Source organism: Engystomops pustulosus, chromosome 9, assembly GCF_040894005.1.
Source record: "Engystomops pustulosus chromosome 9, aEngPut4.maternal, whole genome shotgun sequence".
Taxonomy (NCBI): Eukaryota; Metazoa; Chordata; class Amphibia; order Anura; family Leptodactylidae; genus Engystomops; species Engystomops pustulosus.
The window spans coordinates 37,237,718-37,309,806 of NC_092419.1; the positions used below are offsets into that span (position 1 = coordinate 37,237,718).

Genomic DNA, 72,089 nt, shown 5'->3' on the forward strand with positions numbered 1-72,089 from the left:
CAGTGGTTGGCTGGCCAGATCAGGTGACCCTGGGATAGACTAGCCCCTGCCCGCGCTGCTCGGATCATTCTCTGTCTGGATGCCGCTAGGGAGAGAGCTGCTGCTGGTCAGGGAAAGCGTTAGGGTGTTCTATTAGAATAGTGTTAGGCAGGAGTGATTCTACAAGAACCCAACAGCCCTTCTTAGGGCTACAATAACGTTATACTTTTTTTTTTTTTGTTTGCTTGTGGCTGGGCTTGCTGGCACTAGTAGTGCAGCTAGTACCATATTGTGAGGAATTTGCAGGGGTACTTGCTACCGTTGTGTTTAGCTCTTAGTGACACACATATCCACCAAAGTGGGAAAATTTATTAGGGGTTTGATTTCAATTAGGCACAGTCTGGCAGTTTCTTTTTATTTTACGTTTATTTTTTCATAATTCAGCGTCATCTCATCAGTGTGCTTTCATACTTGGCTAGAAAATAGCCAAAGGAGAATCCAAACGGCTTACTTACGCCTACAATAGCGTTATATATATTTGATTTCTGGTTGATCTGCTGGTGGCTGTCCTTGCTGCAGTGCATATACTAGCCAATTGTGAGGAATTTGGAGTGAGACTCGCGACCGCTGTGTTTAGCGCTTAGTGACGCACATATCCATCGCAAAGACCGAAGTGGGAAAATTTATTAGGGGTTGGATTTCAATTAGGCACAGTCTGCCATTTCCTTTTTATTTTACGTTTATTTTTTCATAATTCAGCGTCATCTCATCTGGCATAGCAGTGTGCTTTCATACTTGGCTAGAAAATAGCCATAGCAATAGGATAGCATTGTTTGGTTTTAAAAACTAAAAAACACAAAAAAAAACTAAAAAACACAAAAAAACACAAAAAAAAGTTAAAAAAAAATTAAAGTTATAACTTTCATTTTCAAAATGTTTAACCCGAGGGCTAGGGGTAGAGGACGAGGGCGGGGACGTGGGCGTCCAACTACTGCAGGGGTCAGAGGCCGTGGTCCTGGGCGGGGTGAGACACCACCTGCTGATGAGGGAGCAGGGGAACGCCGCAGAGCTACACTCCCTAGGTTCATGTCTGAAGTTACTGGGACTCGTGGTAGAGCACTGTTGAGGCCAGAACAGTGCGAACAGGTGATGTCGTAGATTGCCGACAATGCTTCGAGCAATTTGTCCACCAGTCAGTCTTCCACGCAGTCCACCCATGTCACCGAAATCGGCACTCCTCCAGCTCCTGCACCTCAGCCTCCTCCCCCCCAGTCTGCCCCCTCCCAGGAACATTTGGCATTTGAACTGGCATACTCTGAGGAACTGTTTTCTGGACCCTTCCCACAGTCACAAACCACTTGTCCGGTTGCTGCTGAGCAATTTTCCGATGCCCAGGTTTTCCACCAGTCGCAGTCTGTGGGTGATGATGACCTTCTTGACGTAGTGGAAGAAGTGTGTAAAGAGGTGTCCGACGATGAGGAGACACGGTTGTCAGACAGTGGTGAAGTTGTTGTCAGGGCAGGAAGTCCGAGGGGGGAGCAGACTGAGGGATCGGAGGATGATGAGGTGACAGACCCAAGCTGGATTGAGAGGCCGGGTGAACACAGTGCTTCTGAGACGGAGGAGAGTCCTCGACCAGAACAGGTTGGAAGAGGCAGTGGTGGGGCCAGACGGAGAGGCAGGGCCAGAGCAGGTGCATCAGCGCCAAATGTGTCACGTAGTGAAGCTCCCGTGGCGAGGACTCCCGCGGCGAGGGCTAGATTTTCAGAAGTCTGGAGGTTCTTTAAGGAAACACCGGATGACCGACGGACTGTGGTGTGCAACCTTTGCCAAACCAGGATCAGCAGGGGTTCCACCACTACTAGCTTAACTACCACCAGTATGCGCAGGCATATGAATGCTAAACACCCCACTCAGTGGCACCAAGCCCGTTCACCTCCGGCCGTGCACACCACTGCTCCTTCCCCTGTTTCAGCTGATAGTCAGCCCCCTGCCCAGGACCCTGGCACAAAAACCCCATAGTCGCCTCCACGATCCTCCACAGCATCCACCAGCGTTCAGCTCTCCATACCCCAGACGCTGGAGCGGAAACGGAAATATAGTGCAACCCACCCGCACGCCCAAGCCCTTAATGTCCACATCTCCAGATTGCTTAGCCAGGAGATGCTGCCCTATAGGCTAGTAGAGACCGAGGCCTTTCGCAACCTCATGGCGGCGGCCGCCCCTCGGTATTCGGTCCCCAGCCGCCACTACTTTTCCCGATGTGCCGTCCCAGCCCTGCACCAGCACGTGTCAGACAACATCATCCGTGCCCTGACCAACGCCGTTTCTGACAAGGTCCACCTGACCACGGACACGTGGACGAGTGCTGCCGGGCAGGGCCACTATATATCGCTGACGGCACATTGGGTTAACTTGGTGGAGGCTGGGACCGAGTCTGACCCTGCGGCTGGTCATATACTGCCGACGCCGAGGATTGCGGGGCCTACCTCGGTCCAGGTCTTTCACGCCTACTATGCCTCCTCCTCCTCCCACCCCTCCTCCACCTCCTCCTCCGAACTACCATCCGTGGGCATGCCGCCATCAGTCGGTAGCTCTAGGCACAGCAGCAGTGCCGTCGCTAAGCGACAGCAGGCGGTGCTCAAACTGCTGAGCCTAGGCGATAAAAGGCACACCGCCCAAGAGCTATTACAGGGCATTCCACATCAAACTTGTTAACTTTGTCGCCACCCTGCTGTGTAATCCACAAAATATACTGGCAAACTTTTATCATTTATTTCAGCGCTTCTTGCGCATCTGTTTACATTCCCCTCACCCGCCATATCCCAAACTTATAAGAACGCTACTACACTTGATCTTATACAAAAGGTTCTTAGAAGTGCTGTTTGGGGAGTAGCCTAGAGACAGGGGCTTGGATTGGCGAAAGCTCGCCTGGCAGCGGAGCGCCAGCTCCATGCCAAGATCCAACTAACATAGTTTTAACTGCAGCACCTTTAATCTACTACTAGTTCACTGCCTCCATACATGGCCGCCTTATCAAACGAGCTGTGTCAGGCAGAATTTTGGATTGTTTTCATGGCTTCCATGTTAACTTTGTCGCCACCCTGCTGTGTAATCCACAAAATATACTGGCAAACTTTTATCATGTACCGATATTATTTGAGCGCTTCTTGCTCACCTCCTTTGGTTCCTCTCTGCCACCCATTGGTTTGAAGCCTGAGTCCATTTAGGGTATGTCGCCATGCCACTCTCTAGCCTGCCGCTGCTGCCGCTGCCTCTGCATGCCGTCCCCTATAGTGTCAGGGTCAATTATTGGATGTTTTAGATGCTATCTTGCTTCATTCTGTCACTCTGTCATGGCCATGCTGTTGCCCATAATTTTGGCATAATGGTGCGATTAAGCAGCCTCAGAGGCATCCATGCATGCTGCCCCTGCTGTTTCCTGTCCATTTCCGTGGTGTTTCCATCCTTTTCTGAGGTTCCCAGGTGTTTGGCCAAGCTTCCCTGTGCAGAGCCTTGGTCCCCTTGAAAAATGCTCGAGTCTCCCATTGACTTCAATGGGGCTCGTTATTCGAGACGAGCACTCGAGCATCGGGAAAAGTTCGTCTCGAATAACGAGTACCCGAGCATTTTAGTGCTCGCTCATCTCTACTTGTATACAATGGAGATGTCACTGCCCGGCCATAGTGTTAGGACCACCAGTTAGGACCAGGTAGGAAGGGACAAGGAGATCCTGCTCAGGCATAAGGAGCAGCTAGTGACAAAGCAGTGTGACATCTTTTATTACAGAACGGTGTGTATATATTAATCGGTCGCTGCAACGTTCTTTTTTATATTATTTTTAAACTATGATGGCATATTGTTCCCTGTGCTGTGGCTGTTTGTACTGTAACATTAAGATTATTATTGAAATATGACATTTGTGTGGTTATAAACTCGGTACAGTGACATAAATATATCTATTATCCCTGTACTGTGACATCACTGTGCGTATTATCCCTGTACTGTGACAGCACTGTGCGTATTATCCCTGTACTGTGACATTAATATATCTATTATCCCTGTACTGTGACATCACTGCGTGTATTATCCCTGAACTGTGATATCACTTTGTGTATTATCCCACTACTGTGACATCACTGTGTGTATTATCCCTGCACTGTGACATCACTGTGTGTATTATCCCTGTACTTTGACATCACTGTGTGTATTATCCCTGTACTGTGACATCACTGTGTGTATTATCCCTGCACTGTGACATCACTGTGTGTATTATCCCTGTACTGTGACATCACTGTGTGTATTATCCCTGTACTGTGACATCAATGTGTGTATTATTCCTGTACTGTGACATCGCTTTGTGTATTATCCCTACACTGTGACATCACTGTGTGTATTATCCCTGTACTGTGACATCACTGTGTGTATTATCCCTGTACTGTGACATCACTGTGTGTATTATTCCTGTACTGTGACATCGCTTTGTGTATTATCCCTACACTGTGACATCACTGTGTGTATTATCCCTGTACTGTGACATCACTGTGTATATTATCCCTGTACTGTGACATCACTGTGTGTATTATCCCTGTACTGTGACATCGCTGTGGTTATTATCCCTGCACTGTGACATCGCTTTGTATATTATCCCTGTACTGTGACATCGCTGTGTATATTATCCCTGTACTGTGACATCACTGTGTGTATTATCCCTGTACTGTGACATCACTGTGCGTATTATCCATGCACTGTGACATCGCTGTGCGTATTATCCCTGCACTGTGACATCGCTGTGCGTATTATCCCTGCACTGTGACATCACTGTGCGTATTATCCCTGCACTGTGACATCACTGTGCGTATTATCCCTGTACTGTGACATCGCTGTGTGTATTATCCCTGTACTGTGACATTACTGTGTGTATTATCCCTGTACTGTGACATTACTGTGTGTATTATCCCTGTACTGGGACATCACTATGTGTATTATCCCTGTACTGTGACATCACTGTGCGTATTATCCCTGCACTGTGACAGCACTGTGCGTATTATCCCTGCACTGTGACAGCACTGTGCGTATTATCCCTGTACTGTGACAGCACTGTGCGTATTATCCCTGTACTGTGACAGCACTGTGCGTATTATCCCTGTACTGTGACAGCACTGTGTGTATTATCCCTGTACTGTGACATCACTGTGCGTATTATCCCTGCACTGTGACATCACTGTGTGTATTATCCCTGCACTGTGACATCACTATGTGTATTATCCCTGTACTGTGACATCACTGTGTGTATTATACCTGTACTGTGACATCACTGTGTGTATTATCCCTGTACTGTGACATCACTGTGTGTATTATCCCTGCACTGTGACATCACTGTGTGTATTATCCCTGCACTGTGACATCACTGTGTGTATTATCCCTGTACTGTGACATCACTGTGTGTATTATAACTGTACTGTGACATCATTGTGTGTATTATCCCTGTACTGTGACATCACTGTGTGTATTATCCCTGCACTGTGACATCATTGTGTGTATTATCCCTGTACTGTGACATCACTGTGTGTATTATCCCTGTACTGTGACATCACTGTGTGTATTATCCCTGTACTATGACATCACTGTGTGTATTATCCCTGTACTGTGACATCACTGTGTGTATTATCCCTGCACTGTGACATCACTGTGTGTATTATCCCTGCACTGTGACATCACTATGTGTATTATCCCTGCACTGTGACATCACTATGTGTATTATCCCTGTACTGTGACATCACTATGGTTGACCCCGGATAACTATACACTGCATCTATTTGTCATGTCAATGTCTTTCTATTATAAATGAATGCATTGGCTCTAATGCATTCTATCCATTTGATCCATAAGGATAGTTATAGGCTGTACAGTTTGCACTTCCTTCCTCAGGGGCCCATCAGTGGATTCCCCTTTGCACCTAGGGCCCAGTCCATGCCTGTTTGTATCCCGAGTCTTCCCCCATTACTTGCAGAGTGATCGGAGCTTGTTTTATACTTTCTGAATCTTTCTCTGTTAAACCAGCAACACAATCTGATAAAACCCTGTGAATGCACAGATATTCATACACAGGCATCACTCCGCACCCGCCACAAACACAACTGACAGAGAAGAATTTTATTCCCGGCTCAGGAACAATTGGTCATGGCATCAGCAGCGCTTGTGTTAATCTTCCTCTGGATCAACACAAAACACATCGGACACAAGCGGCACATGACTGATCTGTGCCTCCCCGGGTCTGACCCGAGTAATTACACATTTCCTGGGACATCTCATTATTTCATGACTTAATGCCGCACACACGATGATCAATTCTCCTCCTATTACCCAAGGATCTGGAAAAAGAAAATTATGCAAGAATTGTTCCGGGAGATAAATATTTCTAGGAGTAAACAAGACACTTTCATTACATTTCTCTTCCCAAGAAGCCAAGGAATAGGAGGCAGAACAGCAGGGCGGGGGGATTATTTCTAATTCCAGTTAAAGTTGCACATTTTCTTTTTACGGTCTTCATATAACAGCGAGGATCGTGCACACGGAGATATGTAGTGGTGGATGGGACTATACTGAGATATTGGGGCTCATTTACTAAGGGTTGTGCTGCGCACTTTCGTTGCACCTTTTGTCGGTCTCTGCACTGTTTTTGGGTCTAAAACGGTTTGCACAGGTATTTAAGAAGTATGTGCGCTGGGATTGTTGCGCACACGACTCTTATTGTTGCAAAGCTGCGATGGCTTACATGCGACGGAAACTAGGGGGCGTGTCGTCGTACGGTTCGACTGATTCGGACTGAGCACCATATTTAACTTTCAAATTGTTAGTGGGAGTGGGAAACGTTACATTCATGACTTTGGGTGCACAATCTTAGTGAATCGTGGCACAGTGAACTTTCGGTAAACTCTGGTGACCCTGTAAGCAGGGGTGCACCTGCCATGAGGCAAGTTGAGATTCTCGCCGCAAGCGGCGCCCTCCTGCTGGATGAAGGAGCTCCCGCCCGCTGGCATGTGCTCTGGCGAGCACACATCTCCTGCCCCGCACATTCCCTGCCCAGTACCCATCACATCCACCCACGCGCGGCCAGCACATGTACATGCACGCCGGCCGACACTTCCCCCCGCGGCCCACCCATCACTGTAGCTGCCCACTGGCTGGCAGAATTATATACTATATGGAGGCACGCTGTGTGTAGTATATGGTATATGGCCACTCGTTGTATGTATTATAAGGTATATGGCCACTCGTTGTATGTATTATATGGTATATGGGGGCACGCTGTATGTATTATATGGTATATGGGGGCACCCTTTATGTATTATATGGTATATGGGGGCACGCTGTATGTATTATATGGTATATGGCGGCACGCTGTATGTATTATATGGTATATGGAGACACGCTGTATGTATTATATGGCATATGGTGGCACGCTGTATGTATTATATACTATATGGCGGTACATTGTATGTATAATATACTATATGGTGGTACACTGTATGTATTTTATGGTATATGGCAGCACACTGATGGATTTTATGGTATATGGCGGCACACTGTATGTATTGTATGGTATATGGCCGCACACTGTATATATTGTATGGTATATGGTGGCACACTGTATGTATTATATGGTATATGGCGGCACGTTGTACAGGGGCGTAACTACAGTGGTAGCAGCCACAGCAGCCACTATGGGGCACGCAGTGTCAGGGGGCCCCATCATCCGACCTGACATAATAAGGAATGGAGGATGTACACCATTATATCTATAATATACTGCACGTGTCCAGCATAATATGAATATAACATATACTGGGATGTGTATACGGTGTCTGTATACACTGTATGTGAGTATGTTGCATATGGCACTTTATGTGTGTGTATATGCACATGAGTGCATTTATATGTGATTGTAACTCGCATGTGTAAGTATACTAATATGTATATTTTTTAAGTGGGATGGGGGGGGCTGTCTCTCCTAGTTATGCCACTGACGCTGTATGTATTTTATATTATATGGCGGATTGTTGTATGTATTTATTTCTTTGTGGTAGCTCGCTGTGTGTATTATATAGTACATGGTGGGATGCTCTATGTATTTTGCATTGCTTTATTTTCTAATTAAACCAATATGATCGGGTCTGGTCCTGACACTCCTCGATATTTTACATATATGGAGTGGGGGGGGGGGGTCTTTCTATAGCTCGCCTAAGGCAGTAGAAAGCTAGGTTCACCCCTGCCTGTAAGTAAATTTGCCGCATTGTGTAACTTACAGTAATATAATGCACATCCTCTATGTGTGAAACAATTACAATCACCAAGTTCATATATTAATTTTATATTTTATTAGTAGCAAAAAAATTTTTGAATAACAAAAATTGGATACATAGAATGTCAATAATGAGTGGACCAAAAAATAAAACAAAGATAAAAAGTGGCTGTGCAGAGTAAATAGCCAAGAGGAGGCATAGGAGTAGGTTATACAATCCAAATTAAATGTATTTGAGAGCACAGAGAAGGCATGAGAAACATGGTAGACATAAACCAATGTGACACATATAAACGGGTTGTACTGATACCATACCAGGGACACACGCCACAAACCCCGACACGTGTTTCGCCGCTTAGGCTTTCTCAAGGGGAGTGCTGGTTGTTTGAGGGTGTCTAGAATATAAGGAACTACAGACCAATGAAAAATAACTGTGAATAATTACCACCTGGATCACTTTAATGTAGCAGCGTTTATCGCCCATATGAACAGCAAGCAGCGGTCTGGCGGCGCAGTGCGCATGCGCGGGAACGGCAGGTTATCGCGAGGGTCGCCGCAACTCCTACAGCGGCGATCCCGGCCGGGATAGATTATGCGCATGCGCAAAATCAGCAGCAGCAACGCCGATGAAAACAGCCAATGCGCACGCGCAGAGAGATATAGATATGCCGAGTAAGTATAATAAAAATACCTAATACATATTGCACATAAGCCCCTGGTATAAATATAAATATAATATAATAATACATGAAGAATATATGAATAATATATACAAAAGTGATTAAAAATACAATATAATAGATGTACATGATAAGAGCATGGAAAAAAAAATGACAGGAGTCCAAGCGTGAGCATAATGAAACATGGTAATAAATAATGTGAACAGGACGACGTATATTACATTTAGTATATCCTATAAATTAGTGAGTGAATAAAGTGCAAAAAATAAAAGTGCAAACCCAGTGCAAAAGTGAACACACGTGATGGTGCGAATATGATAATAATATGATAATAATAATGAAATAGGGGGGCAATTGTATAGACATAGGCCAGTGAACGCAAGAATGAATGGAGGCGATGGGATCCGATGACTTCTTTAATTGGGATTTTTTTAATTTTTTAATTGTTCATTGTCACTCTCCATGTGCGTTTTGTTGTTTTATTTTCATTCTCGCTTTTGGTTCTATTCATATCTTTAGCTTCATCTTTCTTACATATAATCATTCTGTATTAGGTGGTGTCTGTCATGTTGTTTCTTTTTTCTTTTTGCAGAAGTCATCAGATCCCATCGCCTCCATTCATTCATACAAGATTTGCTCTTGGGTCAGAATATATTCAGTCTAAACCCATGTTGTGGGAATTTATCATATTCCGATGCTCGTGCAGTGACACATAATATAGGCCACGCCTCCCTGTCCTGGCGGATATACCGTGAGGCATAGGCCTCTTGATGTATCCACTAAGTGGCCACGCCACTGCCCAGAACTATGCAATTTCTAGCCATTATTGCAGTGCTTGTACACCAGAATACTGATATCCCCCTTTGTCTTGGATATTGGTAAATTTCCTCCCTCTAGTTTTCTAAAACACAGATTTTTCATCTCATTTTTTGAATTTTTACATACTTTTTTATTCACCCTTTCCTCTCCCCCTTTTTCAAAGATGCCAAACCTCATTAAAAAAACAGCTTGTCACCATTTTTCCAAGATTTATGTGAAGCAGATAAGGTTTAGATTTGCTTTGGAGTTGAAAATGGTATATCCTCCGCGAATCTACAAACCAACAGAACCCTCATCTGCAACAGATCCTTCATACCTCGAAAGTCACGAGGAGCAGCTTTTTTGAATTAGACTTAGCAAATCCCACCATTACTCATTTGGGAATTTAGAGTCCAAGACAACTAGTTTAACTCTTTTCCATGATCATCAAATTATTCCTGAAGATTGTTCTCAATGTTACAGAGGGCATGATCTCATTAAGGAGGTCAATGCTTTAAGGGGTACATATATGCTACGACTTATAGGGGTTCCCATGTTGGCAATATTATATGTATGTACACTCACCGGCCACTTTATTAGGTACACCATGCTAGTAACGGGTTGGACCCCCTTTTGCCTTCAGAACTGCCTCAATTCTTCGTGGCATAGATACAACAAGGTGCTGGAAGCATTCCTCAGAGATTTTGGTCCATATTGACATGATGGCATCACACAGTTGCCGCAGATTTGTCGGCTGCACATCCATGATGCGAATCTCCCGTTCCACCACATCCCAAAGATGCTCTATTGGAATGAGATCTGGTGACTGTGGAGGCCATTTGAGTACAGTGAACTCATTGTCATGTTCAAGAAACCAGTCTGAGATGATTCCAGCTTTATGACATGGCGCATTATCCTGCTGAAAGTAGCCATCAGATGCTGTGTACATTGTGGTCATAAAGGGATGGACATGGTCAGCAACAATACTCAGGTAGGCTGTGGCGTTGCAACGATGCTCAATTGGTACCAAGGGGCCCAAAGAGTGCCAAGAAAATATTCCCCACACCATGACACCACCACCACCAGCCTGAACTGTTGATACAAGGCAGGATGGATCCATGTTTTTATGTTGTTGACGCTAAATTCTGACCCTACCATCCGAATGTTGCAGCAGAAATCGAGACTCATCAGACCAGGCAACGTTTTTCAAATCGATGAGCTTGTGCAAATTGTAGCCTTAGTTTCCTGTGCTTAGCTGAAAGGAGTGGCACCCGGTGTGGTCTTCTGCTGCTGTAGCCCATCTGCCTCAAAGTTCGACGTACTGTGCGTTCAGAGATGCTCTTCTGCCTACCTTGGTTGTAACGGGTGGTGATTTGAGTCACTGTTGCCTTTCTATCAGCTCGAACCAGTCTGCCCATTCTCCTCTGACCTCTGGCATCAACAAGGCATTTCCGCCCACAGAACTACTGCTCACTGGATGTTTTTTCTTTTTCGGACCATTCTCTGTAAACCCTAGAGATGGTTGTGCGTGAAAATCCCAGTAGATCAGCAGTTTCTGAAATACTCAGACCAGCCCTTCTGGCACCAACAACCATGCCATGTTCAAAGGTTTGAACTGCAGGAGATTGTCTTGACCATGTCTACTTGCCGCCATGTGATTGGCTGATTAGAAGTTAAGTGTTAACGAGCAGTTGGACAGGTGTACCTAATAAAGTGGCCGGTGAGTGTATATCTCTCTCTCTCTCTCTCTCTCTATATATATATATATATATATATATATATGAATTAAATGAATGTGAATGGCCAGATGAGAATACCCCTTTAACGCTTTTCAATGGACCATTGCCTCAGCCTGGGGCATTCTCTCTTCAGTTCACCCTATCCACACACATATCCTGCTATGCATATGAAATGAAGTCTGAATTGTCAGACCAGGCCGATTGCTTGCATTATTTTTATTCCATTGGTTGAGGGTCTTGTTCTGATATTATATACCTAAAACGGTCATGGTTGTACAGCAATCATTCTGGATTATGACAAAAAGTGTTCTATGAAGTTTAACTATTGTAGTCAGAATTAATGTTTTCATGAATGTACTACAGTAGCTCATTCATAAGATCAGAAATGAATGGTTAACCTTCATTTCCCAAGCAGATCACTACGCCTTAGGCACTCATGACTTTCTGTTGACTAACCAGGGTTTCATTATTGGGCCATTTGGGGTATTTACTATCTATTGCCTACCTGGAACACACTAGGGGGCATTCATTATTGACTTTCAGATTGAAAACTTGCAGTGTCTGTTGTGCAATATTTATTAAAGGGGTTTTCTGACAAAACAAGTTAGGCCCTATCCGCAGGATTGGGTCTAACTTGCTGGTCTGTAGGGGGCTCAGTGTTAAAACCCCCACAGATCATGAGAATGGGGGGGTCCGATTGGGACCAATGTACTAATAGCGCAACAGCCTGTCGTGCATGGTTCATTCATCTCTATGGAGAGGATGGAGATTGCTCCATAGAGATGAACGGAGTAATTGGACTTGTGTGTCTGGCTGCTCCGCTCATTTTGGGGAGCGATACATCGGACTCCCTTGTTCTCGTGATCTAGTTTTCTTACACATTTTTTTTGGCACATACTTAGAGCTGTAAAAGCTAGTCTACTGGGGTCTATTTTACCTTTATGAATGTGGAGACAGTTCCAACCCTTTTCAGTCCTGTGCCACCCCATTAACCATTTGCACCACAATCTTAAATTCCAGCTAAAATTATAGCATGAATCGTGCACCAAAAACACGGACTATGCACCAAAATTGATAAATGCGCCACATTGTCTCACCCAGTCTTATAGACAGAGCCATTTTTCTTGTCCATATCCCATAAATCTTTACACTTGCTCATTTTTCCTTTTTCCTACGCATTAACTTAATGAACTGACTGTTACTCGCTGCCTCATTATGCATGTTCCATAAATGTCTATAATGAGACTTCTCTGACACTGTGTGAATTTATGGCAATTCTCTGCATAGCGATAATAAACCTAGTGCAATCAAACAAAACCAATTGTGCAAAGTTCTGTGTCTCTCAGTATTTTGATGGGTTTCCTAACAATACAATATTCTCAAATCATTTTATAAATGTGACCCTAACATGTTGGAGGATTGAGTACATGGGCTCTTGGGGCAAGAACTGATGACGTCTATGTGTCTTTTATTAAATTACTGTGAAATGAATAAATATGGATACATTTGGATTTTGGTGCCCATTGAAGGCTTCGGTTTCCTTTTCCCTGGCAATGAATTATTTTGTAGCATCTGTGTCCTCGATCTGATTACCTCCGTTTTCCATGCATAGATTTGGCTCATGAAGCTCACTGATAAGCATAGTATTATTTACTGTGTTCATAAATTCAAGTGAATGCAATCAGCTTTTTATAGCCATGTTTGTATAAGCTTTGTCTAGCAATTGATGCAAAAGTGCTGTAAATATTTTCTGTTATAATTGGTCTTTCACTTTTAAATGAGCTCAATATTTCATAAAGCCTCCGGAGAACTATCGCATGACAAAACATGCGTTCCTGTGACTTCTCTCCATTTCATCTGTTAATCTTACTGTCAATCTAGAAAACTTCATTGAATTCTGTGCTTTGTATGCAAGGCAAGATTTTACTTTGCAATTCATTATCTTTGGGCAATTTTCAGAGTAATATTTTGAAAATATCCTCATCATTGTAACAGTATTTGTATTCAGAAACCAAGGGGCACATTTACTAAGGGTCCATGGACCGCATTTCCGTCCGGTTTCTCAACTGTTTCTGCCGCATTTAACAGGGTTTTTTGGCGCACACGATCAGATTTTAGTGTAATTGCGCTGACTTTCAAGCGACACAAATCAGGGGGCGAGGTCGGACAACCTGACTGATTCTGACTAATCGCCGGATTTAAAATTCAAATTGTGAATTTGCAATGCACCCACATACACCGGGAAGAAGAAGGTGAACTCCGGCAGACCTGACCGTAGAAGCGACACATGCAGGATATCGGGCGCATGATTTTAGTGAATCGCCTCAGACTTCATCCTTGTTGGACAACGCACCTCGGGGATCGCAACAGAATTGGGTAAGTAAATGTGCCCCCAAGGGAATCCATACCATTGAGATAGAAAAGTGGGAAAACAAGTTGAGTATAGCTGTATCCCATTTAGTACTTTTGGTTCTGACAGTGTTTCCTAGCCAGGGTTCCCCAAAGACCTGGGGTTTCCTGATCACAGACCAGGGATTTTCCCACAAAACAAAACCAATCCATGCCCTATCCCAAAATAGCTTGAGCGGAGTTTTACAACCATCACTATTCATTGTTATTTCCATTGCTGGAAGCTGCTGGAATCAGCTAACTAGTGGTTAGACCCAAGTGATCTGATATTCACCTGATCCCTTAGATTAACATTGACCCCCAGGGGTAAGTACACCATGAACAGGCCATACTTATCTTAGAGACAGTGGGGCTTTACTATGGGCCTGCGGCCACATTTTTGTCAGGTTTTCTGACATTTTCGGGGATCACGCCAGGGATTGTGTCACACGCTATCGGATTTTGGCGCATCGGCGCCAGGTTTAGCGTGACACAAATCTGGGGGCGGGCCGTCAGGCGATGGCACGGATTCGGACAACGCGCTGGATTTAACATTTAAATTTTGTCGCAATACCAAGCACTTACATGCACCAGGAAGAAGAAGGTGAACTCCAGCGGACCTCAGCGGGGAAGCGACACATGCAGGATATCGGGCGCACAGTCTTAGTGAATCTCGCCAGCTGTGCAGGATCAATGCACCTCGGGGATCGCACAGGGACAGGTAAGTAAATGTGCCCCAGTATGGTTAAAGAGGCATACTATATTCATTGTTCTTCACTAGGATGTGCGCGAGAATGGGCTGTGGGTCTTGGGGCAGACAGATGTGGCTGGTATAGAAAGGCTAAGAGGGGACATAGCATTGATAGTGCATTTGCCTGCTATAGCATATGGCTGTGCTTTCCATGCTGCAGTGGAGTGCTGCACAGGAGATCTGGATCAAGTAAATATAACCTTTGTTATATTCATTAGGACCCACTTTGGGCCAATAGTCCAAAAAAGTTAAACCTGGAGAACCCCTTTAAGCAAGCTCAACTGATTAAAAGCTGCCAGGATTCCTAGGCTTCTAGAAAGACTCAAAATCTTAGTGTAAAACTTTACAGAAATCTATCAAAATCCATCATGATAAACCAGGGACACTTACTCCTAGATCCAGGCAATGTGACTGTGGTAATCTTCTTATATTTGTTATCCATTTCCTCCTTTCTAGAATCAACTTTTAATATTATGCTAATGGATCTGAAGGGCTCTGTTGGGCACAACCAGAGCCCATCTGTGCTGCTGCATCACAGGCTCTTACACTGTATCCCCCTCCCCCTATGCTCCCTGAGCACTTCCTCACCCTCTCTGATGTAATCTCACTGCAGCAGGGCAGGCTTAAGCACATAGTGGGGGGCAGTGATCCAGGGACAGTGTAACAGCCTTTGAAGCTGAGCACATAGGAGCTCTGGAAACACCTCCTAGAGCCTTTCAGACTCACCAACATAATTTTAAAAGTTGGTTTTAAAAGGAATAAGACCATGGATAGCAAACATAAGAATATTACCACAGTCACATTGCCTGAATCGATGAGTAAGCGCCTCTGGTTTATCATAAAGAATTTTGATGGTAGATTTTCTTTTGCCTAACTTCAATATGGAAGCTCGTTGGAATTCATGCTGCCTGTAGATAAGTTTAAAAAATGAAAGCTGAGCTGTAATTGGTTGCTATGGGCAAAATAGTACAGTTTTACAGTTCTACTTATTTGGTGTTAGATTGATTGCAATTGATTGTATCCAATAACTTCTAGAACACTAAGAAACTTTGGATTTTTTTTGAAAGGCTTATTATATTAATAGAATTGTTTTATCTTCACTTTCTGATTAACCAGCTGCTGTGCAACTGCAATATCCAGCCAGCCATTTCCCAACCATGTCTGATGTCGGATTTTCCAAAACCTGGAGAGCCATGGGTTAATGACAACAGATCTAAAGAGGCAGGAAGAATGTTACACTTCTTCTGTTATTCTTGAGTAACCCTGAAATTTAGAACAATTTATAAAGGTTAAGGGCAGAAACTGAGAAACAATCTGGTATAACTTATCAGGTCAGCAATAGTGGACACAATATCAGTAAAGATGAACAGGTTAAGAGAAAGTGAGAAAACATGACAGATGCAGCAGTCAAAGATCAAAATGCTATTCCTGATTTCTTTCTAGAAACTAACTTCTATTTTTGACTCAAGATAAGTCAATTAAAAACAAAACAAAAAAAGCCACAAACATAAAAACTAGAAATGTTGCTCCAAAGGATTTTAGGTTTATGATAAGACCTAGTGAGACTGCTAAATGTCCATAGTTATATAATAAAAAAATGATTGATAATTTCTGTAGTAACTTCTATATCTCTACCTATAGCTTTACAGTTGTCGCCCTAATGCATGACGTATTGTACTCCTTGCTTTAAAAAACGAAGAAGGATCCCGGCACCACAATTAAAAATTCTTGGCTCATTTTTTAAAAAATGTGTCGCTTGACACGCACTTACCTATAGCTTTGTGAGGGGGATACTGAGCAGAATTACAGGGGTGCAGCAGGAGACCAGCACTGGGGGATCCCCTCCAGGAGAAGCCACTGCTGAGGAGGTCACTGGGTGCTGCTGTGAGTGTTATCTTCATTCTGGGCTGTGGGAGAAGCAGAGAGGAGCTTGTAGCAGGATGACATGTAAGTGCCCGAATCTAACATTGTGCCGAAACTGCGCCAAAATTGCGCCTAAACTGTGTTAAAGTAAAGTGATTAATAAGAGGCAGAAAATATACATTATCTATCATATGTATTATCTATCTGTCTAGATATTGGTAAAAACAGGTGATGGTCTGGGTGCTATCCCAAGGAGTAATCAAGAAATATTCAGTATTATAGCAATAATTCTATCTATCTATCTATCTATCTATCTATCTATCTATCTATCTATCTATCGTCTCATATTTATCTATCTATCTATCTATCTATCTATCTATCTATCGTCTCATATTTATCTATCTATCTATCTATCATCTATCTTCTGTATGTCTATGTATATTTATGTCCTTGATCGATTTCTTATTCTCTATAGATGCTATACGTTTTTTTTTACTTTAATAAACACCCTGTAGGCTTGGGATTACTGTCCCAGAATTCTGTCAATAGTTACAAATTTGAAAATAATTGGAACTGCTTTCTGGAACATTCCAGTGACCTGTGAAATAACTTATTTACTGCCCATATATGTCAACATCTATAATTCATTTCTCATTTACAATAGAGAAAGCTGTGTCACGGTATTGCTACAAAAACATTTATTTATAAGAATTTCTATCCATTTATCCATAAAACTATGCATTTAAATAATTTAAACATTTGCTGTAACATTTTATATTGTATCTAGTATAAGTAATAACTCCACTGTTATCAACCTCCTCATTGCCAGAGCTTTTATGGATTGCTAGGTAGAGGGGTGCTGTATGACTCCAATGACAATCGGATCCCTGTCTCCTATCCAGCAGAGGTCATACTTGTTCCACTTCTCATGGATTTGAATGGGGATGTAAGAATTCATTATTATTTTTTTCTAAAAGTGTACTTCTTATTCTTCTGTGTATTTGCGCTGGCACGATTCTTGTAATAGCTTACAAAATTCATATGAGGTAATCAAGCATTCAGCAAATAATGCTCAATCTCCAAAGAATAAAAGAGTAACCTATTTTATATTTTTACATATTATTACATATATAATTATAGTAATGTTCATTTGTGTAGCATCAGCATCCGAGGCAGCTGTATCCAGAAGTGCAGTAAACGGCATGGCTGAAAATAGACAGAGCCTGGTGCAGAGAGATAGATAGAAGCGATAGATGATAGCCAGAAAAAAAGATATTAGATATTGGAGCGTTCCATTGGATAAGAATTGATTGTGATACATGAGAGGTAGATATAAAACACAAGACACAATTAGTGTCTTCCACTAATCTTCTTAAAGAGGCCTTGTCATCTCTACTGATCCCATGAGATGGCAATCTTGGAGCCCATTCTTATAATTTAACTTTTTGCCATTACTGTGAAGTTCCTCCTAAAAACTGATTAATACATTCACTAAGGGGAGTTGCCAATTTCTTTGTCAAAGGTGTTGTCCCTACAGAGTCAGACCCAGTCAACATTGAGAGTAACAAGTGTTGAATGTATCATTTTGTACAAGATAAGCTCCACCCCTTTTATACAGTGGTTGCAAATTAGTAACGGGGGAGGGGTGTTTTTAAATTTTAAATGATTTTTTATTGATGGTGGTATCCGCTTCTTGTGTATATTGGGGAGGGCATTGATGAACACTTATTAATCTGTACACAGATAGACTAGACCGTGTTACCCTAGAACGGATTCATCACTTTGTCTGATGCTTGATGATAAACCTGGTGTAGTTTAAGACTTTACTTTATACCATATATTAGTTGGTCTAGCTTACTGCACCACTTGTCACACCAACTTAATTTATTGGCACACTCCTTTTTCTTAATTCACACCCCTGTGTACAAGTCAGAAAAGTCCCTAAAACTAAAAGGGATAATAAAAGTGGTGCAGGGCATTTTCACAAATTATTCCATAATTCTGATATATCTTGACAAACTTCACTTATTCAGTAAACCTTGTTGTTTCTGTTTCTGGCAGTTTTACAAACACATGAATATTAGTGGCTGCTGGAGGTTGTTTTGCAAGGTTCTGGCTCTTCTGTTCCTCCTTGTACATAGGAGGAGCTTGCGGTACTGCTGCTGGGTTGTTACCCTCTTATGGCCACCTCCTTGTCTCCTGGTGTACTGACCTATCACCTGATATCTGCCCCATGCTCCGGAAACTGTGCTGACTGACACAGATAACCTTCTTGCCACAGCTTGCATTGATAGACACTTCCTTGTGCTACTTTTAGTGGTAACAGCAATGACAAAATGTAAGTGACCAAAACAACAACCAAAAATAATGAAAATAGAGAAATGGAAAACGGTCACCACCTATAGAACCACTCCTTTATAGGGGTTGTCTTGCTATTCACTAATTATTTTAACATATTGCGGCACATTTACTTACCCGGGCCTGCACGATCCCCACTGTGCATTGTCTGATGAGAATTAACTTTGCCGTGATTCACTAAGATTGTGCGCCTGATTTCCTGCATCTGTCGCTTCCCCATTCAGTTCACCATCTTCTTCCCCGTGTATGTAAGTGCATGTCTTGCAACACAATTTTAAAGTTAAATCCTTCTCTTAGTCCGAATCGGTCTGATCGTCTGCAGCCCGCACCCGATTTCTGTTGCATGAAAGTCGGCACGATTGCACCAAAATCTGATCCCGGGCAACACAATCCCCTTCTAAATAGATGTTACAGCGGACTGCAATCCGCGTACCCTTATTAAATAAGCCCCATTGGGGCTCATTTACTTACCCAGTCCAGTCGCGATACCGCAGTGCGTTGTCCGACGAGGTTTCGGGTTCTGCCAGGATTCACTAAGGTCATGCGCCCGATATCTACCTGGTGTCGCTGCTGCACCGAGGTCCGCCGGAGTTCACCTGCTTCTTCCCGATGCATGTGAGTGCTTGATCTTGCGACACTTTTAGTTTTTTAAATTCAGAGGCTTTTCCCCCCCCGATTGCTGTTGCGTGAAAGTGCCGAAATCCGATTGCATGCGCCAAAATGCTGGCGGAATTTGGTGCAAAATGGAAAAATTCGGGAAACCCGACAAAAGTGCGGCCGCGGAGCCCTTAGTAAATGAGCCCCATTGTCTATTCTATGTGCACAACAGCAGGAGAAATTGATTCACATTAAGTGTTGATTTATAACTAAACAGTGCCTGACGGCATGCCCCCGATTTCTGTTGCATGAAAGCCGCGCCGTTGTGCCACAATCCAATCGCGTGCGACACAATCCCAGCGCAAACCCGTGTTAAATACTTGTCAGAGCTCGTAGAAAAGTGGGATCTGCGACCCCTAATAATTAGCCCCATTGTGTTGTTTAATTGTTCCCTTTCTTTATTTGAGCAGTGTATTACGAGTCTCAGTGACTTGTATAAAAACTGCAACTTTCAGGATTTTTTTAAACAGATAGACCAAAAAACTAATCATCAGATATTCTTGTTCATGTGGTTGTTTTCATGACACATTTCTTTCCAAAAGCTTTGAACAATTTGGATCTAATACTTTATAGATAAGCTGACATAGAACAATCTTGGTACTGCAGTCACAGATGGACATTACATGACTGTGCTCCTACCAAGCCGTTTGGCAGGACTGAGCCATTTTAATCTCTTAATATCATATCAAACAAGTTTCTGAAGATGCTGATTAGAGATGAGCGAACACTAAAATGCTCGGGTACTCGTTATTCGAGACGAACTTTTCCCGATGCTCGAGTGCTCGTCTCGAATAACGAACCCCATTGAAGTCAATGGGAGACTCGAGCATTTTTCAAGGGGACCAAGGCTCTGCACAGGGAAGCTTGGCCAAACACCTGGGAACCTCAGAAAAGGATGGAAACACCACGGAAATGGACAGGAAACAGCAGGGGCAGCATGCATGGATGCCTCTGAGGCTGCATAATCGCACCATTATGCCAAAATTATGGGCAACAGCATGGCCATGACAGAGTGACAGAATGAAGCTAGATAGCATCTAAAACATCCAATAATTGACCCTGACACTATAGGGGACGGCATGCAGAGGCAGCGGCAGCAGGCTAGAGAGTGTCATGGCGACATACCCTAAATGGACTCAGGCTTCAAACCAATGGGTGGCAGAGAGGAACCAAAGGAGGTGAGCAAGAAGCGCTCAAATAATATCGGTACATGATAAAAGTTTGCCAGTATATTTTGTGGATTACACAGCAGGGTGGCGACAAAGTTAACATGGAAGCCATGAAAACAACCCAAAATTCTGCCTGACACAGCTCGTTTGATAAGGGGACCATGTATGGAGGCAGTGAACTAGTAGTAGATTAAAGGTGCTGCAGTTAAAACTATGTTAGTTGGATCTTGGCATGGAGCTGGCGCTCCGCTGCCAGGCGAGCTTTCGCCAATCCAAGCCCCTGTCTATAGGCTACTCCCCAAACAGCACTTCTAAGAACCTTTTGTATAAGATCAAGTGTAGTAGCGTTCTTATAAGTTTAGGATATGGCGGGTGAGGGGAATGTAAACAGATGCGCAAGAAGCGCTGAAATAATATCCCTAAATGGTAAAAGTTTGCAAGTATATTTTGGGGATTACACAGCAGGGTGGCGACAAAGTTAACAACTTTGATGTGGAATGCCCTGTAATAGCTCTTGGGCGGTGTGCCTTTTATCGCCTAGGCTCAGCAGTTTCAGCACCGCCTGCTGTCGCTTAGCGACGGCACTGCTGCTGTGCCTAGAGCTACCGACTGATGGCGCCATGCCCACGGATGGTAATTCGGAGGAGGAGGAGGTGGAGGAGGGGTGGGAGGAGGTATAGTAGGCCTTTGAGACCTGGACCGAGGTAGGCCCCGCAATTCTCTGCGTCGGCAGTATATGACCAGCCCCAGGGTCAGACTCGGTCCCAGCCTGCACCAAGTTAAGTGTAGTAGCGTTCTTATAAGTTTGGGATATGGCGGGTGAGGGGAATGTAAACAGATGCGCAAGAAGCGCATGATGCGCATGGAGCTGGCGTTCCGCTGCCAGGCGAGCTTTCGCCAATCCAAGCCCCTGTCTCTAGGCTACTCCCCAAACAGCACTTCTAAGAACCTTTTGTATAAGATCAAGTGTAGTAGCGTTCTTATAAGTTTAGGATATGCCGGGTGAGGGGAATGTAAACAGATGCGCAAGAAGCGCTGAAATAATATCCCTAAATGGTAAAAGTTTGCCAGTATATTTTGTGGATAACACAGCAGGGTGGCGACAAAGTTAACAACTTTGATGTGGAATCCATGAAAACAACCCAAATTTCTGCCTGACACACCTCGTTTGATAAAGGGACGATGTATGGAGGCAGCTATATGGACGACTTTTGGAGGTAGCAATGGAGACAACGTGTGGAGGCTGCTATGGAGACAATTTAATTTGGATAGTGCCTGTATGTGGCAGTCCCAAACATTTTTCAAACCAGAGGAGCAGGTAGGTGGCCCTCCAGTAAAATGGGATAGATTGAGTGCCTGTATGTGGCAGTCCCAAAAATGTTTCAAACCAGAGGAGCAGGTAGGTGGCCCTCCAGTAAAATGGAATAGATTGAGTGCCTGTATGTGGCAGTCCCAAAAATTGTTCAAACCAGAGGAGCAGGTAGGTGGCCCTGCAGTAAAATGGAATAGATTGAGTGCCTGTATGTGGCAGTCCCAAAAATTGTTCAAACCAGAGGAGCAGGTAGGTGGCCCTGCAGTAAAATAGAATAGATTGAGTGCCTGTATGTGGCAGTCCCAAAAATGTTTCAAACCAGAGGAGCAGGTAGGTGGCCCTCCAGTAAAATGGAATAGATTGAGTGCCTGTATGTGGCAGTCCCAAAAATTGTTCAAACCAGAGGAGCAGGTAGGTGGCCCTGCAGTAAAATGGAATAGATTGAGTGCCTGTATGTGGCAGTCCCAAAAATTTTTTAAAACAGAGGACCGGGTAGGTGGCCCTCCAGAAAAATGGAATAGATTGAGTGCCTGTATGTGGCACTCACAAAAATTGTTTCAAACAGAGGACCGGGTAGGTGGCCCTCCAGAAAAATTAAATGCATGAAGTACTATAGCAAGAGCCAGTGGGCCCTGTCAAAAAATAGCCATTTTCCTCTGCTTTACTGTACAAAGAGGAGGAGAAGGAGGAAAATGAGGAGGAGGAGGAGGAGTGGATCAATTATTCAGGTTGAGCTTCCTTCACCTGGTGGAGATTGGAAATTCTGAGAAATCCAGCCTTTATTCATTTTAATAAGCGTCAGCCTGTCAGCGCTGTCAGTCGACAGGCGTGTACGCTTATCGGTGATGATGCCACCAGCTGCACTGAAAACCCGCTCGGACAAGACGCTAGCGGCAGGGCAGGCAAGAACCTCCAAGGCGTACAGCGCCAGTTCGTGCCACATGTCCAGCTTTGAAACCCAGTAGTTGTAGGGAGCTGTGTGATCATTTAGGACGATGGTATGGTCAGCTACGTACTCCCTCACCATCTTTCTGTAAAGATCAGCCCTACTCTGCCGAGACTGGGGACAGGTGACAGTGTCTTGCTGGGGTGACATAAAGCTGGCAAAAGCCTTGTAAAGCGTACCCTTGCCAGTGCTGGACAAGCTGCCTGCTCGCCTACTCTCCCTCGCTACTTGTCCCGCAGAACTACGCACTCTGCCGCTAGCGCTGTCAGAAGGGAAATACTGTTTCAGCTTGTGCACCAGGGCCTGCTGGTATTCATGCATTCTCACACTCCTTTCCTCTCCAGGGATGAGAGTGGGAAGATTTTGCTTGTACCGTGGGTCCAGGAGAGTGAACACCCAGTAATCGGTGCTGGAATAAATTCTTTGAACGCGAGGGTCACGGGATAGGCAGCCTAGCATGAAATCTGCCATATGCGCCAGAGTACCAACGCGTAAGAATTCACTCCCCTCACTGGCCTGACTGTCCATTTCCTCCTCCTCCAACTCCTCCAACTCCTCTTCTTCTGCCCATACACGCTGAACAGTGAAGGACTCAACAATGGTCCCCTCTTGTGTCTCGCCAACATTCTCCTCCTCTTCCTCCTCATCCTCCTCCACCTCCACCTCCTCCGATATGCGCTGAGAAACAGACCTCAGGGTGCTTTGGCTATCAACAAGGGAATCTTCTTCCCCCGTCTCTTGTGACGAGCGCAAAGCTTCCGACTTCATGCTGACCAGAGAGTTTTTCAACAGGCCAAGCAGCGGGATGGTGAGGCTGATGATGGCGGCATCGCCACTGACCATCTGTGTTGACTCCTCAAAGTTACTCAGCACCTGACAGATATCAGACATCCACGTCCACTCCTCATTGTAGACTTGAGGAAGCTGACTGACCTGACTACCAGTTCTGGTGGAAGTTGACATCTGGCAGTCTAAAATCGCTCTGCGCTGCTGGTAAACTCTGGATAACATGGTCAGTGTTGAATTCCACCTCGTGGGCACGTCGCACAACAGTCGGTGAGCGGGCAGTTGGAGGCGGCGCTGCGCTGCCCTGAGAGTGGCAGCATCTGGGCTGGACTTCCTGAAATGCGCACAGATGCGGCGCACCTTCGTGAGCAAATCAGACAGATTGGGGTATGTCTTGAGGAAACGCTGCACTATCAGATTTAACACATGGGCCAGGCATGGCACATGTGTCAGTCTGCCGAGTTGCAGAGCCGCCACCAGGTTACGGCCGTTGTCACACACAACCATTCCCGGCTTGAGGTTCAGCGGTGCCAGCCACAGATCAGTCTGCGCCGTGATGCCCTGTAATAGCTCTTGGGCGGTGTGCCTTTTGTCGCCTAGGCTCAGCAGTTTGAGCACCGCCTGCTGTCGCTTAGCGACGGCACTGCTGCTGTGCCTAGAGCTACCGACTGATGGCGCCGTGCCCACGGATGGTAGTTCGGAGGAGGAGGTGGAGGAGGGGTGGGAGGAGGAGGAGGCATAGTAGGCCTGAAACACCTGGACCGAGGTAGGCCCCGCAATCCTCGGCGTCGGCAGTATATGAGCAGCCCCAGGGTCAGACTCGGTCCCAGCCTCCACCAAGTTAACCCAATGTGCCGTCAGCGATATATAGTGGCCCTGCCCGGCAGCACTCATCCACGTGTCCGTGGTCAGGTGGACCTTGTCAGAAACGGCGTTGGTCAGGGCACGGATGATGTTGTCTGACACGTGCTGGTGCAGGGCTGGGACGGCACATCGGGAAAAGTAGTGGCGGCTGGGGACCGAATACCGAGGGGCGGCCGCCGCCATGAGGTTGCGAAAGGCCTCGGTCTCTACTAGCCTATAGGGCAGCATCTCCAGGCTAAGCAATCTGGAGATGTGCACATTAAGGGCTTGGGCGTGCGGGTGGGTTGCACTATATTTGCGTTTCCGCTCCAGCGTCTGGGGTATGGAGAGCTGAACGCTGGTGGATGCTGTGGAGGATCGTGGAGGCGACGATGGGGTTTTTGTGCCAGGGTCCTGGGCAGGGGGCTGACTAGCAGCTGACACAGGGGAAGGAGCAGTGGTGTGCACGGCCGGAGGTGAACGGGCTTGTTGCCACTGAGTGGGGTGCTTAGCATTCATATGCCTGCGCATACTGGTGGTAGTTAAGCTAGTAGTGGTGGAACCCCTGCTGAGCCTGGTTTGGCAAATGTTGCACACCACAGTCCGTCGGTCATCCGGTGTTTCCTTAAAGAACCTCCACACTTCTGAAGATCTAGCCCTCGCCGCAAGAGCCCTCACCACGGGAGCTTCACTAGTTGACAGTGGCGCTGATGCACCAGCTCTGGCCCTGCCTCTCCGTCTGGCCCCACCACTGCCTCTTCCAACCTGTTCAGGTCGAGGACTCTCCTCCGTCTCAGAAGCACTGTGTTCACCCGGCCTCTCAACCCAGCTTGGGTCTGTCACCTCATCATCCTCCGATCCCTCAGTCTGCTCCCCCCTCGGACTTCCTGCCCTGACAACAACTTCCCCACTGTCTGACAACCGTGTCTCCTCATCGTCGGACACCTCTTTACACACTTCCACTACGTCAAGAAGGTCATCATCACCCACAGACTGTGACTGGTGGAAAACCTGGGCATCGGAAAATTGCTCAGCAGCAACCGGACAAGTGGTTTGTGACTGTGGGAAGGGTCCAGAAAACAGTTCCTCAGAGTATGCCGGTTCAAATGCCAAATTTTCCTGGGAGGGGGCAGACTGGGGGGGAGGAGGCTGAGGTGCAGGAGCTGGAGGAGTGGGGATTTCGGTGACATGGGTGGACTGCGTGGAAGACTGACTGGTGGTGGACAAATTGCTCGAAGCATTGTCAGCAATCCACGACATCACCTGTTCGCACTGTTCTGGCCTCAACAGTGCTCTACCACGAGTCCCAGTAACTTCAGACATGAACCTAGGGAGTGTAGCTCTGCGGCGTTCCCCTGCTCCCTCATCAGCAGGTGGTGTCTCACCCCGCCCAGGACCACGGCCTCTGACCCCTGCAGTAGTTGGACGCCCACGTCCCCGCCCTCGTCCTCTACCCCTAGCCCTCGGGTTAAACATTTTTAAAATGAGAGTTATAACTTTTTTTTTTTTTTTACTTCTTTTTGTTTTTTTTGGTGTTTTTTTGTGTTTTTTTTTTTTTTTTTGAGTTTTTAAAACCAAACAATCCTATCCTATTGCTATGGCTATTTTCTAGCCAAGTATCAAAGGAAGCACACTACTATGCCAGATGAGATGACACTGAGTTATTGCCTAATAGAAATCCAACCCCTACTGAATTTTGCCACTTCGGCCTTTGCTATGGATATGTGCGCCACTAAGCGCAGAACACAGCGGTCGCAAGTCTCACTACAAATTGCTCAGAATTGGCAAGTACATGCACTGCAGAAACTACAGCCACCAGCAGATCAACCAGAAATCAAATATATAGAACGCTACTGTAGGCTTCAAGAAGCTGTTTGTATTCTCCTATGGCTATTTTCTAGCCAAGTATCAAAGGAAGCACACTACTATGCCAGATGAGATGACACTGAGTTATTGCCTAATAGAAATCCAACCCCTACTGAATTTTGCCACTTCGGCCTTTGCTATGGATATGTGCGCCACTAAGCGCAGAACACAGCGGTCGCAAGTCTCACTACAAATTGCTCAGAATTGGCAAGTACATGCACTGCAGAAACTACAGCCACCAGCAGATCAACCAGAAATCAAATATATAGAACGCTACTGTAGGCTTCAAGAAGCTGTTTGTATTCTCCTATGGCTATTTTCTAGCCAAGTATCAAAGGAAGCACACTACTATGCCAGATGAGATGACACTGAGTTATTGCCTAATAGAAATCCAACCCCTACTGAATTTTGCCACTTCGGCCTTTGCTATGGATATGTGCGCCACTAAGCGCAGAACACAGCGGTCGCAAGTCTCACTACAAATTGCTCAGAATTGGCAAGTACATGCACTGCAGAAACTACAGCCACCAGCAGATCAACCAGAAATCAAATATATAGAACGCTACTGTAGGCTTCAAGAAGCTGTTTGTATTCTCCTATGGCTATTTTCTAGCCAAGTATCAAAGGAAGCACACTACTATGCCAGATGAGATGACACTGAGTTATTGCCTAATAGAAATCCAACCCCTACTGAATTTTGCCACTTCGGCCTTTGCTATGGATATGTGCGCCACTAAGCGCAGAACACAGCGGTCGCAAGTCTCACTACAAATTGCTCAGAATTGGCAAGTACATGCACTGCAGAAACTACAGCCACCAGCAGATCAACCAGAAATCAAATATATAGAACGCTACTGTAGGCTTCAAGAAGCTGTTTGTATTCTCCTATGGCTATTTTCTAGCCAAGTATCAAAGGAAGCACACTACTATGCCAGATGAGATGACACTGAGTTATTGCCTAATAGAAATCCAACCCCTACTGAATTTTGCCACTTCGGCCTTTGCTATGGATATGTGCGCCACTAAGCGCAGAACACAGCGGTCGCAAGTCTCACTACAAATTGCTCAGAATTGGCAAGTACATGCACTGCAGAAACTACAGCCACCAGCAGATCAACCAGAAATCAAATATATAGAACGCTACTGTAGGCTTCAAGAAGCTGTTTGTATTCTCCTATGGCTATTTTCTAGCCAAGTATCAAAGGAAGCACACTACTATGCCAGATGAGATGACACTGAGTTATTGCCTAATAGAAATCCAACCCCTACTGAATTTTGCCACTTCGGCCTTTGCTATGGATATGTGCGCCACTAAGCGCAGAACACAGCGGTCGCAAGTCTCACTACAAATTGCTCAGAATTGGCAAGTACATGCACTGCAGAAACTACAGCCACCAGCAGATCAACCAGAAATCAAATATATAGAACGCTACTGTAGGCTTCAAGAAGCTGTTTGTATTCTCCTATGGCTATTTTCTAGCCAAGTATCAAAGGAAGCACACTACTATGCCAGATGAGATGACACTGAGTTATTGCCTAATAGAAATCCAACCCCTACTGAATTTTGCCACTTCGGCCTTTGCTATGGATATGTGCGCCACTAAGCGCAGAACACAGCGGTCGCAAGTCTCACTACAAATTGCTCAGAATTGGCAAGTACATGCACTGCAGAAACTACAGCCACCAGCAGATCAACCAGAAATCAAATATATAGAACGCTACTGTAGGCTTCAAGAAGCTGTTTGTATTCTCCTATGGCTATTTTCTAGCCAAGTATCAAAGGAAGCACACTACTATGCCAGATGAGATGACACTGAGTTATTGCCTAATAGAAATCCAACCCCTACTGAATTTTGCCACTTCGGCCTTTGCTATGGATATGTGCGCCACTAAGCGCAGAACACAGCGGTCGCAAGTCTCACTACAAATTGCTCAGAATTGGCAAGTACATGCACTGCAGAAACTACAGCCACCAGCAGATCAACCAGAAATCAAATATATAGAACGCTACTGTAGGCTTCAAGAAGCTGTTTGTATTCTCCTATGGCTATTTTCTAGCCAAGTATCAAAGGAAGCACACTACTATGCCAGATGAGATGACACTGAGTTATTGCCTAATAGAAATCCAACCCCTACTGAATTTTGCCACTTCGGCCTTTGCTATGGATATGTGCGCCACTAAGCGCAGAACACAGCGGTCGCAAGTCTCACTACAAATTGCTCAGAATTGGCAAGTACATGCACTGCAGAAACTACAGCCACCAGCAGATCAACCAGAAATCAAATATATAGAACGCTACTGTAGGCTTCAAGAAGCTGTTTGTATTCTCCTATGGCTATTTTCTAGCCAAGTATCAAAGGAAGCACACTACTATGCCAGATGAGATGACACTGAGTTATTGCCTAACAGAAATCCAACCCCTACTGAATTTTGCCACTTCGGCCTTTGCTATGGATATGTGCGCCACTAAGCGCAGAACACAGCGGTCGCAAGTCTCACTACAAATTGCTCAGAATTGGCAAGTACATGCACTGCAGAAACTACAGCCACCAGCAGATCAACCAGAAATCAAATATATAGAACGCTACTGTAGGCTTCAAGAAGCTGTTTGTATTCTCCTATGGCTATTTTCTAGCCAAGTATCAAAGGAAGCACACTACTATGCCAGATGAGATGACACTGAGTTATTGCCTAATAGAAATCCAACCCCTACTGAATTTTGCCACTTCGGCCTTTGCTATGGATATGTGCGCCACTAAGCGCAGAACACAGCGGTCGCAAGTCTCACTACAAATTGCTCAGAATTGGCAAGTACATGCACTGCAGAAACTACAGCCACCAGCAGATCAACCAGAAATCAAATATATAGAACGCTACTGTAGGCTTCAAGAAGCTGTTTGTATTCTCCTATGGCTATTTTCTAGCCAAGTATCAAAGGAAGCACACTACTATGCCAGATGAGATGACACTGAGTTATTGCCTAATAGAAATCCAACCCCTACTGAATTTTGCCACTTCGGCCTTTGCTATGGATATGTGCGCCACTAAGCGCAGAACACAGCGGTCGCAAGTCTCACTACAAATTGCTCAGAATTGGCAAGTACATGCACTGCAGAAACTACAGCCACCAGCAGATCAACCAGAAATCAAATATATAGAACGCTACTGTAGGCTTCAAGAAGCTGTTTGTATTCTCCTATGGCTATTTTCTAGCCAAGTATCAAAGGAAGCACACTACTATGCCAGATGAGATGACACTGAGTTATTGCCTAATAGAAATCCAACCCCTACTGAATTTTGCCACTTCGGCCTTTGCTATGGATATGTGTGCCACTAAGAGCTAAACACAACGGTAGCAAGTCCCCCTGCTAATTCCTCACAAAATGGTAAAAGATGCAAATTAAAATAAAAAAAGTAGAACGTTATTGTAGCCCTAAGAAGGGCTGTTGGGTTCTTTGAGAATCACTCCTGCCTAACAGTAAGCTAATAGAACACCCTAACGCTTTCCCTGACCAGCAGCAGCTCTCTCCCTAGCGGCATCCAGAGACAGAATGATCCGAGCAGCGCGGCCAGCGGCTAGTCTATCCCAGGGTCACCTGATCTGGCCAGCCAACCACTGCTATCGACGTGTAAGGGTACCACGTCATGCTGGGTGGAGTGCAGAGTCTCCTGGCTTGTGATTGGCTCTGTTTCTGGCCGCCAAAAAGCAAAACGGCGGGAGCTGCCATTTTCTCGAGCGGGCGAAGTATTCGTCCGAGTAACGAGCAGTTTCGAGTACCCTAATGCTCGACCGAGCATCAAGCTCGGACGAGCATGTTCGCTCATCTCTAATGCTGATCCATTACAGTTTGGATTTTCATCTCTCTGGATTTTTCCTTTTTTTTTTTTGCTTCACTTTCCTGAAATTGATGGACAAACAAGTGTTGTCATGCAGGCTTCATGTGATGAATGTGTTGTGCGTGTTCATCACACCGCCATTGGAATTGCTAATATTCCAATTATCAGTCCTGTAGCATAAACATGTAATGGAAAAGAGCAAATTTACATTAAATCCTCCAGTAAAAGATATTTGTCCATGCCAGTGAATGTGATAAATGGACATCATCAGTTCTAGAATCTCAGTGTAGGAGCTAAAGTAATATGATTAGCTCTGCAAAGCCAGACAACTGCATATTCTGATTAACCCCTTAAGGATGGCCTTAATCCTCTGTGATTTTCTACCTCTTTCGGAATAAGTCATATAAAACTAAATTTTTATTTATTTTTTATTTTATAACAAAAACCAATAGAAGAAAAGGGAGCCTCATAGAATATCACTACAACTCTCAACCAGAATGCAATCAATAACCCAAAAAGAGAGCCAAAAAATGTCATCAAGTATAAAATTAATAATGTATTTTATTATAAGAATAATGCACAATATACAAGAAAAATTCTATCACATAATAGGGAAAGAAGATAAGGGGAAACAAATGGCCCCTGATGGAAAATGGGGCAACCACAAAAACCATAAGCGCCCTGCAGACACCCCAAAACCTATAGGTAAATAGTAGTATAAAGACAATATGTCTAATATGTGATAATAAATGATGCAAACGGGAATATGGATATAGAAATATCTCCTTAGTTGGGTCCTATGTAAGATAGGGGCCGGAGGTACCTTCCGGCTCCCACTGTGCACAGAATCAAATAGAGTCCTTACCCGTAAGCATGGTGAAAGGTATAATGGGGTCCCCAGGAGGCCAATGAGCTCAGACGGGCGACGTGTATATGGCATATATACCTCCCCCATCCACTTCTATGGCCTCACAGCCCCGTACGAGAGCGGTATGGTGCAGCACACATGCGGCACATTTCGTATCTTTTGACGGAAAGCGGCGCCATGCACTGTGTATTCGTATGGAGAGGGGCCTGGGTGAGCAGCGCTCAGCCCCTGCTCCTCTCCACGGTGCCGATATATGCCCGCCGCACTACGGTACGGCGGGCATACATTGGGGCTCATTTACTAAGGGTCCGAATGCTGCACTTTCATCGGGTTCCCCAAATATTTCTGTTTTGCGCTGAAATGCCCTGGGTTTTTGGCGCATGCGATCGGATTGTGGCACATCGGCATCAGCTTGCACGTAACATAAATCGGGGGCGTGGCCGCCGGGCAACCCGACGGATTCGGAAATTATTTAAAAAACAAATTTAAAAAACAAATTGTGTCGCAAGATCAAGCACTCACATGCACCAGGAAGAAGAAGGTGAACTCCAGGAGAGCTCGGCGCAGAAGTGACACCTGTAGGAACTCGGGAGCACAAGGTTTATTCAATGTTTCGATGTGAATAATAACACTCAATTATTATGCTTACATATAGAAAGTGTATGCATTATGCACTTCCTGTAGGTATGCAAATACGCTATGATGTATTTCCTATAAAAACCTGATACAGTTCACTTTTAAATTGCTTGACAAAGGTGTATTCACACTGAAACATTGCCATACTTGAATAAACAATACCTTTGATACTGAAAATTGGAGTGCTGCCTGCCCTTCTGGATCACATTTATCTGTAAACTATCTATGATATATGATATATTAGACATCTATGATAAATTATATATTTATCTCTCTCTATATATGCATATACAGTGGGAGGAAAAGTATTAAGTCAGCCATCAATTTTGCAAGTTTTCCCACTGAGAGAGGACTGTACTTGAGATCATAGGTACACCTCAACTATGAGAGACAAACTGAGGAGACAAACCCAGAAAATCATACTGCCTGATTGAATTTATTTAAAAACTAGCTGTAGCTCCCGGCGGTACCCAGGATAGTAAATAACTGCTCTTAGATGTAACAAAATAGAATGGGTTAAGAAAAATTTTTTATGTGAATCTATAGACTGTCTCAAACTGTCTCTATCACTGACCGTCTCCGTCAGTGACACTGTCTATCTCTGGCAGTCTCTTTCAGTGACTGTCTCTGATAGTCTTTTAAATTGACTGTGTCTCGGGCACTGTCATTCCAGTGACTGTGTGTCTTGAGCACTCTCATTTGAGTGACTGTCTGTTTCGGGCACTCTCATTCCAGTGGCTGTCTGTCTCAGGAACTCTCATTCCAGTGAATGTCTGTCTCAAACATTCTCATTCCAATGGCTGTCTGTCTCGGGCACTCTCATTCCAATGGCTGGCTGTCTCAGGCACTCTTATTCCAGTGACTGTCTGTCTCCGGCATTCTCATTCCAGTGATTGTCTTTCTCGGGCACTCTCATTCCAGTGACTGTGGATCTCGGGCACTCTCACTCCATCACTGTCAGTCTCATGCACTCTCATTCCAGTGGCTCTCTGTCTCAGGCACTCTGAGTCCAGTGACTGTGTGACTCGGGCAATCTCATTCCAGTGACTATGCATCGGGCACTCTCATTCCAATGGCTGTCTGTCTCCGGCACTCTCATTCCAGTGAATGTCTGTCACGGGCACTCTCATTCCAGTGACTGCAGGTCTCGGGCACTCTCATTCCAGCGACTGTTGGTCTTGGGCACTCTCATTCCAGTGATCGTGGGTCTTGGGCACTCTTATTCCAGTGACTGTCTGTGTCTCTTACTGTCACTTTGTGTATGGAGAGATTTATCAGAAGTGTCTGAAAGCTGAACTGCTCTAGTTGGCCATTGCAACCAATCAGAGCTCAAGTTTCATATTTGCACAGCTGTTTATAAAATTACAGCTGATCTTTGATTGGTTTGCATGGGCAACTGGAACAGTTTTACCTCACACTTCTGATAAATCTGCCCCAATCTCTGTATCCCTATCCAGCTTACCTCACACATAAGTATCTTATACTCATTGCCTATAGTAACTAATCACAGCACAGAGCTCATATTAACGACCTGTGGCATAACAGCAACCAATCATGGTTCAACTTCCAACTGCCAAAGCAGCAGCAGTGGTTCCTGTATAAGGTGGGTAATAAGTGGATTTTGGAAAGCTGGGGGGGGGGGGGATTGGCTCAAAACATGGTCTAAGACGTTCCCTGAGTCACAGGCAATGCATACATACATACACACATACATACACTCAGCTTTATATATTAAATTATGGTGAAAAATAAGTATTTTGTCAAAAGCAGAAGTCTATCGCAATACTTCGTTATATATCCTTTGTTGGCAATGACAGAGCTCAAAAGTTTTCTGTAAGTCTTCTCAAGATTTGCACACGCTGTTGGTCCAGTTCTCCAGATCTCCTCTAGAGCAGGGCTGTCGCTGGGCAACACAGACTTTCAACTCCTTTCAAAGGTTTTCTTCAGAGTTTAGATCTGGAGACTGTATGGCCACTCCATGGCCTTGAAATGCTTCTTATAAAGCCACGCCTTCATTGTCCAGGCACCACCATGGAATCATTGTCATACTGAAAGACCCAGACATATTTAATCTTTAATGGCCTTGCTGTTGGAAGGATGTTTGCACTCAAAATCTCATGAAACATGGCCCCATTCATTCATTCATGTTCACAAATCAGTTGTCCTGGTACCTTTGCAGAGAAACCCTTGTCATGATTTTCCCCCTATGCTTCACAGTGGGTATGGGGTTCTTTGGATCCAACTGGGGAGTATGCAAATATTTTTTCCGAGGTGTTAAATGGAAAACAATGCCTCCTTTTTCTGCCTTGAAAGGCAGCCCCCTTAACACCAAGTATGACCTACAAGAAGCCTACAGATATGATGTGGGATTAAGCCAAAACCAGTATATCTATTCCATAAGGAACAGACTCCCAACTGTAGACAGCACTGTTTCGACCTGATTTGGTCACCTCATTACAGCAAAGGGAACTGGATTGGCTGTGTGAGAGGCTATTGACTAAGGTGAGACCATGGGTGATCTCCTTAAGGAGAGATTGCCAATTAAGGCCACCTTAAAGGCATGTGGAGACTTAAAGCCAAACCAGTTCCCTACGCTGTACTGAGGAGATGTACTGTATAATGCTCGGTGCACCAGATTCATTAAGAACGTGCGCCAGAAATCATGAATCTGATGCTTCCTTGCACTGACCCGACAGAGTTTACCAACTTTTTTTCTGGTGCACCTTTGACATAGGATGTGCAACATACTTTGCATGTTAAATCTGGTGCTTGGTCCAACTGAGCTCTGGAACGCCCCCTAATTTATCTTGCACATTTGTGGCGCCGACACTTCTTATATACCTGTGCAAACAGTTTTCACTAGAAAGAACGTGCAAAGTCTGACAGAAAACTGGAGCAAATTGTTAAGTAAATGTTCCCCTATGAGTTGTGTTTCCTCCAAACGGTTCTACTTTGGTTTCATCTGACCATATGACATTCTCCCAATGCTCTTCTAGAACATCCACATGCTTTCTAGCAAACTTCAAATGGGCTGGCTTAAGGGTCATAGGACACTTCTGGCCCCCTTGGCGAAGGCAGCGTGCCGAAACGCGTGTCGGGGTGTTCATCCACCTTGGAGGCTGTATACTCTTGGTGCCTAGGTAATTGTTACACATGACTCTACCATCTATTACTACATTTACCTTACTATTGTTCATGCTGGCACTTTAGATTGACTTCATTTATCTATAAAATACTTTTTCATACTCTATGCCTCCTAGATGTTTTTAGACCTCCTCCCCAGCATTAACTGGTTCTCTCCCAGCGTGTAAATGTCTGTTCCTTGTATTTTATTCCGTGTATGATTTTTTATCCAATATCTAATAAAGCTCTTTTCTTATGCTTTACAGTAATATTTTTCTGTGCAAATCTGGTTATTTCTTTGAGTAGGTTGTATATATTTAGTACCAGTTACAGTTAACTCTCAACTTTCATTTAGAGGATTATGGGATACTATTCCACCTCTGCTTCAATAGTTTTTTGGAGATTGTTATTGACACTTCTGGCACTGCAGGATCTGAGCCCCTGGCTGCATACTGCAGTCTGTTACTGATAGTAGCCTGTGTTACATTGGTCCCAGCTTTCTGCAGGTCAATCAATTGGTCCCCCTTTGTGGTTCTGGGATTTTCCCTCACAGTTTTTATGATCATTTTGACTTCACAGTGTGAGATATTTCATGGAGCCCCTGATTGAGGGAGATTATCAGTGGTCTCGTATGTCTTCCATTTTCGAATTATAGCTCTCACAGTTGATTTCTTTATACAGAGATGCTTCCCTATTGCAGATTCTGTCTTTTTTAGCCTGGTGCAGGTCTATGATTTTGTTTCTGGTGTTTCTTGACAGCTCTTTGGTCTTCACCATAGTGGATTTTGAAGTAGATTCGGCAGCAATCTCTAATGAAGTCCAGGGTCGGGTCATATCACAATTTGATATGAAGTCTGCTCATCCCTAATTTCTTACTAATCAAGACAACATTCATCCATGCCCACCATAGTATCATAATATGTAAGGTTGTAAAAACATATACGTCCATCAAGTCCAATGAATAACAATCATACAAATGTTTTTTCCCTGAAACCCTAGAAAATATTATTCTTAAGAAGGGCATCCAAGCCTCTCTTGAACATGTACATAGAGTCTGCCATAAAAACCTCCTGTGGTAGAGAGTTCCATAGTCTCACTACTCTTACAGTAAAGAATCCCTGTCTATGGTGATGGTAGAACCACCTCTCCTCTAGGTGTGGATGATGCCCCAGTCTATGGTGATGGTAGAACCACCTCTCCTCTAGGTGTAGAGGATGCCCTCTGTCTATGGTGATAGTAGAACCGCCTCTCCTCTAGGTGTAGATGATGCCCCTTGTCTATGGTGATGGTAGAACCTCCTCTCCTCTAGGTTTAGAGGATGCCCTCTGTCTATGGTGATGGTAGAACCACCTCACCTCTAGGTGTAGAGGATGCCCCAGTCTATGGTGATGGTAGAACCACCGATCCTCTAGGCATAGAGGATGCCCCCTGTCTATGGTGATGGTAGAAACGCCTCTCCTCTAGGTGTAGAGGATGTCCCCTGTCTATGGTGATGGTAGAACCGCCTCTCCTCTAGGTGTAAAGGATGCCCCCTTGTCCTGCCCAGAGGCCTAGGTATAAAAAGATCTTTTCTATTGCCCTAGTAAGTCAAGTAAAAAAAATTTCCAGCAATCAGTTTACAGTTTTTTTCATGAAAGGTTCTTATGATATAGACAATGTCACCAACCAGTTAACAAGGAAAACAGGTCTTAAAAGTCAGGACAGGAGTTAAATGGGGCTTTCTGGGTGCAGTTATTGATGACCTATGCTAAAATATGTCATCAATAACAGATCGAGGGGTTCCCATAACGAGCACATCCACAATGCAGTTGTTTTCATCAGCTGACTAACAGAAAATGGGACAGAAAGCAGACAGCGCCATTCTTAGTGTAGTAGCTGAATTAAGTCATTGCAATCCAGCTCACAAAAGAAGTTGGTCTGTACTAACCTGATCTGACCACTACACATGACATGGAGCTGTCCGTTTCATGATCAATTGCTTGTTTATCTGCTATTATCTGTGAGGATGCCTGATAATGTACCCCCACCAATATGATATTGAGGACCTCATCTATTGATATATTATTAATATTTTTGTATTGGAACCCCCCCCTAAAGGGCATTTTAAGACAGGCTCTGAAATAGCGTTGCCTAAAATCATATCTCATGTCTCATATCATGATATGAAGATTTGTTAGTAACGCTGGAGGTTTAGTTTAAAGAAAATGTCTCGATGGGAACAATTTAGAGTAGGAATTGTCACTGATAAATTTTGATAAGATAGTGAAAACCTTTCTATGAAATGAAGTTACGCAGCAATTGCCCTGACGACTTGAAAAATGTGAAGTTCTTGCTGTAAAATACGGCAGTCTCTCCATATAATGTTACAAATCGACTCGAATATGAACCTATAACCGCCAACTGGTTGCTCTAAAGTAAAGCTTTGTTAAATCTAATTGCACATGATTCTTTTTCTAAGATCTGCCTGGACATCTAACAGCGCAATTGTCCATCCCAGTTACTACTAGTTCTATAGGCATTTTCATTTGTTAGTGACAGTAAATGACATAGACCTGGTGAGAACATGTCACGGCAAATCTTTGTGAGTAATATAGATTTACACAACAGCATCTGCTATTTGGTTTGTGCCTTTCCTCGTCTGCTCGTAGCTGGTCTAAGAAAAGCTAATCAGCGAAAATAATTATTTATTTTGTTCTCTATCCTGGAACAATGACCTTGAGAAGTGAGATGCGGTGCCAGAGAATGTATGATCACATGTATGCCAATGAGAAATAAATAGCCTTTTATTGATTAGTGTGTAAACTAGATAGGTGAGCTAATGTGATATAGGACATGAGCAGCCATCCTCCTCCTTGTCATCATCTTGTCATTCTTCTTCATTAAAAGATCCAGAATTTGCGCACATGCTCCAAAAAGCTGTTGTTAAAGTATTAATGCCAACAGGGATTACCAGTTATTGTCAACAGGAATGTGTGTTCATTAGCAATGATGAAATGTGCAATTATTACACAGTTCCCAATAAGCGACGTCGTCTGTCACTGACAAGGAATCTAATTTGGATAATAGCTCTTCATCTGTTAAGAAGAAAAATATTTTTTAAGACAATATGCTTATCTATCTATCTATCTATCTATCTATCTATCTATCTATCTATCTATCTATCTACCTAGTAGTCTATCCATAGCTCTATGTCATACACGTCAATCTATGTCTACATATGCTCACTGATGCTAATCTTATCTATTGTATCCCCTCTCTGGTGCATCACATTTAGCGAGACAAGAAGAAACATCCTCAATGAAGAAAAAAGCCCTTCTTCGAAATGTGTCAAATCTTTTTTTGATCCGTAGCTGGAGGGTGACGTCACTGCAGGTGGAAGCTGTAGTGTTACACTTTTTGTTTTCTGGATGTAGCCGCCATCTGGGGCTACAACCAAACAAGCTGTATAACTTACTAGGACATCCGCCGCCATGTAGAGAATTTCCCCGGAGTATACAGTCAGATGGACTTCACTTGTGGAGAAATATAATTTTGGTACCTACTGTACCCAAATGTTTGATTAAAGCTACAGTATAATGCTTCTCTTTGTAGGTGTCGTTGTAGCTTTAGATGTTTGCAGACAGTCTTGTTTGAAAATGTATAGTACTACAGTTTTTGCGCACAGTTCTGACACCAGAGATAGAAACTGGAGGATGATGTCATATGGAACTGGGAGATACCAGACACAGCTACACGGGACATGTACCAATGGATGCCAGTAACAGGTTCCTGGAAGAATCCAAGGTCCTAGTAATACCAAAGGCTCTGTGCTGGAGAAGACCTTGAATGGAACCAGGTAGTACAAGGAGCAATAACCAGGACTAAGAATATGGAGATCCAAGGAGCCCATATGGATTTGAAGGTGGAAATAAGGAAGCTGCAGGAGCAACAGGAGGTCAGATCCCACTACTAGATAGGTGACACATTGCAGCAAATGCTCAACAAAAAAGGAGTGTAGTGTAGCAAATGGAGTAGAATTGTAATGTACCAACATTGGGTACAATTTGATCAAAATTTAACTAAGAACCTCAAGTTAATACAGGAAGGAGAGTCAACTCACCTGAGGGCTACACAGTTAGTCCTGGTAGATCGGAGCATGGATAAACTTTCTTCCAAGTCCAAATACAAGCAAAAACAGAAAAAGTCCAGCTCACGACACAATCCAGGAGTTTTATAAAAATATGATTTTCGATTTTCACAAAACTTTCGAAGTACACAAAACTTGGGAAATGCACAACCACAGCTCACGGTCTATAAGTTTTGGAAAGATTCCTTAATCATAACCTTAAGAACCTCAAGTGCATTTTGTAAATGTAACCTAGTGGCAATAGATCATTGCATATAGTTTGCATTTCCAGTTCTTTTTTCTCCCCAATGTTTGTTTAGTTCTATTCTTTCCCCTCGTTATTTTGCTTTTTTGCCTGGTACCAGCACTCTGCTTAATTCGACCCAGGTGTTTTGAAATTAGGAGGAGCCTGCATATAGTGGCCGCCTACTTCCCCTCAGCCAGTGTCAGAGACCACATGAAACATTGAGTATTCAAGATCTGTTCACAATGGTGAGCATTTAAGTCGGTGCAGTATTGCATGGTGTCTGCTGCTTCTGTGGTGGTGGGGAACAGGGGCCCAGAGCTATGGGGGCTATAACTGCCAGTATGGGTGCTGGGGGGGCAACTGGGTCTTGTTCCCTGCAGGCACTTTGTTGCAGCAGCGGCTGATGCCATGTGATGCCCCACCTAATAGCATAGAAACCTTATACATGGTTAGTGGCTTATACAAATTGGTAAAAATGTAACTAATGTACCTAACTAATCTTGAGTTCATTTTATAAATGTAGCCTAGCAGCAATCCTTGTATAATTGGTGGATATTGGGGCTAGCTCTTTATTCTCTCCCAATGTTGATTTAGATTTGTAGTGTGGGTGTAGGAGTGTAGTTCTGGAGAGTGCTCATGAAAGTAGAATGGACTTGAGATCAATGATGCTGGAGTGGCAGACATGTTGGAGTACAGTCACAGTTAAGTCCAGTTTACTAGGTAAAGGCACATTCACTATAGCAAGACTTGAGCATTGTCTCAAGGCATAAAATGGAACATGTATTTCATATGTTGTATTCATGGTAAAGAAGGGAACATAGCCAAGGCAAAGTCAAGGGGGGGGGGGGGGGGGCGGAGGTAGGTTTACAGAAGCTTTAATAAGCAGCTACTGGGTTGTATGAAGCTGTATAGAAAGTTGGCCATACCCATTTTTATGCTTTGTAGATAGAGGAGTACATGCATTTGCTCTGAAGACAATACAACATAGGACATAAATTTATGGTGCAAAACGGGAGCATACTTAAATATCCCATCTGGATTAATTGGTATCAAAAATGGAAGAGGAAAGAGAAAATAGCTTCCCTCTCTCTATGGTTTCTCTTTTGGTTCTCCAGAAAAGTAGATGGAAGAATGTAACTGATCTATGTCTTCTGCCTTGTCTTTTTCATAAATTCCATTGCTTAAAACAATATTTTTTTCTTTTTTGTTATGACACACTGGGCCAGATTTATTCGGAACATGCAAACCACTTGCACATGTATTTATAAAGTCTCTGCGTCAGTTTTGCGGCTGCACTGTGTCCGACAAGACACGCTTAGTCGGAATTTGCACCACATTTATTACTGACATGCACCACAATTCTGTCTGCGCAACAATTCTGCAGCATGAACAAAGTGATCCAAAAAAACACTTCCTGAGTCGTGCAGGTGGATTCGTGAAGACCATGCGCCAGTTCTGGTTAAGCTACCGCACTCTGAACACTCCAAAGGCAAACCGCACTTAGTACAGACTGCACTAGTTTTGATCAATGTGGGGCAATATTTACTTATTTTACCTAAGATATCTTATCTCATGCTTCACGTCCTATTTAGCTATATCATTACACTCTACACTTAGCTTTATAATGAATCCTAGGACACTTTGACATAGAGATAATACTAGGCCATCTCTCTTCTGATCTCAGTAAAGCAGAGCAGCTGGGAGGAAATTTTTAATTATAAACTCAAATACAAGTTGTCTGCTACGTGTGTCAGGCCGGAACTCGAAGCGGCTTGCATGTGTGTTACTGTCTGTAATCCTCATACGTACAGAGCTGGTGGTCTATAAATAACCAATCCTAATAATAATGTCCCGGGGCAATCTTATGGAAGAGAATGGATTGTAAGCCCATCTTAGAGATCTCACTGTCTGATGCATATGGTGGGCAGCTGCGAAGGAAAGTCGCACAATTTCATGGAAACAGGAGGAAAGAACATGTGAGGCGAAAGGAGTTCACATCAAGCAGTTAATTCGTTTTATCACTGCTTCAAGATCCTCTACACGCACTTCAAACGTATTTTTTTCCTTGATGAAGTGAGTCCTTGAATGATATCTGGAGGCACTAGTAATTTAAGGCAGTATAACTCATGAGATGGCATATAAAAGAAAGAAGACACAGCACTGCAGGGCTCTTGTTAAAAAAGGGAATCCGCAAACAGCCCTCGGCAAGATAACAGTGGAACAATGTACATAAGAGTTAACACATTTACTAAATTGGTTTTCTGTTCTTGGTATAACCCAGAGTTTAGAATGTTAAAGTGGAAGTGACTGTGTCCAGTAATGTGTGTATGACACACGCAAAGGTTATGTTTATTGTATTCATTCTAATTAGTTTACTGTTACTAGGGATAGTCATTTATAAGTTAAATTTAGGCTTTTGAAAACTAGGGATGAACAGACAAGGTCGATTAGTTGCACCAACGATCGGTAAATTCATGGGTTTTAATTGTTTCACTGCGGAAGCTACAGTTTTTCCATGGATAGTTGCTCCCAAGTCACATTGTGGAACCATCAAACTAAAGTGGCGGCACCCATGCAATATTTAAATGTTGCCAGCACCAATTTAAATGTTGCCGGGTGTTACCCAAGTGGATGAGGTTTGAGTTCAGTATCCACAGCTGAACAGCTGAACAGAATCTTCAGGTTGGGGTTTGGACAAACATGGTGAACCTGAACCTTTTCAGGTCTGCTTATCCCTATTGATGGAGACATGTGAAAAAAATTCCAGGTATAGATAGACCTGCTGCTCAGTGGTGCTACAAATTTCTTATTTATTGAGTTGTTTCAGTGGACAATACGTTTCGGGAACAAACTATTCCCTTCATCAGATCAGACAAATGGATACATTCAAGTAGGTAATATAGGAGTCTCTAAGGGACGTCAACGTCTTTATCCGAGCTGAGGTGGAGGATGACCGGTGGGAGACTGAACACTGCCCAGCACTTGCACAGTTCAGTGGTTTTCTATAGTTAGTAATTAGAGAATGAGGCAGGGAGAAGTCAGCTCTGGGCTCTGTGTAGTGGTCAGACTAGGTTACTGTGGATCATCTACCATTCACTTAAATTGGAGCTATGTTGCAGTGACTCAACCACTCAGGAAGAATGGAGCTCTGTTTTTCCTGTTTTATTCTCAACTTCTTATAACAATTGTGGAGGTGCTAGATGTCGGACTCACACCAATCTGTTAAAGCTTACCTGCATACCTATACTGCTTTCTAAATACAAAACATCTCATGGGGCAGGACATTTTGAAAAATATGGAAAATAATATTAAATCCCAACAGCTCCAACAGTGGTGATCTGAACTTTTTTTTTTCCTAAGGGTTTGGAAAAGCCAGAAACCAAAAGAAGCCTGCTGGTACCATGCAAAGCCTTTCGAATAGGTAGGTTTGGGTACTTAAAAAAAAAATTCTATTGATATATAATAAATCCTTTTTAAAATGCCAAGTAATTATTGTGTATACTTATACTCTTCATTTAATTTTGGTTAGTCTTCTCATGTAATTAGTATATGTTGTAACAGGGCAGTTTCTAGGTAATTTGCTGTACAGTGTGAATCTTAACTACCCCCCCCCCCCCACCAGGGATATTAAAGTATAAACAATGTGCCACAAATTTTTGCCATAAACAGGACCCACAAATTAAAAATATTAGAGCCATGCATTTATGTATGGATTGTATGCCCCATTATCTCACTAAGTTAGCTAATACATTGCTACATGTCACGGGTGGTCCCGCGACCCACATCGCAGGTCACGGGCTCACCCGTGCTGCCCTGCCCCTGCCAGAGCGCCGCCAGCGCATCTCACCTGTCCCGGCTCCTGGCTCGCTCCCCTCCGCTGTGCGCACGCGTCCCCGACTGCTAGGGCGCGCGGCACCTTCTCCAAATTTAGAGGGCCAGCGCGCCATTAATTGGCGCTGGCCATATTGCCCAATTCTTCATAAGCCTGCCTCTTCCTGTAACCCTTGCCGGATCTTTGAGCCTCATAGCCTAAGAGAAAGCTTCCAAGCGATTATTCCTGCGTTCCTGTGTATTTCTGCGTTCCTGTATATTCCTGCATTCCTGTATATTCCTACGTTCCGGTGTATTCCTGTGTGTTACCGCTCCTAACTCCTGTGTTGCCGTGTTACCCGAGTTCCTCTGTGTTGCTGTGTTCCGTGTACCTGTGTTCCCGCTCCCACCTGCCTGGACCTCCCGTTGCTGACCTCAGACTTGGACTTGACGTTGCATCTCTGCCGCCTGCCCTGACCCTGTTCCTGGACCTGACTACGAGACTGTCATCCGTTAAGGTACCTCGACCTCGGCTGCCACCGCGGGCTGGTCGCACCTGTGGAATGACCTGGTGGTATCCTGCCGCAGCAAGTACAACCCGCTTTGCGGCGGGCTCTGGTGAAAACCAGGTGCTGCTTGGGCTCCGGTCCCAGGTGTCGGCTAGTTCCATCTCCCGCAGTGGTCTAGCGGATCCACTGATCCTGACACTACATTGCTCATTCAACATATACAGTGCCTCCTGTAATTAAAATGTACAGTGTCTTTCAAATTATAATATTGTGCCTGTCATGAAATATTATAATAGCGATTTACATACATACTATACCAGAACAAAGCTTAGTACATAAATACAGCACCAGCACAGAGTTCAATAGATAAATACAGTACTAGAATGAAGCTTCGTACAGAAATGTTGCACCAGGACTAATTCCCGGTCATACTGCACATGGCAGCCATCCCACCAGTACATAAGTGGCCCCTGCACAATTCAGCCCCCCTTCCGGGCATATAGGTAACCCCAGCACAATGCAGCATCCCCCCGAAATAAATAAGAAGCTCCAGCACACTGCAGCCCCCCTCCATATATAGGTAGCTCTATCACACTGCAGCCACCCCCCAGTATTTATACAGCCCCTACACACTTCAGCGACCCCCAGCACATAGGTAACCACAGCACAATGCAGCCTCCCCCTAGTATATAGGTAGCTCCATCACACTGCAGCCTTCCCCAGTATATAGGTTGCTCCAGAACAATACAGGCACCCCCTTCAGTATTTAGGTAGCCACAGAACACTGCAGTTTCCCTCAGTATATTGGTAGCTCTAGAACAATGCAGCCACCCCCTTCAGTATATAGGTAGCCACAACGCAATGGCAGTCTCCATCAGTATACAGGTAGCTCTAGAACAATGCAGCCATCCCCTCCAGTATATAGGTAGCCACAGCACAATGGCAGCCCTTGGTAAGGATGAATAATCTACATTAGTTTTCATTCTGATGATTTAGGTCTTAATTATATGACTATAAAATTAATTTTATGACTTACATGAGAATGTAAGGGGAATTTATAGAAATTTTATTTTAATGCTTCTTAGGTTAGATGGTTTCCAGCCAACATCTTTAAGAAGCAAACCATATGTTACATGTTTTAGTATTTTTTCACAATACATAATTAGAAGTGACCTCATGTACCCATGGATGCTTACTTATTGGACGTCCTGCATAGGAAAGACCATGGTAATCCTCCTATATTGCTAATAGGACATGACACTCTCATTACTGGGATAAAGTTATGTCATGCTCCATCTATTCACCTGTATTAATGTCCAATGTTGTATCATCTCCACTGCAGCGGGAGAGAATTGACCATAATGCAATGCTGTACAATTCTTGATGGAGTCAGATTCGGCTGGGCCATAAAACAGCATTTTCAGTTTTTGCCTAGAGATTTACTTCAAAGTTCTTGATTTTTTTCCCCCCACTAAGCTTCTTGCTATTTCAGCACTAGAAACCTAAGGCGAAGAAGTTGAGAATTTATTTATGTATTTATAATTTATTTAATATTGATCCTGAGAGATTGTAGTACTCTGTAAATGCTGGAAAATAACAATAACAAATTTTCTTAGAAATGGTATGTCTTCTTTTTTAACTTCTTAAAGGGGATGAACAGGATTACAAATCTGTCTAATCATAGGAAATACAGTGATAACCCTGGGAAGGAGATTACTGGCAGTCTGCCCAAAAAGATGATGGGCAGTGCCGTAGTGCTAGTAGGAAGAAAGCAGTGGGAGATATGGAGACAAGAAGTGCAGACTCTAGTGTACATTGTAGAGATATAATCAAACCAATAGTGTAATAAACTCTCACCTTGTGTCCCACTAATACGCCATTGAGTGATAATGGTAGCTGGTGTCCTCCTTTATGGTTCTCTTCTTGTTTCCAGGAGCGCAACAGGAACATATAAATATGCTGAACCCCAAAGTGGAAATCAAATAGTGCCCCACTATTGTAGAGTAATAGGAAATTCCCCATATACTGCAATACAGTAATATTGCAGTATATTTTAGGATCAGACCCCCTAGGGATCAGGTTTTAAATAAAAACCTAAAAGTTTAAACTACCCCCTTTCCTTTAGAACTGACATAAATATGAATAAATTAAATCATAAACATTGGCAAAGTGAAAAAAAAAATTGTACAAAAGATTTTAAAAAATCTGCTAAAACATAATAAAACCTTTAAATATTTAGTATCCCCATGATTGTGGCAACCCAAAATATAAAGGGAAGGAGTCACTTGGAGCACACAATAAAAACTGTAAAAACAAGGCCCCAAAGAAAATGTTGCATATAAAACCTTTACATATTTAGTATCCCCATGATTGTACCAACCAAAAATATAAAGGGAAGGAGTTTTTACAATAAAAGCTGTAAAAACAAGGCCCAAAAAAACACAACAGTACACAACATGAAGTATTAAATACCATCCCTAGGAATTAGAATTTGTTATGTAGAAAACAAGCCCTCATACAGCTGTGTACACAGAAAAGGTTATGAATTTTTCAAAGTAGGGATTTGAAAATGTAAATGTAAAAACAAAAAAGGGGTTAAAAGTTGTTGTTGTGGACCAGCAAGTACAGATGCCCTTTTTTTATTACAGCCCCAGACTAAGAACGCTACACCAGGTTTATTTGGACTTATAGTTAGGGTCTCAAATTCCAGTAAAAGGTTCTGGATGCTGGAGCATGTTTGGTAGGTGGAGTGTCCCACACTATATTTATACCTTTTTTAAGAAAATGTGTGGTCACATGGGAGAATATACCAGGAGGGAGATGGGATTCCCTCCAGAAATGGGAGCCCCCAGGTAGAGACATAAAAGGCAGGCACACAAATTGATTGGGCGCAACCCTAGTGTAATTCTGTATGGGTGAACACTAAATAGATATAGCATATAGCATATAGTCCGGTGGTCTCTCACCTGATGGTGCTGGATTAGCACTTTGAATAATGGTCTATGTATAGACTGCCAGACTCGGTCCTGTTTCGGGTAACCAGGGAAGAAGGATTCGATTTGAGTTTCCAGTTCAATGGGCTGTGCCTTGTCAGCCACCTTGAAGGGCATGGCATATATCTAATACATTTTACGTATGACTTTGGAGCAGACTTATTCCCTTTAAGAGGTCAGGATACTTTGATTCCTAAACTTATTGTAACGTCATCAATGGAAACAAAGAACCTGGCTGCTTGTCATTCTTAGATCAGAAAGAATTTAGTTTTTTAGCCGGCCATCTCGCCATGGCTCCCTCACAACATCGCTCAAGCTTGTTAATCCTGCAGCACCAGCAGGCATTAAAGCATTGCAGGTTTCCTTGGATGAATCTTCAGAAGAAACAAGGTGTGGAGACTGGATAATCTCTAACAGCAGCAAAAACACAATGAAACAAATACCCACAGCATGTAGTGTAGAAGACAATAAAATGGATATCTGGACATTCACCCAATCCTTTAAAATGATAAACACAATTTACTGAAAGATTTGTGGAACTCATTGACAAAATTAAACTTTACCATTGTGCCTCTCATGGGAGATTTCTAGCTAAAAACTGAAATACCAATAACAATGAGAGTTTTTCAAAGTATTTTAGGATTTTTTTTCTTTGCTTTACCTTTGGACATTATTCTACTACAGGGCTCAAGATGTTTTACTGAAACCTATGACATTTATACTTGGGAGAAAGTATCACATATGTCTCACATATGTATTGACCCACCACCATTTTTCACTTGTTTAACCAGAGCTCTAGCGTTTTATCTGTCCATAAAACATTTTCCCATGATGATTATGGTTTGTCTTTAAACAGCTAAACAGCAAATGTGAGTTACTTTTTTTAACCCTTTTATGGTGTTTAAGACTTTTTTAACCTTAAAAAAAATCCCCTTTAACAGGTGTTTTGAATTGTTAATCATTAATTATTATTAATTTAAAAAGGCAAAACTTACCCACCATCAAAGGTAGAGAAGGGGTTGCAGGCCCAAGACTCACCCACAAACCCTTTCAACTACCTAACAAGACTTGCAAACCCTACTGGTTATGGACTTCTGGTTGACAATCCTTACACTGGCTGAGTGTACAGGAAAGATGACCAACCACATAGGGAAAGACAACAGACACAAAAGTCAAGACCAAAATGTCGGAGAAGAACAGAAACATGTAACAAGAAAATGGTCAAATAATGAAGCCAGAGGTCAGATACACATCATAGCAAAGCAAACGCAAGTAAAAATAGAAAAAAGGATCAGGAGACTATTACAACCAGGAAGGTATAATGGAACTTGCATATATATAAATAAATAAATAAGTTCCTGGACACCACCCCCAGCAGATAATTGAACTGGCTATCCATCACTCAAGTTAAATGTTGCTGGGCTGAGCTGCAGAGGAACTGGATGTTGTTCAATCAGTTCCAATACAGCAGCAAACTAAACCAAAGTTCACATATACAAAACACAGTCAACGCCTTCTAAGTTGCATCCTGCGGACCGAAGCCAGTGCTGACACGGATGTAACACCCACTTTCCTTCTTACAAAACAAATATGTTTTAGTGACAGCTCACTTTTGTTTTTGGTGCCTTTCAAAATGAAATAAATTTGCATCATGTGAATAGGTGACAGGTGAGTAAAATTTCTAATTGGCCACACGTTGAGGCCCCCATACATATATAGACATTTTCTTCTGTCAGCTCTCATCCAGAAATGTTTCCAATGTGACAAAACTTACATCGTTATAAAATGTGTTAAGGAATATTTTCACAAAAAGCAATGCTGGTTAATTTCTGCCACAGGTCCTCCAATTAAACAGCTGCATCCTAGAACATCTGTGTCTTAAATGTACCAATATTGTGTGCCTCTATCATCTGTCAAAAATGATTTTTCTCTGCTAATAGGATATTAAGAAGAATATCAAGGTTAATGCATGTGTGCCGGCCAGTTTCCTTGTGCCAATTTAGGAATAAAAATCCCTTTTGCAACGCTTGATGCTTAAGCACCTATGTGACCTATTTCCAGAAAGATACCACATCCAACCTCCCCACTTGCTGTTAATTAAGCAGCTGCTTCCAGGATAAGTCATGGCTTTAGACCAGGGGATGCGGTGTAGTATTTATTTGTTGCTTAGACTTGCATAGATTAAAGTATATCGCAATGGAAGTTCGCTGGCTTAGCTACAATTTAACAGCAAGATTCCAAAAAATATTGCAGAAGGAGAAATCCCTCTGTGAGGATTATTAGATCAAATATTCAATTCGTCATTCTGATATAAGTGTGGTAAGAAGTACATGATAATGCCAGGACAACCTCTGGGCCAAATTAATGATGTTTTGCCGGGAGGAAACTCATTACTCAAATGGTGTGACCTCAAATTGCTGGGCCCTAATGCAAAATTTGTACTGTAATATACAGGGGCGGATTAAGGGTACCATGGGTCCTCTACAACCCAGAATTTTAGAAATTATGCAGAGGATGGGTACTGGATTTCCTAACTTTTACACCAATTTTCTGGCATTACAATTGATTCTAGTCCCCTAATGGAGCCAATTGCAGCCAGGTTGTGTCCCATATTTATGATGAGGCCTTTGCCTTGTTGCTTCTGTGGCGCTGGTATAGAGAGGTCCCGAGCACTGACAGTCCCGGGTTATGTAGAAGATAAGTACTGTAGGTTTGTTCTTAAGTTGAATTTGTATGTAAGTAAGTAAGTAACTATATATTTCATAATTGTAAATCCAGACAAATTTGTGACAGTTAAATTGGATTCTCATATTGGATTGTCATAGAAACTAAGAGTAACAATAAAGCTTAATTGCAGACATCTTTAAAAACTGGTATAGCTTTTTTATCTTAGCCAGGGAATAAAGTACAGTAAATGACCAATTACCAGATGTCCGTTTGTAACTAGGGAGCATCTGTAAGTTGGGTGTTCTTAAGTAGGGGACCACCTGTAACCAGTGCACATACATGATGTAAGGATAATGTGGCACAATTCTTTCTATCAAAACAATAGAAACCACAAAAGAGCCCAGGCAGGCCCCTAGAAGAAGCAGGGAAGACCCGTCAAAACATGCGTTGGGACACTACTTCAGTCCACTAACACAGACTAGGGCAGTGATGGCAAACCTTTTAGAGACCTAGTGCCCAGACGACAAAGAGAACCCACTTATTTATTGCAAATTTAAGCAGTTACTTATAGCTAGCTCCCTGCTCTGTCACAACTTTCTATTGTATCAGTGTCCTGATGACATCAATACAGTAGAAAGAATTCAGTGTATCATAGTAGCTTTTCTCCCTGATCAATAGTCCAGGATGTGTATTAAATAGAACAGAGCACGGTATGTCCTTGGTTTCCTTGGACTGCAGGCGGAGGCCTTGAGTCCTGTCTAGCAAACTCTGGGCTAGAAAGACAGCCTGGGTGCCCACAGAAATTGCTCTGAGTGCCTGCTCTGGCATCCGTGCCATAGGTGCGCCACCACTGGACTAGGGAATACATTGTTATAGTGAGAAGTCTAGGCCTGTTTAATATTACCTGCCCTAGAGAGCGTCTTTCACATACGCTGCTAACTAGTACTGGAGTTACTTCTGCTGTACGGCATGGACGCATGCCGTTTCTTTATATGTGGGATGTGATCACACTATACTGATGCGTGGCACCTCCGCTGTAAAAATAAATGAAACAAGTGGCAAGTAGTGGTATCACTGTATCACCCTTTCTCTAGTCGGCCATAGTTTTCCTATTGTTGCTCTGATTAGAGGGGTTATTATATTCATAATAGAGAGAGAGTGTTAACAACTACTTGGGGACCTCTCCCTGTTTTTACCCCAGGCGATATATTTTTGCCTCTGTGTTGGTGAATTGTGTTGTGACACAAACAGAAAGTATTAAGGTGTAACACTTATATGGACAAGTATCATACTTTTCAAAGTATTGAAGTGTAACAGTCATTCCGAGCAAAGAGAAAACCAAAAAAAAACATAATTCAGCTGCAGGTGTCTCTGGGAATCATTCCTCAAAGTACCTTTTTGCCCCATAGCATCCATGGTTTCCAGTTATAAAAAAAAAGAAGCTTTATCTTCCTGAGAAACATCAAGAAACATCTCTAACCAGATCTCCTGAAGTTTGATGCATGATCTCAATCACAGAGGAGGAGGCGTTCAGAGCTTCCACATCTTGCTTCAGTTTTAAACTCTCCTCCTCCTTGACTTTATACAACCAATTTACATCTCACTTCAAAGTTGATTTTATAAATTATTTTTAAGTTAAGTTAAAGGCTACTGAGGAAAGAGCTGTTTGCTCTGAAACGCGTCTAGCCACAGTTACAGCTATAAATCATAGGATCGAGACCCATCTAACAAGCACTCACAAAAAAGCACCAAGAACTTAAAATGCAATAAGAGATTTATAGCAGAATATCCTGTGTTGTAAACTCTATTGCTTGGGGTGGACGCACCCCGTTGTGTGCAGTTATCATCCACCTGATGCAAGACGATTGACTGGGACTGCAAAAGGAGAAGACGGAACAAAAGCTTTGCTGCTTGACGCAGGACTCGCGCCAGAATACCTACCTTGGAGCGCCATTGCGCAACACACATGGCGGTGGAGACGCCAAAGTGTACTCAGCCCACATTGCCTAGCATTATTCTCCATTGCGAAGAAACTTTGTCTAATATGAAAACAAGCCAGAACCGTCCAACCGTGAGTGTATGACTACAGTCATTTAAGATTACTTGTCATTTATACTGGTCCGATCCGATTTTTAGCCTTACAATGCAGATATAGGGCCCTATATCTTGCCAGCCACTTAAAATACCTCCCGGATACCTACCTCTCATACGGCATCCGAACTCTGAACCCTTAAAAAAAGATATCACCTTTCCCTCTCAATTTTTTTACTTAAAATAAATTTTTGACTTATCTCTAAAGCGCTATATTTTTTATTTTTTCAAGCTAGTTGTCTTTTTGTTACAAAGACCAATTTTTAACACAGACGTCTGTAGGTCTGATTTTTATATCTGTATGTTTTTGGATGTACAAATAAATATTAATTTATCTAAGAAATCCGGAACCTTCCTTATTAGTGCCCACCTACACTTATATTTTATGCAATAGCTTTTACTTTTTCCCATTGGGTGTTTTAGGGATAAGGTGGTAGCACATAAGGACGGCTAGATAAATTTGATAAGTGCCACTAAATTTCTCATTTTGATTTTATAAATGGTGCCACCAAACTGGGGCTTAATCAAAGAAAAAAAAAAACATTAGAAGTTGTTACACTGCTTGATAATATTGTGGTAGTGTTTTTAGGTCAATTGCTAATGACAGGTTGCCTTTAACCCCCACTTCTCTGACTACTTTCATAGACCCCATAATAAATCTTAAGGATCTGCTAGGAACTGCTGGTACCTATTACATGACGGGTCCATGCTGGCACAGCATTAGTAACCAGACAGCAGTGTAAGCAGAGGCTAACTCTGAGGCAGCTAAAGTATCATACAAGTATCATACACACATTTATGTAAAAATATCCATATACACCAAACTATTTACACATACAAATACAGGCACATACACCCAACGCACATCATGCAATTACAGTTTACACATAAATATAACATGTATAACAATCTACATACAAATACATTTTCATATGCATATCCTACTTGCATCTTGCATTTAAATACACATAAAATACAAGATACATAAATTCACTTAAAGGGGTATTCCCATCTGGGCATTCACATTTAATTGAATTCATTTGCCATATGTGAACATTTCTTCAATTGGATGTTATTACAAAAAATGTTTATGTGTGAAGATAATTTCTCATAAATGTCACCATGTTCTTCTTTAGAAACGAAATAGCTTCCTTGGATACAACCCCTTCACATTTTGGAAGCAGAGGCCAGACATGCGCTATTCAGTCCTGCCTGACCACCTGGCCTCAGCAATCATTACCACAGGACGGCTGTAGGACCTGCAGTAACTCCTGGACATTTCATATACCAAAACCTTTTGTTTCTTTGTGCAATCACTCCAGCAGAGGTGGCCATATCTAGGAACACATTCTTGTTTCTAAGGTACCATATCACTACATTTATGAGAAATTATCTTCACACAGGTAAAAAAATTTTAATAACATCTAATTGAAGAAATGTATACATATGACAGATTAATGAAACTGAATGGGAATGCCCAGACGAGAATATCCCTTCAAGTATATACTACACACATGTACCCTTACATACACATGTGCTAGCACATACATACAAAATGCATATACTAATACACTCTAACACACATCATGTATATACAGATTAAATAAAAATACATAGACCCATCATTCACTTAGTTTACACATGCAAACACACACAGACACACATCATACATACAAGTTTTCATATGCAAACATACATCATACCTAAGGACATCATAAGCAGCTGCTGCACATAATTATGCAATAAAGTCAGAGGGGATCACAGTTTTTGCCTGTACAAACATCTCCTTACTTACATGACACAGGGTCTGTCTTTTGTGCTGTGAACTGAACCCTCCCTCTTCCAGCGGGTCCAGACAGGCAAGAAGTGGAGGAAGGTGATCCGAGTGACACTGGGAGTTTCTGCAGCGAGTCCCGCCCCCGCCTTTTCCTGCTCAGCAGGGGATTGTGATGATATATGATTGGCCTTTCTTATAAAGCAGCGGCAGATTCTCCAACTAGGTCAACCGCTTGGACAGGCATGGGCCCACTGGACCGTGGGACCCGAGACGATCACCCATAATGCTCTTGTGGAGAACCGACCCTGGTAATGTATTGTTTATAGTATTTGTCTCTTTTTAAGGGGAAGAGACACTATGGGGCAGATTTATCAAGCTGTCTGAAAGTTAGAATATTTCTAGTTGCCCATGGCAACCAATTACAGCTCAGCTTTAATTTTACCATTGCTCATGAATATTTTAAAGGGGAGCTGTGATTGGTTGCCATGGGCAACTAGAAATATTCTGACTTTCAGACAGCTTGATAAATCTGACCCTATATGCATCCTATTAGAAATCTTGGCTTGGGTGCGACTCCCCCCTCCTGGTAATGTTCCTGGTATCACAGTTAAGGCTCATGCACATGGTCAGACATTGGGGGTTATTTACTTACCCGATCCAGTGGCGCGTTCTCCGTCAAGGATTCGGGTCTTCCGGCGATTCACTAAGGTAGTGGTCCCGATGTCCACCAGGTGTCGCTGCCGCACGAGGTCCGCTGAGGTTCGCCGGAGTTCACCAACCTAATCCCGATGCATGTAAGCGCGTGTCAAGCGGCACATTTTTGTTTTTTAAATACCGGGGTTTTTCCGAATCTGCCGGGTTTTCTGACGGCCATGCCCCCGATTTCCGTTTCATGCATGTCGGCGCCGATTCGCCACAATCTGATTGCATGCGCCAAAAACCCAGGGCAATTTGGTGCAAACCAGAAATTTCCGGGAAACCTGGCGAAAAAGACCGATTCGGACCCTTAGTAAATGTGCCCCATAGTTCCATTTTCTATGGTGTCATAATAGGATTGCAATATAGGCACACAAGACCTCTTCCATACTTCTGATGTCATATGGAGTAATAATGATGTTTCTTCTGTGTTTTTAAATGAATATGATATTAATATAAGCCATGAATGAGATGGGGCAAATAGCTTTCCCACGGCTAATTGTTAGGGGCATTAATTTAGCCCCCTGGTCTAGAGGAATGTGCCTGAACCCCAAAGCCAAACCTACAAATCAGGTCCGCTCATCTCTTTATACAAATATTTCATAATTGTGGTAGGTGTAATAAATTCACTAACTTATTTGATATTGGTGCCTGAATATAAAAAAGTACATTTAAAAATTGTATTTTTCAGTACTTGCAATGCCTTAGAAAAAAAATTACAGCTAGAAAAACAAGTTACTACTCTAGGAGGACTGAAATTAAGGTAATGTGGATGTGGGAAATTTGATGGTTGTGGGATTAGTCCAAACGCATGTTATTTCTGGCACTGTACAATATTAGCTTTGGCTTTTCTTTCCCTAGAATGTACAAGATGGATACAGTTATTAAGAAAAAAAAGCGAATCAATGGCTCTCCGGTGATAATTGCAGCCGCAGAATAAACAACAGCACCGGAAACATTGACGTGAAGACATTAAAGCAATCTAATATTAATTTGCACCATAATTACCAGCAATCAGATAATGGCCGGTCCAATCTTTAGGCTGCACTTCAGCAGAATTGTGACATTTGATTTTACTATTTCAAGAACATGAGATGCAAAGAACATTTTGTTTTTCAAGTGCTTCAACTTGGGAACATTCCTGTTGTGTTCCGTGGCAGGTGGTCACTTGATTGATATATGGTAACGGAATCTCAACCTTTTCCTTTGGTATCTTAGGTCCCCTGTGTCTTGCTTCTAATTTCAGACTTTTACTGTCAGAATGAAAGATATATTTCTTGATGGAGAAGTAGTAAGACAAAGGATGGGAACTTTGTGATGCCGGTACCTGTGCATTGAATGTCCATTGAATAGATCTTCCAAAGATCTCTACAAGTTCATTCTTCATATTTAAATACATATTTAAATACATAAATACATAATATGTATTTAAATATGTATGAATATTTTATTCAAGAAAATTAAAGCAAAAGGTGCAATAAAATAATACATGTAAAAAAACATAATTCAATGTAATTCAATCCAAGGCGGAAGTTTTTCTCTTCAGTACCAGACTGAAGATCAGAAGAAAAATAGGATATCAGAAAAATATCACCTTAACATTAAAATAAATCTACCATCAAAATCCATCATGATAAATAAACTCATAGATCCAGGCACTGTGACTGTGGGGATCTACTTATGTTTGTTATCCATGGCCTCCTTCCTTCGAAAGTCAACTTTTAAAATCATGCTAAGGAGCATGAAAGGCTACATCATAGCCCCTCTGTGCTGCAGATTCACAGTCTTCCCTCCCCTCTGCTCCCTCAGCACTTACTCCTTCCTCTGCCTGATGTAATTTCATTGCAGCATGGGAAATTCAAGCACACAGTGGGAGGGGGAAGTGCTCTTCCACAGTATAGTAGTCTTTTATGCTCATTAGCATAATTTTTAAAGTTAGTTTTAGAAGGAAGGATAACATGGATAACAAATATATGAAGATCACCACAGTCACGGTACTTGGAGTGATTGCCCCCAGTTTATCATGATGGATTTTGATGGTAGATTTTCTTTAACCCTTTATCGACTTGGCCTTTTGTTTTTGTGTTTTTCTATTTTTTACTCCCCCTTTCAAAAATCCATAACTTTTTAAAATATTTCCATGTAAAGACGTGTGGATTTGTTTTCTGCGTAACAAATTGTACTTCCAAATATTTCATTATCTCACTGGAAAGTAAGAGAAAAATTCCAACTGTGGGGAATTCGGTAAAAAAAAAGCGCATAGAAATTATGTAGTATTTGTTTTTATTTGTTAGAAGATGCATTACATATATACACCATGCTTGCTTCAGAGTCTTTGGACTGATTTTGTAAAATTCTGGAAGCCCATGCACGTTTCAGCAGCAGGGACCTGGCTCACCCTATAATCAAACACTTACTTACTATCATTGACCTGTGTGCAGCATCCGATCAATTTCATCCAGCTAATGCCTACCCTCAAATTTACCGGTTCAGCCTACAGACCCTGGGTTCGACTGTAATACCACCCCTCATGAAGTAGCCTTTGTAGCTCAGCTTCAAAAGGGCTCATTTCAGATTTATATGCTCTACTCATGACACAGATCCGGTTAAACACACAGAGATGGGAAGGTTGGCTGGGGAAGGTGTTGCCAGAGTCCAGTTGGAAGGCCATTTGGGAGAGAGCCCCCAGGATATCCTGGAAAAGGTCCTTGAAATAGAACTAGAGAGAGACCCGGTCGCATTCTTGCTAGGCCTCCCACTCCGGGGACTGGAGAAACCCCAATCCAAGTTTTACCTTCATATCCTGAGTTCTCTGATCTCTGCGTTCTGGAAACAGGCTACTACCCCCCCCCCCCAATGGATTTATGTGCCTGCATATGTCATATGCGGGAATAAGGATCCATGACCTCGACTTTGCACGAATGGTCGAACCACTTTACTAAAATATGGTCCCCTTGGGACGTGATCGGAGACAACCATCCCTAATGAAACTCCCAGAGAATCATGGGCATGCTAGGTTTCTTTTGTGTATAGTTTAACCCTTGGAATTTTTTTTTTGCTTGCACAATATCTATGTTATACTTATCTATACTCATCAGGCAACAATTTGAAACATAGGTTCCTGAACAGTAGATTAGAACTATGATTTTCTAAAGTTGTCAGGTTCCTGCTCGGAATAGATATATCTGACGTGATTTCTAGCCAAAAAATCTTCATGGGCCCTGGGTGACCCAGATGGAACCTTATATGCCGTAAAGTAGCTATGTCTATATTACAATTGTAGTGCTATTTGTCTGTTTGTGTAAACATTTCCTTTTTACTATCCAATAAAATGTAAGTTGAAAAGAAAGAAGATGCATTACAACTGTACTACATAGTCACTGATTGTAGAAATCACTTGGGATGTCTTCAGTTTTTTTTTTTCTAGAAATTGGCTGACTTGGTGAATCTAGGTAATTGCTATTAACCCTAATTGATTTCACTTGTTAAATTCACTCTATTCTCTGAAAATTAGAGGATTTAACTACCTAGCTGAATGAGTGAGGCTGGAAGGGAGGGATAAGGATTTGATTGCTTATGAGCTGGATATTTGGATTACACCAGCAGCTAAAAATAGCCCATTGATAATGGAGTGAGGATGGACCGTGTGATTGCATATCAACAGAAGGTCTACTTTTAATCTCTGACCTGCCCAATACAACATTGATGCAAAAATATCACATATAACTACTGGAAACTGTGCAGCATATGTAGATTAGCCTAAAAATAAGTACAGTGCTGGATACAGCAATTATAAAAAAAACCACAGCTGATAAAATTATGACTATAGTATATGTATATGTACATCAAATTATGTAATTGATAATCAACTAAGTCTTGACTTTGTGATGGGATCACTCTTTACAGGCAGGCGCCACGGAGAGGAAGAGGGGTGACCCCTTCCCCCCCATAGCAATCACACGGCCCAAAAAAATTTGGAAATATAGAACATCTCCTATCTTTCCCCATGTACGGAGCGGTACTGTGTCCGTGTATGGTACAATGACCTATCTTTTCCCCCTATGGTCGTGTGAATGCGGCCTAAGGCCTCTTGCACACAAATGTAAGCAATTAGCAGTTTTTGTAGACATTTTTCAGCTGCAAAAACGGACTGTGTGTTACCTGTATATAACCTGTATGCGAGCAGTATCCGCAAAAAAATAATGGTGGGCTAGCCCCCATGTGCACTGGTCTTCTGGCCCTCATATGGCGTTCTCTACCATATACGGCCCATTCTTTTGCGTTCCCATAGACTTATATGGGGAAAATGTGCTGCAAACCATCAAAAAATAGGACTTGTTTTATTTTTTGCATTGCGTTCCTTGAACTGCCTGTCCAGGTATTTGTACATTATTTTCTAAACTGAATAATACCAAATTTTGTGATCTGTTATTGGATTCTAGTCCCCCCATTCCCCTAAGAATCTTGGTTGCTCTCCTCTGCACCTGTTCCAGTTCAACTATTCTTTATTATACACCGGTTTTGAAAACTGTACACAATATTCCATGTGTGGTCTGACCAGTGAAAGTATAAAAAGGATAAAAATATGTCCTTATCATGAGAATCTATTCCTCTCTTGATACATTCCATCCGGGGCGTAACTAGGAGAGGCTGGGCCCCATAGCATATTTCTGGCATAGCTATAGCCTGGCAGGCACACGTTGGGCGCACTTGAGAGGAGGAGAACTGATTGCGTCGTACTCCTCCCCTCTCTATAGAAAATAGAGCTGCATGGCCGTTCTTACCGCAAAAAGATAGGTCACGCTCTCTCTTTTGCTCGAAACAGTGAGTACTCATTGCCCAGGAGGTATAGAAGCCTAGGAGGGAAGTATATCCGACAGGAAATTTGCAGCCAGATATAGACTCACCGGCCACTTTATTAGGTACACCATGCTAGTAAAGGGTTGGACCCCCTTTTGCCTTCAGAACTGCCTCAATCAGACCAGGCAACGTTTTTCCAATCTTCTACTGTCCAATTTCGATGAGCTTGTGCAAATTGTAGCCTCAGTTTCCTGTTCTTAGCTGAAAGGAGTGGCACCCGGTGTGGTCTTCTGCTGCTGTAGCCCATCTGCCTCAAAGTTCGATGTACTGTGCGTTCAGAGATGGTCTTCTGCCTACCTTGGTTGTAACGGGTGGCGATTTGAGTCACTGTTGCCTTTCTATCAGCTCGAACCAGTCTGCCCATTCTCCTCTAACCTCTGGCATCAACAAGGCATTTCCGTCCACAGAACTGCCACTCACTGGATGTTTTTTCTTTTTCGGACCATTCTCTGTAAACCCTAGAGATGGTTGTGCGTGAAAATCCCAGTAGATCAGCAGTTTCTGAAATACTCAGACCAGCCCTTCTGGCACCAACAACCATGCCACGTTCAAAGGCACTCAAATCACCTTTCTTTCCCATACTGATGCTCGGTTTGAACTGCAGGAGATTGTCTTGACCATGTCTACATGCCTAAATGCACATGAGTTGCCGCCATGTGATTGGCTGATTAGAAATTAAGTGTTAACGAGCAGTTGGACTGGTGTACCTAATAAAGTGACCGGTGAGTGTACATCCCCCATACGTTCTTGTGAATGTACCCCTATACAGTCATGTTTATACAAGTACCACCCTGCAGTGGGATGAGCAGGTGGGTCAGGAAGGTGGCCGGTATGCGATCCCGAAAGAGGTGGGCAGGCCAGGAAAAATGTGGGCGGTAGCCAGGAAGGGCCCGGGGGCATGATCCTTCAGGCACCCGGAAGTGCATCCTCGGACCACTTACCATGGGCCGTGGCAAAGCCCTGCAGGGACCATGCATCCCCAGGCCCCTAAACTTCATGGGCCCCGTAGCAGCCGCTATGGCTGCTATGGCGGTAGTTACTCCACTGCATCCCATAATTTTATTTACTTTAGCAGCAGCTGCCTGGTTCTGGTTACTAAAATTAAGTTTAACGTCCACCCCAATTTACCCCCAATTTTTTTCAGCTCAAGTTTTACCAAGTAATATAACATAATTGAAGAAGAGTGAGGAAATTAGGCAGTACCTTTTTGAGGCTAAATGAGCATATTTGATGGTGAGCTTTCAAGAATACTAGTTCTCTTCGTCAGACAGTGATGTTATGTTATATATTTACAACAGGGTGGCAATTAACAGACTAAAAACCTGTGAGGCATGACATGAGAGCTTGTGGCCTCCAGATCAAAGATAGGAGGTCATGAGGCTAGCATGAATTTTAAGACCACTTTGTGAATCTCTGCATTAATTTATTTCCCTCTGTGTCTTAAAATGTCCGATTAAAATAGTAATACTGAAGTCTTCCATAGTGTGGTCCTCTCTGGAGAAATGTGCAGCTACTGGGAAATCCTTCCTTTCATTTTTAATGAAAGATCGGTGCGTGTTCATGCACTGATGGAGTCTCTGGCATGTTTCTCCAAGGCCTGTGGTTGGACCCTGTTCCCACATAATAAGGTTTATCACATTAGAGGAACTGCAAGAAAATGTTCCTATGTACCTGCTGTGATTAAGGTACAGGTACATGATCACTAGAGATGAGCGAGCACTAAAATGCTCGGGTACTCGTTATTCGAGACGAACTTTTCCCGATGCTCGAGTGCTCGTTTCGAGTAACGAGCCCCATTGAAGTCAATGGGAGACTCGAGCATTTTTCAAGGGGACCAAGGCTCTGCACAGGGAAGCTTGGCCAAACACCTGGGAACCTCAGAAAAGGATGGAAACACCACGGAAATGGACAGGAAACAGCAGGGGCAGCATGCATGGATGCCTCTGAGGCTGCTTAATCGCACCATTATGCCAAAATTATGGGCAACAGCATGGCCATGACAGAGTGACAGAATGAAGCTAGATAGCATCTAAAACATCCAATAATTGACCCTGACACTATAGGGGACGGCATGCAGAGGCAGCGGCAGCAGCGGCAGGCTAGAGAGTGGCATGGCGACATACCCTAAATGGACTCAGGCTTCCAACCAATGGGTGGCAGAGAGGAACCAAAGGAGGTGAGCAAGAAGCGCTCAAATAATATCGGTACATGATAAAAGTTTGCCAGTATATTTTGTGGATTACACAGCAGGGTGGCGACAAAGTTAACAAGTTTGATGTGGAAGCCATGAAAACAACCCAAAATTCTGCCTGACACAGCTCGTTTGATAAGGGGACCATGTATGGAGGCAGTGAACTAGTAGTAGATTAAAGGTGCTGCAGTTAAAACTATGTTAGTTGGATCTTGGCATGGAGCTGGCGCTTCGCTGCCAGGCGAGCTTTCGCAAATCCAAGCCCCTGTCTCTAGGCTACTCCCCAAACAGCACTTCTAAGAACCTTTTGTATAAGATCAAGTGTAGTAGCGTTCTTATAAGTTTGGGATATGGCGGGTGAGGGGAATGTAAACATCTGCGCAAGAAGCGCTGAAATAATATCCGTAAATGAAAAAAGTTTGCCAGTATATTTTGTGGCTTACACAGCACGGTGGCGACAAAGTTAACAAGTTTGATGTGGAATGCCCTGTAATAGCTCTTGGGCGGTGTGCCTTTTATCACCTAGGCTCAGCAGTTTGAGCACCGCCTGCTGTCGCTTAGCGACGGCATTGCTGCTTTGCCTAGAGCTACCGACTGATGGCGCCATGCCCACGGATGGTAATTCGGAGGAGGAGGAGGTGGAGGAGGGGTGGGAGGAGGAGGAGGCATAGTAGGCCTGAAACACCTGGACCGAGGTAGGCCCCGCAATCCTCTGCGTCGGTAGTATATGACCAGCCCCAGGGTCAGACTCGGTCCCAGCCTGCACCAAGTTAAGTGTAGTAGCGTTCTTATAAGTTTGGAATATGGCGGGTGAGGGGAATGTAAACAGATGCGCAAGAAGCGCTGAAATAATATCCGTAAATGGTAAAAGTTTGCCAGTATATTTTGAGGATTACACAGCAGGGTGGCGACAAAGTTAACATGGAAGCCATGAAAACAATCCAAAATTCTGCCTGACACAGCTCGTTTGATAAGGGGACAATGTATGGAGGCAGTGAACTAGTAGTAGATTAAAGGTGTTGCAGTTAAAACTATGTTAGTTGGATCTTGGCATGGAGCTGGCGCTCCGCTGCCAGGCGAGCTTTCGCCAATCCAAGCCCCTGTCTCTAGGCTACTCCCCAAACAGCACTTCTAAGAACCTTTTGTATAAGATCAAGTGTCGTAGCGTTCTTATAAGTTTAGGATATGGTGGGTGAGGGGAATGTAAACAGATGCGCAAGAAGCGCTGAAATAATATCCGTAAATGGTAAAAGTTTGCCAGTGTATTTTGTGGATAACACAGCAGGGTCGCGACAAAGTTAACAACTTTGATGTGGAATCCATGAAAACAACCCAAATTTCGGCCTGACACACCTCGTTTGATAAAGGGACGATGTATGGAGGCAGCTATATGGACGACTTTTGGAGGTAGCAATGGAGACAACGTGTGGAGGCTGCTATGGAGACAATTCAATTTGGATAGTGCCTGTATGTGGCAGTCCAAAAAAGTTTTCAAACCAGAGGAGCAGGTAGGTGGCCCTCCATAAAAATGGAATAGATTGAGTGCCTGTATGTGGCAGTCCCAAAAAAGTTTTTAAACCAGAGGAGCAGGTAGGTGGCCCTCCATAAAAATGGAATAGATTGAGTGCCTGTATGTGGCAGTCCAAAAAAGTTTTCAAACCAGAGGAGCAGGTAGGTGGCCCTCCATAAAAATGGAATAGATTGAGTGCCTGTATGTGGCAGTCCAAAAAAGTTTTCAAACCAGAGGAGCAGGTAGGTGGCCCTCCATAAAAATGGAATAGATTGAGTGCCTGTATGTGGCAGTCCAAAAAAGTTTTTAAACCAGAGGAGCAGGTAGGTGGCCCTCCATAAAAATGGAATAGATTGAGTGCCTGTATGTGGCAGTCCAAAAAAGTTTTCAAACCAGAGGAGCAGGTAGGTGGCCCTCCATAAAAATGGAATAGATTGAGTGCCTGTATGTGGCAGTCCAAAAAAGTTTTCAAACCAGAGGAGCAGGTAGGTGGCCCTCCATAAAAATGGAATAGATTGAGTGCCTGTATGTGGCACTCCCAAAAATTGTTTAAAACAGAGGACCGGGTCGGTGGCCCTCCATAAAAATTAAATGCGTAAAGTACTATAGCTAGAGCCAGTGGGCCCTGTCAAAAAATAGCCAGTTTCCTCTGCTTTACTGTACAAAGAGGAGGAGAAGGAGGAAAATGAGGAGGAGGAGGAGTGGATAAATTATTCAGGTTGAGCTTCCTTCACCTGGTGGAGATTGGAAATTAGGAGAAATCCAGGCTTTATTCATCTTGATAAGCGTCAGCCTGTCAGCGCTGTCAGTCGACAGGCGTGTACGCTTATCGGTGATGATGCCACCAGCTGCACTGAAAACCCGCTCGGACAAGACGCTAGCGGCAGGGCAGGCAAGAACCTCCAAGGCGTACAGCGCCAGTTCGTGCCACATGTCCAGCTTTGAAACCCAGTAGTTGTAGGGAGCTGTGTGATCATTTAGGACGATGGTATGGTCAGCTACGTACTCCCTCACCATCTTTCTGTAAAGATCAGCCCTACTCTGCCGAGACTGGGGACAGGTGACAGTGTCTTGCTGGGGTGACATAAAGCTGGCAAAAGCCTTGTAAAGCGTACCCTTGCCAGTGCTGGACAAGCTGCCTGCTTGCCTACTCTCCCTCGCTACTTGTCCCGCAGAACTACGCACTCTGCCGCTAGCGCTGTCAGAAGGGAAATAGTGTTTCAGCTTGTGCACCAGGGCCTGCTGGTATTCATGCATTCTCACACTCCTTTCCTCTCCAGGGATGAGAGTGGAAAGATTTTGCTTGTACCGTGGGTCCAGGAGAGTGAACACCCAGTAATCGGTGCTGGAATAAATTCTTTGAACGCGAGGGTCACGGGATAGGCAGCCTAGCATGAAATCTGCCATATGCGCCAGAGTACCAACGCGTAAGAATTCACTCCCCTCACTGGCCTGACTGTCCATTTCCTCCTCCTCCAACTCCTCCAACTCCTCTTCTTCTGCCCATACACGCTCAACAGTGAAGGACTCAACAATGGTCCCCTCTTGTTTCTCGCCAACATTCTCCTCCTCTTCCTCCTCCTCCTCCTCCACCTCCACCTCCTCCGATATGCGCTGAGAAACAGACCTAAGGGTGCTTTGGCTATCAACAAGGGAATCTTCTTCCCCCGTCTCTTGTGAGGAGCGCAAAGCTTCCGACTTCATGCTGACCAGAGAGTTTTTCAACAGGCCAAGCAGCGGGATGGTGAGGCTGATGATGGCGGCATCGCCACTGACCATCTGTGTTGACTCCTCAAAGTTACTCAGCACCTGACAGATATCAGACATCCACGTCCACTCCTCATTGTAGACTTGAGGAAGCTGACTGACCTGACTACCAGTTCTGGTGGAAGTTGACATCTGGCAGTCTTCAATCGCTCGGCGCTGCTGGTAAACTCTGGATAACATGGTCAGTGTTGAATTCCACCTCGTGGGCACGTCGCACAACAGTCGGTGAGCGGGCAGTTGGAGGCGGCGCTGCGCTGCCCTGAGAGTGGCAGCATCTGTGCTGGACTTCCTGAAATGCGCACAGATGCGGCGCACCTTCGTGAGCAAATCAGACAGATTGGGGTATGTCTTGAGGAAACGCTGAACTATCAGATTTAACACATGGGCCAGGCATGGCACATGTGTCAGTCTGCCGAGTTGCAGAGCCGCCACCAGGTTACGGCCGTTGTCACACACAACCATGCCTGGCTTCAGGTTCAGCGGTGCCAGCCACAGATCAGTCTGCGCCGTGATGCCCTGTAATAGTTCTTGGGCGGTGTGCCTTTTATCGCCTAGGCTCAGCAGTTTCAGCACTGACGGCACTGCTGCTGTGCCTAGAGCTACCAACTGATGGCGCCATGCCCACGGATGGTCGTTCGGAGGAGGAGGTGGAGGAGGGGTGGGAGGAGGAGGAGGCATAGTAGGCCTGAAACACCTGGACCGAGGTAGGCCCCGCAATCCTCGGCGTCGGCAGTATATGACCAGCCGCAGGGTCAGACTCGGTCCCAGCCTCCACCAAGTTAACCCAATGTGCCGTCAGCGATATATAGTGGCCCTGCCCGGCAGCACTCGTCCACATGTCCGTGGTCAGGTGGACCTTGTCAGAAACGGCGTTGGTCAGGGCACGGATTATGTTGCCTGACACATGCTGGTGCAGGGCTGGGACGGCACATCGGGAAAAGTAGTGGCGGCTGGGGACCGAATACCGAGGGGCGGTCGCCGCCATGAGGCTGCGAAAGGCCTCGGTCTCTACTAGCCTATAGGGCAGCATCTCCAGGCTTAGCAATCTGGAGATGTACACTTTAAGGGCTTGGGCGTGCGGGTGGGTTGCACTATATTTGTGTTTCCGCTCCAGCGTCTGGGGTATGGAGAGCTGAACGCTGGTGGATGCTGTGGAGGATCGTGGAGGCGACGATGGGGTTTTTGTGGCAGGGTCCTGGGCAGGGGGCTGACTATCAGCTGACACAGGGGAAGGAGCAGTGGTGTGCACGGCCGGAGGTGAACGCGCTTGTTGCCACTGAGTGGGGTGTTTAGCATTCATATGCCTGCGCATACTCGTGGTAGTTAAGCTAGTAGTGGTGGAACCCCTGCTGATCCTGGTTTGGCAAATGTGGCACACCACAGTCCGTCAGTCATCCGGTGTTTCCTTAAAGAACCTCCAGACTTCTGAAAATCTAGCCCTCGCCGCAGGAGCCCTCGCCACGGGAGCTTCACTAGTTGACACATTTGGCGCTGATGCACCAGCTCTGGCCCTGCCTCTCCGTCTGGCCCCACCACTGCCTCTTCCAACCTGTTCTGGTCGAGGACTCTCCTCCGTCTCAGAAGCACTGTGTTCACCCGGCCTCTCAACCCAGCTTGGGTCTGTCACCTCATCATCCTCCGATCCCTCAGTCTGCTCCCCCCTCGGACTTCCTGCCCTGACAACAACTTCCCCACTGTCTGACAACCGTGTCTCCTCATCGTCGGACACCTCTTTACACACTTCTTCCAGTACGTCAACAAGGTCATCATCACCCACAGACTGCGACTGGTGGAAAACCTGGGCATCGGAAAATTGCTCATCAGCAATCGGACAAGTGGTTTGTGACTGTGGGAAGGGTCCAGAAAACAGTTCCTCAGAGTATGCCGGTTCAAATGGCAAATTTTGCTGGGAGGGGGCAGACTGGGGGGGAGGAGGCTGAGGTGCAGGAGCTGGAGGAGTGCCGATTTCGGTGACATGGGTGGACTGCGTGGAAGACTGACTGGTGGACAAATTGCTCGAAGCATTGTCGGCAATCCACGACATCACCTGTTCGCACTGTTCTGGCCTCAACAGTGCTCTACCACGAGTCCCAGTAACTTCAGACATGAACCTAGGGAGTGTAGCTCTGCGGCGTTCCCCTGCTCCCTCATAAGCAGGTGGTGTCTCACCCCGCCCAGGACCACGGCCTCTGACCCCTGCAGTAGTTGGACGCCCACGTCCCCGCCCTCGTCCTCTACCCCTAGCCCTCGGGTTAAACATTTTGAAAATGAGAGTTATAACTTTAATTTTTTTTTTAACTTTTTTTTGTGGTTTTTTTTTTTTGTGTGTTTTTTAGTTTTTAAAACCAAACGATGCTATCCTATTGCTATGGCTATTTTCTAGCCAAGTATGAAAGCACACTACTATGCCAGATGAGATGACGCTGAGTTATGAAAAAAATAAACGTAAAATAAAAAAGGAAATGGCAGACTGTGCCTAATTGAAATCCAACCCCGGGCCCTAATAAATTTTCCCACTTCGGTCTTTGCGATGGATATGTGCGTCACTAAGCGCAAAACACAGTGGTCGCAAGTCTCACTACAAATTGCTCACAATTTGCTAGTAGATGCACTGCAGCAACTACAGCCACCAGCAGATCAACCAGAAATCAAATATATATAACGCTACTGTAGGCGTAAGTAAGACGTTTGGATTCTCCTATGGCTATTTTCTAGCCAAGTATGAAAGCACACTACTATGCAAGATGAGATGACGCTGAGTTATGAAAAAAATAAACGTAAAATAAAAAAGGAAATGGCAGACTGTGCCTAATTGAAATACAACCCTGGGCCCTAATAAATTTTCCCACTTCGGTCTTTGCGATGGATATGTGCGTCACTAAGCGCAAAACACAGTGGTCGCAAGTCTCACTACAAATTGCTCCCAATTTGCTAGTAGATGCACTGCAGCAACTACAGCCACCAGCAGATCAACCAGAAATCAAATATATATAACGCTACTGTAGGCGTAAGTAAGACGTTTGGATTCTCCTATGGTTATTTTCTAGCCAAGTATTAAAGCACACTGCTATGCCAGATGAGATGACGCTGAGTTATGAAAAAAATAAACGTAAAATAAAAAAGGAAATGGCAGATTGTGCCTAATTGAAATACAACCCTGGGCCCTAATAAATTTTCCCACTTCGGTCTTTGCGATGGATATGTGCGTCACTAAGCGCAAAACACAGTGGTCGCAAGTCTCACTACAAATTGCTCACAATTTCCTAGTAGATGCACTGCAGCAACTACAGCCACCAGCAGATCAACCAGAAATCAAATATATATAACGCTACTGTAGGCGTAAGTAAGACGTTTGGATTCTCCTATGGCTATTTTCTAGCCAAGTATGAAAGCACACTACTATGCAAGATGAGATGACACTGAGTTATTAAAAAAATAAACGTAAAATAAAAAAGGAAATGGCAGACTGTGCCTAATTGAAATACAACCCTGGGCCCTAATAAATTTTCCCACTTCGGTCTTTGCGATGGATATGTGCGTCACTAAGCGCAAAACACAGTGGTCGCAAGTCTCACTACAAATTGCTCCCAATTTGCTAGTAGATGCACTGCAGCAACTACAGCCACCAGCAGATCAACCAGAAATCAAATATATATAACGCTACTGTAGGCGTAAGTAAGACGTTTGGATTCTCCTATGGCTATTTTCTAGCCAAGTATTAAAGCATACTGCTATGCCAGATGAGATGACGCTGAGTTATGAAAAAAATAAACGTAAAATAAAAAAGGAAATGGCAGACTGTGCCTAATTGAAATACAACCCCGGGCCCTAATAAATTTTCCCACTTCGGTCTTTGCGATGGATATGTGCGTCACTAAGTGCAAAACACAGTGGTCGCAAGTCTCACTACAAATTGCTCACAATTTCCTAGTAGATGCACTGCAGCAACTACAGCCACCAGCAGATCAACCAGAAATCAAATATATATAACGCTACTGTAGGCGTAAGTAAGACGTTTGGATTCTCCTATGGCTATTTTCTAGCCAAGTATGAAAGCACACTACTATGCAAGATGAGATGACACTGAGTTATTAAAAAAATAAACATAAAATAAAAAGAAACTGGCAGACTGTGCCTAATTGAAATCAAACCCCTAATAAATTGTCCCACTTTGGTGTTTGAGGTGGATATGTGTGTCACTAAGAGCTAAACACAACGGTAGCAAGTCCCCCTGCTAATTCCTCACAATATGGTACTAGCTGCACTACTAGTGCCAGCAAGCCCAGCCACAAGCAAATAAAAAAAAAAAGTATAACGTTATTGTAGCCCTAAGAAGGGCTGTTGGGTTGTTGTAGAATCACTCCTGCCTAACAGTAAGCTAATAGAACACCCTAACGCTTTCCCTGACCAGCAGCAGCTCTCTCCCTAGCGGCATCCAGACAGAGAATGATCCGAGCAGCGCGGGCAGCGGCTAGTCTATCCCAGGGTCACCTGATCTGGCCAGCCAACCACTGCTATCTACGTGTAAGGGTACCACGTCATGCTGGGTGGAGTGCAGAGTCTCCTGGCTTGTGATTGGCTCTGTTTCTGGCCGCCAAAAAGCAAAACGGCGGGAGCTGCCATTTTCTCGAGCGGGCGAAATACTCGTCCGAGCAACGAGCAGTTACGAGTACGCTAATGCTCGATCGAGCATCAAGCTCGGACGAGTATGTTCGCTCATCTCTAATGATCACCTGTCAGAATGTGTGGGCACATTTTACACCTGTTTCGCTGTCAGGGTGAGGTATCATTTTCTCATGGAGGTCTCAGGGAACTCCGGACACATGTTGTTTCAGGTTTGCTGGTTGCCAAATGGACAAGAGATGAGGGACTGGGAATATTTATTTTAGTCTTTTATCTTTATGCACAATCGGTTTGAAGTTCCTCGGCAATATGAAATAGGTTCTCCAGTTGTGAGCTGTAAGTGACTACTGGGGTTACTCTGGTCCTTTGCACATTGTAATCGATTATGTGGAAAATCGCCATATACTGCCATACTGTAGTATGCACTGTCCACAGACAGCGCCTGTAATATCCCATCTATGACAGGATCTTACAGTCAAAGTGTCTTCCTATGTGCGGCATAGGTTAACTGAGATAATACCCTACAATACATCAGTATTACAGGGTATTATCATGAACAAGCAATCAGATGTTTGCTTGTTCATGTCCCTTGGAGGAAATAATAAAAATATAAAAAAATAAAAAAATTGTTCTTAAACAAAAAATAAATTGATAAAAATGCCCATAAACCCCCATTAACATATAAAATGACATGTACAGGCGGTCCCCTACTTAAGGACACCCGACTTACAGACAACTCATAGTTACAGACGGACCCCTCTGCCCACTGTGACCTCTGGTGAAGCTCTCTGGATGCTTTACTATAGTTCCAGACTGCAATGATCAGCTGTAAGATGTCTGTAATGAAGCTTTATTGATAATCCTTGGTCCAATTACACCAAAAATTTTGAAACTCCAATTGTCACTGGGGCAAAAGAAAAAAAATTGTCTAGAACTTCCATTATAAAATATACAGTTTCGACTTACATACAAATTCAACTTAAGAACAAACCTCCAGACCCTATCTTGTATGTAACCCGGGGACTGCCTGTAATGGAAAAAAGTTAAAAAAAAACACACAATCAGTGTCCATAACGACGCATAAAATAAAAGTAAATCATCATTGAAATCGCACGATGAACGCTGTAAAAAAAAACTGTTAAAAACCCACAAAAAATTATCAAATTACCTATTTCATCCCACAAAAAATATGTAATAAAAAAGTGATAAGAAAAACATATCTGCTCCAGAATGATACTGGTGTACAGCACAACATGTCCCTCAAAAAATGAACCATAAACCAGCTCCGCAGACACAAAAAAGAAAAGTGTTGTGCCACTTGGCAGATGGCGATGCAAAAACGACAGATCCCCACCCCTTACCCGTATCCATACACAACAGTAGAAAAAATATAAGATGTTAATTATGCTTTATGGTGAACAAAAAAAAAATGAAAACGCTATTAAAGAAGTGATGCTTTTCTACTCCTCCAGCCCCCAAAATAGGAAAATTTTTCAACAATAGGACATAGCCTCCCCAAAATGGTTTTACTGGGAAAACAACTCATGCCACAAAAAAAATTGCCATCACATGACCCCACTAACAAAACCCTAAATATGTTATAGCCTACAAAAGGGCGACTATAAGTTAACTAAAATCTGCTACATTCTGTCGGACAAAACTGGCAGCTGCACGGCCCTCCTTCATTTCTGCACCTCGCTGTGCGCTTATGCAACTGGTAACATTCACATGTAGTGTGTCTTCCTACTCAGTATAAATAATATAAAAAAAATTAATATGTATTTTCTCCTTTTATCTTTTGGGAATATGACAATTTTAGAACAAAATGAACATATTACTCAAAAAATTAGACCTTTCTAAACTTCACCTTCATTTTGTTTTAATCACTATGCAGCGCTAAAAGGGTTAAAAATCTTACTAAAAGCAGTTCTTAATAATTCAAAGTGTATACTTTTGAAAATGGGGGAATTAATACTCCAACTGTTTAAAATTGATATGGAACCCTTGGATTGCTTCCCAGCCCCCCCCCCCCCCAACACTGAGAGGGCACTGATACCATCAGCCTAAAGAGTTGAGATATGGGAAATGTTGGTAAGTAACTCATTTGGGTGGTCAACTATCAGTTTCCAAAGCAGATTATTCAGAATTTTAAAAATGTTCCTGTGTGAAGATAATTTCTCATAAATGTAGCCATGTTGTACCTTAGAAACAAAATGGCTTCTTTTGATACGACCACCTCACATTTTGGTAGCCATGGCCAGAGTTTATTACTACAGGACGGCTGTGTGACTCCCGGACATTTCATATACAAAAACCTTTTGTTTCTTTTGCAATCGCTCCAGCAGAGGTGGCTTTATCCAAGGACACAGTCTTGATTCTAAGGGACCATATGACTACATTTATGAGAAATTATCTTCACACAGGTACATTTTTTAAAATTTAATCTAATTGAATAAATGTTTATGTATGGCAGATTAATGAAACTAAATGTAATACCCCTTTAAAGTACAAATGCTACATCCTGATGGGGTTAAATGTGCTCAGTAAAGTTTGTAGTTCTGGCACCATCCAGCAAATTCTTAAAGGCACTTAAGAATTTATCATTAGACCAGCTCCTCGGGACAGTTCTATGTATATTTTGTAGCTTTCATTAAATTGACTTTGGCCCTTTAATAAATGGTCTATTTTATGTCTGGGATTTTTTTTCTCAAAATGCATAAAAAGTCTCAGCCCATCAGGGGACTGGAGTGACTATGAGACTTTTTATGAGACTTTTTGCAAAAGTCATGAATCTGGCTTTGCTTGGTGTTGCTCTAGCAGTAGCTCTATGTTTAGGCCAGATTAATGAAGAGGTGTATATAGTCCTGTGAGACTTTTTAGCACCCTCATTTTGACTGCCTTGAGACTTTATACACCAAAAAAAGTTACATCAAAATATTTTAGGCACATTTGCAGTATAGTGCAAGCAGGCGCCAGGGTTTGCAGTATACACTAGTAGGTCCTAATACACTACATAAAATTGAGGCATTGTTCAATTACATGGCACACAACCTCTCAACCCAACCCATGCACATGTATTCCTATTCCTCTGGAAAAGCTAATAAAAAGTTGGAAACATTGGAGTTTGTGCGAGTTTTTTTAACTTTCATAGTCTTTTTTCTATTCCCGTTCCATTAGTTATATTTATGTATGAAAGAAAAACAAGTACTAATATGAATATGAATAAGATCGGATACAAAGTACCGTAAGTAGAAATAGAAAAATAAGGGAGCGGTTCAGCCTGGCTTTTAGTAAAGAATGTCCCTTCCACTTGAAAGCTGCTGAGTGTTCCAGAAATG

The 72,089-nt window shown here is 43.5% G+C and overlaps 1 long non-coding RNA gene across 1 annotated transcript; it reads left to right on the plus strand.

The window, feature by feature from the left end:
• The first annotated feature begins 42,614 nt into the window (after positions 1–42,614).
• Positions 42,615–54,799, plus strand: LOC140077269 (uncharacterized). Its single transcript, XR_011849747.1, has 3 exons — positions 42,615–42,678; positions 54,492–54,563; positions 54,662–54,799. It is a non-coding gene; the product is annotated as an uncharacterized lncRNA (long non-coding RNA).
• The last annotated feature ends 17,290 nt before the right edge of the window (positions 54,800–72,089 follow it).